Source organism: Lepus europaeus, chromosome 2 (genome assembly GCF_033115175.1).
Source record: "Lepus europaeus isolate LE1 chromosome 2, mLepTim1.pri, whole genome shotgun sequence".
Taxonomy (NCBI): domain Eukaryota; kingdom Metazoa; phylum Chordata; class Mammalia; order Lagomorpha; family Leporidae; genus Lepus; species Lepus europaeus.
Window position 1 is genome coordinate 118,709,061 of NC_084828.1, and position 72,089 is coordinate 118,781,149.

Here is a 72,089-nt window from a genome sequence, read left to right on the forward strand (position 1 = left end):
AGATAGGGATGGCTCCAACAGGATTGCCGGTGGCATTATAGCAGAAACTTTGAATTTGGGGTGACAGTGGATGTGTCAAGTGTCAGTTTACTATAAGGTTTTAGAGCTCAAAGGAGAAATGTTAGCTAAAGATTTAAAATCAGAAATTATTGACACATACATAACTTGAAACCCTAGTAAAGAGCAAAATAATAAGGGTTGGAAAAGTGGAAAATGATAAAAAAAGAAAGGTAAGTAAAATAAAGACAAATGCAAAATAATGGAGTTTAGTTGTAAATAGAGGAATAGAGTGTCTTTAGTAGGAAAAGGGTTAGATTTTGAAGGGAGAAAGTGACATGGATATACACTCTGGGAAAATTCCAGGGGGATGGGAGGAAAATTATTGTGGACAAGGACTGCAATTTGTATATTTTATATCTCTTATTACAAACAAAAACTGAATCATCCACAAAGCTCAATAAAGAAAGAAAACATAGCATTAAAGAAAGGACTAAAAAAGGTCTAATTTGACAGGGGATTTTTTTTTAAGATTTATTTACTTACTTGAAAGAGTTACACAGAGAGAGAAGGAGAGACAGAGAGAGAGGTCTTCCATCCACTGGTTCATTCCTCAATTGGCTGCAACTGCCAGAGCTGTGCTGATTTGAAGACAGGAGCCAGGAGCCAGGAGCTCCTTCCAGTTCTCCCACATGGGTTCAGGGGCCCAAGGTCTTGGGCCATCTTCCACTGCTTTCCCAGGCCCTAGCAGAGAGCTGGATAGGAAGTGGAGCAGCCGGGACCGAAATCAGTGCCCATATGGGATGCCGGCACTGCAGGCACAATGCTATGGCACAGTGCCGGCCCCAACAGGGGATTCTTAAATGTAGGGTAGAAGAGACAATGATTCATTTAAGATGTATGCTTTTATCTCTATTTTAATAAAGGACTCTTGGGGAGTGATACAAGTAACCTGAAGTGGGACAGCACTCTTTTCATCATTCATTAAGACATCTGTATGATGTTAGGGCATAAATCAGAGGGAAAGGTCAGTTTCAAAGAAAGTATTATTAATTTTATTTTATAGCATATTAATAGAATGAATACATGATATTCCTCAGATATAAAACTCAATACATCTGCACAGCTCATTTAATTTCTTAACTACGTGTTAACCATAAAAATATCAATAAATAAAAATATTTAAATAAAACTAAACTATCACTTCCATTCAGTTGAATTTTTTTAAAATTTTAATATTCCAGCCAGGCCCAAAGTCAGTGGGGAGCAGGGGTTTTTTTCCCTCTGCTTGAATCTCTGGATCACGTGCATATACAAGGGCCACTGCCTGAGTGTCGCCCTCTCCCTGCCACTGCCACCAGTCCTGCTGAGAAGATGGAGTCTTTCAGCCAGTTACTGTGCACTCACACAAGGGCTTTTGCAGCTGCTGTCCAAGCCCCAAACAGAGCTTGCTCTGTCTTATCTTGCTCCAGGTGCTGTTGTGGGGAGGATGGGGTGAGAGAAATGTGCCTCTTTTACTTCCACTGGGTCCGTGGGTACCTTCTACCCACGAGGGCTCCAGGCCAGACTCTTGCCATGCTCTCCCTCCAGCTGTATCACCACAGGCTGCTGCAGTTTGCTCTCACCTCCCTCTCCAGCTCGCAACTGCTGGAGTCACGGGTTGCATCCATGTTTGTGCTGCGAGTCTGCACCTTTCACACGGGTCTATGGCATTCCTTTTCCATAGAATTGCCACTGAGGTTTTCTGTTTAATTCTCCCCTGAGAGTGCACTTCCTACATTTTCTTTCTTTCTTTCTTGCTTTCTTGCTTTCTTGCTTTCGCTTTCTTTCTTTCGCTTTCTTTCTTTCACTTTCTTTCTTTCTCTTTCTTTCTTTCACTTCCTTCCTTCCTTCCTTCCTCCCTCTCTCCCTCTTTCTTTCTTTCTTTCTTTCTTTCTTTCTTTCTTTCTTTCTTTCTTTCTTTCTTTCTTTCTTTCTTTCTTTCTTTCTTTCTTTCTTTCTTTCTTTCTTTCTTTCTTTCTTTCTTTCTTTCTTTCTTTTCCCTGCCTAGCACAGTACATTATTCCCTATTCCACCATCTTGGAATCCACTAGATCTCAGGACACAGATATCCTAACTAGCATCTTCTTCAGTAGGCTATATACCACCCACACCTGGTTTGCATATTTGTTGTTTTTGTTGATTCCAGTATCAGAATAAAATTTTAAAGAGAAAAATAGATGATATATGCAGCATGTGTGAACTTAAAGTTTTCCTTTATAGCAAATGTCAGAAAATGTTGCATAATAGAGTTTGCCTGGTGTGTGTTCTTAGTTCCTGGAAGTGAGTGTCTACAAGTTTGGAGCTGGATAACACTTTGGCATAACAGTTAAGATGTCACTTGCAATATCCACAACTTGTATTTGAATGCCTGTGGCCAAGTTCCAGTTCTGTTCCTCATTTCTACTAATGTTCATTTTGGAAGCCAGCAGGTGATGGCACAAGTACTTGGGTCCCTGCTACCCACACGTGAGACTGAGTTTCATCTCCAGGTTTTGGCTTAGCCAAGCCCCAGCTGTTGTGGGCATCTGAGGAGTTAACCAGAAATGGAAGGTCTCTAACCATCCATCTCCATCTCCATCTCCATCTCCATCTCCATCTCCATCTCCATCTCCATCTCCATCTCCATCTCCATCTCCCTCTTTTTGCTTTTCAATAAAATAACTTAAAAATAGAAATTTGAAATTTACATTGAAGCTTCACATTTGGGATTCTCTGAAACTTCATATGTGTCTCTTCATTTGGTTAGTCCTAATCTGTATCTTTCATAATGAAACTGTAATTGTAAGTAGAGTACTTTCCCAAATTCTGTGAATCATTCTAGTGAATTATCAAATTTAAGGATGTGCAAATTTAGGAATTTCTGAATTCATGGCGAGTTGTCAGAATGTAGGTGGTCTAGGCACCCCTGGAGCTCTTACTGGTGTTTGACCAGTAGGCTCTTGGGGAGGACTAGTACCTCTGCCAATGAAGCTGCATCAGCTGTCGTCAGCTAGTTCTAGGACTATATTTCAGGGTGGTCAGTCAATCAAGAAAAATAAAAGATTAGGAGCTCAATGGTTAATTCTCATCCATGAAGATTCTAATTAAGTTTTTAAAAAGCACCTGCCAATAACAAAGGAGAATATTGAAGTGGAGGATTTCCTCCATTACCATGTGCCACCTCAGGTTCTGCTACTCATGTTGCCTTATTATTTTGTCTTCCCCTATTTCCCTTATGAAAGTGGAATAAACAACTCAAACAATCTGAAGATAGTAATTTGTGGTAACATATGATGATCACTGTGGTTGGGAACGCCAACCATTTATAATAATAAAATTCTCAGCCTGACCTAAGCCACAGAAAATAAAGAGCACCTTTTTTTAAACTAATAATTCTTGATCTTTCCATTATTGTATTGAAGAAGAGCAATGTCCTATTTGCTTAGATTACCCTCTCTAAAGCCCTCATGAATTTTGTTTAATTTACTGAGTAAATTCAGTCTCCATGATGAAGTTAACTGAAACAAAATTTTGAATAATTAACAAATGTCAGCACTTCCATATCTGATTTAGTTCATTGTCCACGAGCATGATTTACATTATCTAAAATTGGGTAATCAATACAATCTTCAAAATCCTCACTGACAATTCATTAAAAGAATGCATGCTTTTCTCCATTGATTAATAATAATCTGAATGCATAATAAGCTAATAATCTAAACTATAATTTCATTCAGATTTCTTTACAAGTAAACATCATAAATAATGTTTCACTTAATATAATTTACCAGTGATGACAGAGTTACAACACACAAATTGCTTTTAGTCGTTTTTCTTAATATAATTCTTATTATTATTTTCTCCTTGCAATAAAGCTTTACTTCATAAGCTAAATTGTTTCTTACTATATATGTGCATATGTGTGTATTATACCTTCTTAAGCCACATACATTCCACATTGTCTGATTTTGTTGGGAAGAGGAGTGCAAACAAGTCAGCTATGTTTTCTTTCATATTTAATACCAGGAATCTTCCACACTGAATACCATGTCCCTGTACCAAGACTAAAAATTAATAATAAAATTGCTCTCTTTTTAATTCCCCTAAAGCCTGGATTTTGGAGTACAATTAATCAGTAATTCTGGATAACAGCACTGTCACCTAGGGAGAATCTCTGATGACTAATTTATGCCTTATTGACATTCCCTAGTCTTTCCTGTTTCTCTGGGAAATGGCCCTTAAAGGATAGTTCATGCCTTCTAAAAATGACTCTCAAACCAAGGAAAACTTTCAGACAATACATTCATCAACACATTACTCTGACTCATTGTTCCGATGTACAAACTTCTTTCTTTTCTTTTCATCTCAATGACAGACAGCTATGTATTTGTCTTGAAATTAAATAGATATGTAGTATTCTGGGATAAGCGGGGATGTGTATACAAAGGTGACATGTATGATATGTGTGAGATTGTGGGGACAGGGACAGGTGTATATCACAGACAAATTGGCACTTTTGGAGAATATGAAGGCAAGAAATTTCTTTCTTTCTTTGCTAAATGTTTTATTTGTTTATTTGAAGGGCAGAATTGACAGAGAGGGAGAGACAAAGAGAGAGAGATCTTCCAGATCTTCCAATTGCTGGTTCACTTCTTAGGTGGCCACAAAAGTCAGATCTGGGCCACACTGAAGTCAAGAACCAGCAATGCCTCCTGGCCTCTAACACTGGTGGCAGGGGACCAAGTACTTAGGCCATCTCCCACTGACTTCCCTGATGCATTAATTAGCAGCAGCTGAAGAAGAGCAGCAAAGTTACAAATCTTCACTCTGACAATGCAGGCTCTGTGATGGAAAGAAATTTTAAAAAATTATCAATTACTACAAAGACATGAGGGCGGACACCAAGTCCAAATATCAGCATATTTTTCTCTAAGTCTCAGTTAAAAATCACAACAACCAAGAGTAATGAATAGGCACATAGATTTAAGATATTGAAACAATACTTGCTATTTTGTGTGATGAAAATATTGTCAAACAATTGTCATAAAATAACTCACAATACCACCAATTTGGGTTGAGATTTCTACATGATTTTGACATTGAAGAGTGAACAAAGTGTTGGAAATTTTATAGGAAAGTGAAATGTCATGTTCATTTCACTACATTTGTTCACAGTGGTAGCAGTAAAATTTTTACCTTTACTACTATATAGTCCATGGCATACTTATAATATGAAAGCCTGTAATATTCAGAAACTTCAGCAATTTGTAATACATTCTGGCTTAGGAAAATATTAAGACTATAAACTACCACCTTAAAGCACGATCACTCAGGAGGGGAAATGCTGCTTTTTCTTGTCCCTGTAAGGCATACTGTAATAAATTGTCAGCACAAAGTAATGTGGAAGTCCCAAGGCCAATGTCACTTCCAATACCACTTGAAATTCGGGGTCTCAGGATCACCTTCAAGTGTAAGAATTTGCTAGAAAGACTCATTGAAATCCTTGAAAGCTGTATTCTCATGGCTAGGGTTTATTACACTGAAAAGATGCAGGTTAAAATCAACAAAGAGAAGAGAAGATTGAACAGAGTGCAGAAAAGTTCAACATTCAGAGTTCCCCATTGTCTTTGTCAAGTGGAGTTATGAACAGCACCACTTTCTTCTGTTGTAGGCAGGCATGCAGGTTCCAATTGATTAGATTTGTGATCTGGAAGGCCACACCTTCACCATGCCCCTGTGTGATCTCATTTCCCTACCTGGCCACAGCTGTGCACCCACTCCCCTTTGGAAGTGGATTAAAAGCCTAGGACATGGTGTGCCAACCCATTTTCCTTTCTTTGGCTTTTTGCCAGTGTGGGGCTTGCTGTGGCCCTGCACCTCCAGGGTGCATGGATTTTGGGACACCCACCCGATGCTTCCTGGCCTAGATGCTCCTCCACATGGCTAGCTCCTGGTACTCCGTATGAATCCAGATTTACCTCTTTCCTTTTAGATAGGGCCCTCACTCTCCTACACATCTTTCTCACTGAATAAAAGCTTAAACCATATCATCCTGCCTCATTCATTTATGTCAGTATTCGGAATTCTTCTCTGAATATTAGGCAAGAACCCACACAGGCTTATTAATATTGGGAAATTATTAATAAGCATATGGTGATATCATATGGCACCCCAAGTTCTGATATCACTTCCAGCAATAATGTATGACAATAAATGGAGAATAGTGTCAACCAGGAAGGCTCACCCTAGCTTTGAGTCCAGACTTACTGTGTTCCAGTACATAGACATGGTTAACTCCCCATTTGCCTGACCTTTAGTCTCTAGTCAATCTGACATGTTGTAGCTCAAAGCCCCCACCACAAATTACATAATCAGACTCTCTAGCATGGCCCAAAGACCCCAGGTCAACGAAGACATTCTTATCTGGTAGGGCATTCTAAGGACTTGCCTATCACCCTTCATGAGTTGATGGAAAAAACAGACCTTTCTATGGGTAATGTTCCTTCTTTCCATTAAAGTTGTAGGGGGGATTTAAATTTTTGTTTACATACTTTTTAAAAAGCATCCATTAATTATACCTTCCTATACAAATGAAGAAAGAATTTATCAAGATAAGATATCATGCATGTGTCTATCTTATTGTTCATATATTCTAAATTAGTGTTGGCAACATCAATTAAGTTTTGTTATGTTTTAAAATGGATATTACATTTTAGGAACATTAAATAGCATATCTATCTGCTATGGAGACATTAAAACAAATGAATAAGTAGAAGTTGTGATTTCATATATTCGATGACTTTTAAAATTTTATGTATTTAACTTTTAATTGACATGTAGATTATACATATTTATGGGATACAGCAGGACATTTCAGCACTTATATCCAAAGTGCAAGGATCAGATCAGGGTAATTGGTGCACCTATCCCTTCAGACATGTATCACTTTATTTTAGGAATATTAAAAACTCCCCCTTGGGGCTGGCACTGTGGAGTAATGGGCTAAGCCTCTCCCTGAGGCATAAGCATCCCATAGGGGCACCGGATAGTGTCCTGGCTGCTCCTTTTCCGATCTAGCTCTCTGCTATTGCCTGGGAAAGCAGTGGAAGAGGGCCTAAGTGCTTGGGACCCTGCACCCCTGTGGGAGATCCGGAGGCGGCTCCTTGCTCCTGGCTTCAGATTGGCTCAGCTCCAGCCATTGTGGCCATTTGGAGAGTGAACCAGCGGATGGAAGGCCTTTCTCTCTGACTCTACTTCTCTCTGTCTATAACACTATCTCTCAAATAAATAAATATTTTTTTAAAAAAGAAAATTTCATCTACTAGCTATTTTAAAATATTCAATAATTGTTGACAGCTATGGTTATCTCATTGTGTTATAGAACATTAAAAATATAATATTTTACCAAAAAAGAGAGGTTATAGAGAATATATACCATTAATTCATTTAAGCAACATAAATGAATCTTTACAGAGTGTGCATGAAGAGGAAAATATATCACATGACCCCATATTTCCAGAATGATATTAGATTTTAAAATGACATATTGTTGCTCACATACACAAATTTAACATTTCAAGACACATTAATTTACTTTTCAAGTATTTTCTTTCTAGAAAAGAATGTTACATATGAATTCCTAACACAGCTCATCTAACACTATAGAAACTGACCCCAAAGAATGATTGCTTATCTATGCTAATAGATAATTCATTGATGTAACTAATTCAGAATGATAGATAATTCATTGATGTAACTAATTCAAAAGAGCAACAGAAATGAAGGACTGGAGACCTTATGCACCAACTCCTCTAGCAGATAACCCAGAGAAGAGGTATCATTATCATAGCAACACTGTGTTCTTCATACATATTTTATGAACTAACTTTTTCACATACTTTAGAGGTTAGCAGTGCATTACATTTTTGTCTGCTGCTTGATTTAACAGAATGAAATGCCCTAAAGGCATTTATTAAAACCAGAGGAGGAAAAAAAATGCGATTACTGTTTAACCTCTCCCTGTAACTTATAAAGGCTTTCATAAAACAAGTATCAGAGTGCACTCCAATCACAAAGTGAAATATGAGCTATTCTGTCACTTAACATTCAGTGCATTTAGCATTTAACATTAACATTAAATAGGTCTGTGTCAGCTTACACCATGACCTCTGTGCCCCACCTGGCCAATTTCAGAGTCCAAATGCTTTAATATTTTATAATTACCAAGATTACCAAAATATAAAGGTTTATCTTTTAGCAAATACTACTGAGTTGTGTTTACTTCTTTTATTGTTTAAGTAATTTTCTTTAGCACCAGCTTTACGTGATGTGAAATGTTACCCTTCTGAATAGCTCCAAAACAATTTATATTGATGATACAATTTTGAGTTTTTTGTCCACCATAGTAAAGAACACCAATCTGAAAAGATTTCTTAGTGTCGCAGAGGGGAAAAGGCAAGGTCAAGATTTGTTGACAGTTTGAAGTTTGGTCTAAGTTGAACCTTTCAGTGTGTGTGCATTGATTAGGTTCATGTAAGGATGATAATATCACGGTTTAGAGCTGCAGAAAATAGCAGGATGAGACTATTGAGAATAAGAATTTAGGGAATTTGGGGGCTTAAACTATATGGTGATTCTTATTGAATGATTGATAGGTCTTTCTGGAAGTTTTCATTTGAAAAATTTTCCTAGAATGGTCAGATTATACTGATGAAGGCAAAGAAATAATAAAGCCATGTTAAAGAGAAATTAAGCTGCCATAGAGGGGGTGTTTTTAGTTACCAGTGTCCTACTAACTATTGAGGGACAAAAATAATGCACTATAAAGTCTATATCTTGAAGTAAGTGTCTACAATGACATAATCACATAAAAATTATAGATGGATATAATATCTTAAACATGTACAATATGAAAACCGAGACATATGCAATAGATAAATTAGACAGGGGCTTCTAATATGTACGATAAACAAACATTAGCAAAAACTATCTAGTGAAATTATATCATATAGCAAATGTATTTGTGCATTTAAAAATAGGATCTGACTATATCACTCAGTAGAGTACAATTCATTAGGAATCTATTGGCTGCTTACAATGCTGTTCAAAATGCCCTGCTGTACAGAAGCAGTATAAGAAATAAAAGGACAAGACAGGTAAAATTCACTAACAATGCTTAATAGAGGAAATGAATGTTAAGCAGAGTATTCAAAGTAAGGTGAGGAAGATGATGCCTTTAAAAGCACAGAGTAAATCATTTGCAATATGTGATACAAGTGCTTCTGCTTGTAGGAAAGGGCAGGTTCCAGAGTAGAGGTGAAGAATACATTTTTATGTGGTAGGGAGCAATCAAGAAATTGTTATCTTGATGTTGCACATTTAGGAAATTTAACCTGGCTGATCACATAACAAGTAAGAGCCTTTAGACGCTTAATGATACATGTGGCTGTGATGGAAAGAGACTTCCGCTCTCCCCACCTTTTAAAGAAGATTCCTTCTAAGAACCACCTAGTTCTGTTTCAGTTCAGATGAGGGATGAGAGTATGGAGTTGAGAATTTGGGAAATGTTCAGATTTTAATCGTGTTTACATAAAAAAGGATGAAAATATGCACGAAGGATGCAAGAAAAGATCCTGAAGGCAGGACAGGAAACACTGAGGAAGAGAAGGGAGGAGAAAGGTACCTTAGTCAGATCAGGCTGCTAAAACAAAGGACTGCAGATGAAGTGTCTTAGAAGCAACAGAAATGCACTTTTCACAGTACAGGAGGTTGAAAATCTGAGGTCAGGGTACCAGCATGGTCAGGCTCTTGTGAGGGCTGTCTTCCTTGATACCCTTACATTGTCTTCACATGAAGGCAGCACAAAGAGAAGGAAGCAAGTTTTTTGTGTCTTCTCATTAAGGCACGATCCCTTTCAAGATGGCACCACTCACATGACCTAAGTGAACTTCCAAAGGCCCCACTGCCAAACACTACCACATTAGGAGTTAAGATTTACCATAGGAGCTTTGGAGGCACACTAAAACTGTTCTGTAGCAAAGGGGTAAGGAAAACTGAGAAGACAAATGGAGAAAGGTAGAGACAGACAGAAACAGGGAGGAGCTATCAGAGACAGAAGTAAAAGGCTAAAATTTCACATGAGATGTAGAAGAGCCACTGTTATGACAAGTGTGACTTGGAGATAGATGCCTAGTAAAGATTTCATGTGGTTTTGCTGTATGATGTATAGTGGGTTTCATCCCCCAATTCTAACAATTCACACAATGGATGCACCAGAATGCTAAGATAGGACTTAAAGAACGAGCGATTTTCATGCAAACAAATGGCCAAGCAAAATCAGTCAACTATTAGGGAACTGTTAAAGGAATTAGATCATCGCTAAAACTGAACATAACACTCTAAGACTTAGGCAAAGAAGATACTCTGAAAAACTTTACTAAATGATAAAAATGGGAGGGGAGGAGAATAGAACTAATCAATTCTACGTATATTGAATGCCAAATACTGCAGCTTTTTTTTCTTCCATTTTACTGTTGTCATGGCACTGTGAAGTGAGTATCAATACTCCCATGTTACAAAATGGGAAACTGGACTCCTTAGTCCCTCAACTTAGCTGCTAGGTATATAACTCCCACTTCCCTAAAGTTCATTAACTTCTCATAGAAACTAAGCCTTGTAACAGGACACAGACAGGAAGATGACAGTCACTCTTCATTTGAGTCTTTAATTCACTAAAGAAGAATTTTTCAACTGTCTAAGTATATCTGTCTTACCTTCAGGCAACTTCTCTGACTAAAAGCCAGGAGCAGCTGATAACAAGGAGGTAATCAACTGATATCAGAAAATAAGCTTGAGTTTGGAGGGGGAAGTCATTTCCAGTTTCTGTCTCTGAGCTGTTTCCCTGCAGCCTTCTCCCCCACCTAAGCCTCTAGGAAGCTGTTATCCTCTGATTGGCAGACTAACAGCAGCATAATGTTCATGCAGAGCATTGATAATATTTTGAAATGAAAAAGAAAAGCTCCAGGAAAAAGTAAAGGTAGAAGTCATACTGAACCAAGTTAGAAGAAAGATTGTGCTGACATGGGATTCTGGAAAATATAAAATCCCACTAGCGACTACAAATCAAAGGGTATTAGGATATGGTAGAGGGGGTCACTCAATTTCCATAATGTAATGCAGCCATGGATAAAATTCACAGAATTACATACATTAGTAGCACTTATAAATATACTCATCATGAGAAAAAAGTAAAGGTCACACCCTATTAGGTGTAGCCATAACCCAATTTATCATATCTGTAAAAAAAAAAAAACACGCAGGTAAATATACAAATTAAGGCATGGCATTTTCTTTTTACTTGAATTACCACTAACTTTTTAAAAGTCACCTGTATAGTATTGATTCCTGGTGTCTTCTAGGCCTTGAGATAGGAACAGCTGCATGAATTTAAGGAATTAATGGGAGAAAAGGCATCAAGGTTGAAGCACAAAAAGTAAAAATAAAATGACATTATTATTTAGGATATGATAGGGATCATATTATGCAGGGTCTTGTGGGCCATTGTAAGGACTAGGGACTTTATTGTAAGAGCAACAGAACGACATTGCAGAGTTTTAATAGAAAGAGTAACTACATTAGTTTTGTATTTTGAAAGATCATTCGGGCTGCTGTATGAATAATGAATTGGACAAAGGTGAAAGAATGGTCTTATGGGAGGCATTCAGGGGACAATTTCAGAGTGTCACAGAAAGGTGACATTCTCTTGGACTACAGGTGTGCCAGAGGAGGAGGAGAGAAAACAGAACTGAAAAAATTTAATGAGAAATTATAATTCACTAGATTTGATGCTTTTCTAGATGTGTGGAGCCAGAGAAGTGCTAAGAATGGATTTTAGGCTTTTGGCATCAATATTGGACTGCTTATTAATAATTTTCAATATTAATAAGCTTGTGGGCTCTTGTCACTTATTCAGGGACTAATTCTGAATACTGGCTAAAATAGAACAGACAACGTAGTAATCTTTTAAGGATTTTATTCAGTTAGAGAAATGTGTGGGAGAGTGAAAGCATTTTTTAGGGAGAAAGAGAAGTCTAGAAGCTAAGATGGGTTCATATCAAGCAGAGAGCAGGCCAGGAATGAGCCACGAGGAGCAAGTATATGGTTATAGCAGCCACAAGCAGCCTAATGTGGCAACAAATTGAAGGCAGAGAGTGAATTTGGGACGCTCCTTGCCTTTTATATGCTTTCCAAAGGGGAGTGGTTACATAGTCTGATGGGCAGGTGGGCATTCAGGTGTAATCAGGTAGGGGTGGGAGATCACACTGTGGGCATGGTTGAGCTCGTGGTCTCCAGCTCACAAATCTAATAGGTTTTATTCTACCTACCTGTCTACATAAGCATGAGCCATTGGATGAATGGTCCTACAATACATTGAATAAGAACATACTGAGAGAAAGTCATTCATTCAGTTTTGCCAGTGTTGATTCTGAACTCCTGAAAGTCATCCAAGGACAGCTATAATATAAGGGGATTAACAAGATCTGATATTCAGAGGGGAGTGGAAGCTAGACACAGGAAGTTGGACACCAAGATCCTATAAACTGAACTTATGTAAATAGATGAGACAACCCAGGGAGACAACATAGAAGGAAAAGAGGGCTATCAATAAGCCTGGGGAAACCCAACACTTATATCTCGGATAAAGCAAATTTCAACCAGCATGATTATAAAGAGCATCCAGAGATGTAACAGGTAAACAGGAATCACAGAAACTATATATATATTTTTTATACATGCCTGGTATTTCTTGTATTCTCCATGTGTTCTTTACATCAGCTAAATAAGATTAAATGGAAACTTGGGTGAATGAAGGTTGATGAAAATATTCACCTGGGAGATAAATCAAGCTCCAGGATATTCTTACAAAATACATTCACCATTAAGGCAATCCACTTTGCCATAAGCTTCCTCAAAGCCTATGTAAGAATATAACCCAGGAAAGTGTGACTGACAGACCCTGTCAATCAATATTATTATGGCAGAAATATAGAATCAGTTCCTTATTACTAAACACATGAATGTCATTAGATAAAACAACATGATGTAGACTTCATATTTCAAATATAGTAAAAGATAGCATTTCTTGAAAAATGGTTTTATATTTTCCCTTTTACTATCTGAGTTATTAAAGCTACAAATACTTTGTATTTAAGGAAAATTAAAATTACAGTACTTAAGTATATAATTATTTTTTCACTGGTGATATTAGTAATCTTCAATAATAATTTTCATCTTGGTTTGAGGATGAGCATAGTTAAATATATGAAAACATGAAAATGGATGGAAAACAGCAAAAGACTTTAAACCTAGGCACTGCAGAATCTAATATAGTAATATGCTGTCTTTATGTAATTAGAGGACAAAAATTTTTGCTTGAGCATTTAGGACTAGACAGCAGGTAATAATGAATCTTTATTTTAGCTTTTTATCTGCAAATTAGAAGTAATACCACCTATAAGATTGGGCTAGGAAGGTAATAAATAAATGATATTGTTCAAATTGCATAGTTATTTCCAGGGTTGGAGAAAGCACTCAATAAATATTCATACTTTCAAAAGTCAAATTCAAATTAAAAATAGAAACAGGGTTACATTGGAAAATAGAAGAGTGTGTGATCTTTTAAAATTCAATCAGGGTTTGGGCCAGTGTTGTGGGCTATAGAGTAGAGCCTCTGCCTGTGAAGCCAGCATTCTATATGGCTGCATGTACAATTCCTGGTTGTTCAACTTCCAATCCCTTTCCCTGTTAATGGCCTGGGATAGCAGTAGAGGATGGCCCAAGTAGTTGGGCTCCAGCTTGCATGCAGGATACCCAGAAGAAGCTCTTGGCTCTTGACTTCAGCGCTGCTCAACCCAGGCTGTTGTGGCCATTTGGGGAGGGAACCAGAGGTTGGAAGACCTTTCTCTCTCTGTCTCTTCTTCTCTCTCTCTCTCTAACTCCGACTTTCAAATAAATACATAAATATTAAGAATCCAATCAGATTTTACTGGAGATCTTTAAGGAGCCAATGGAATATGGTGAGTACAAGCCATAACACTGGCATCAGATTGCCAGGGTTCAATTTCCAGCACTGCCATGAGAGTTTTGCAGGCATGGAAAGCCAAGACATCGTGGCAAAAAAAAAAAAAAAAAAAAAAAGACCTAAATGAAAGATCTCTGTGAGTGAGATCCCAGTGGAAGAATGGGTTATCAACGAAAGAGGTCTCTTTCTCTGAAGGGAGGAGTGAACTTCCACTTTGACTATGGCCTTCTCTAAATAAGATCAGAGTTGGCGAACTCAAAAGGCTTTCATAGCCTTGGCAGCTCATGACAAGAGCCTCGGCTGATTACTGATGTCATAAATAAGAGTGTCAATTGCTAAATTAACAACGGGAGTCACTGTGCACCTACTCCCCATATAGGATCTCTGTCCTTAATGTATTGTACTATGTGAATTAATGGTAAATCTACTACCCCAACAGTACTCTATACTTTGTGTTTCTGTGTTGGTGCAGTCTGTTGAAATTTTTACTTAGTATATACAAGGTTGATCTTCTGTATATAAAGGTAATTGAAAATGAATCTTGATGAAGAATGGGATGGGAGAGGTAGTGGGAGATGGGATGGTTGTGGGTGGGAGGGAGGTTATGGGGGGAAAAGCCGCTATAATCCAAAAGTTGTATTAAATTAAAGTTGAAAAAAATTTTAAAAATCAAGTGACTGTTGTCATTTTGCAGCATATAACCCCTGAGAGGCTTGTACAAGCCAATGAAGATGCATGTGTCAATACATAGTAATACAGGATGCCCTACGAATTCTGCAGGGACTTGGAATCAGAGTTAAACTTAATTAAGAAAAATAATCCTTAAAGGGCCTTTATAATATCTGGATTTGGGGGTCAAATGCAAAGAACAAAAGTTGTGTTATGGATATGTAGTATGCTGTTGCATTGATCTAGTTGGGGTTGCTCTGACCTCATTCTAAACTAATTGGATGTTGACTGCTTTACAATTCTTTCAGAAGCTACACTTAATATCATATTGAGTTTGATGAAAATGGTGCAATGTCACATACTTCCTGATTAAGAATTTCTTTTCTTTTTACCTAATTAAATCATACAAAGTAAGATTAATAATTAGTTATGTGTTAGGAATTGAATTTGGTATTACAGTTGCTTTACTGAGGACTGAGGATGTAGAAAACCATCAGAATGAGCTTTAGGAAATATAGACATTTAGAACAACATAAACAGATAAATATATAGGTAATGTATCTGCAGTGTTTATCTTTAGGGAAGTAGGTATTCATGATGCATGATTAGGAATATCTGGTCCCTATGTCAGGTTGTGCCCTATAGTAGGTAGAGATGAATCTACATGACCGGCATAGATGAAAGCACCAGTTATTGACAGTATACAAATCACTGCCATTGTAATATGCTCTGCATGCCCATCAGCTTTTAATTAACTTTGCTTCCAAGGAAGATTGGTTTCTAGATAGTAAATATGCCATGTCACAAATACTGTTATATTTCTGATAAGAAATTAATAAAATGACAAATTGTGTGTTCATAAGAAAATAGAAAAAAGTGGAAATATATGTAAAGCCTTAAATCACAAAAGTGGAAAAAAAGATCACCTTCTCTAAAAAATGGCCATTGTGTGAATTTTAACATTTTCCCCTCATATTCAAATTCTTAGTTGTAATAATTGGTTCATTTGGCAGTAGAAATGCAGTATTTCTAAGTTAAGAATAATACTACAGAAGCACATGAAAGAAACCTAGCTGAAATTTCTGATAGAAATTATTTACTGAGTGAAATCTGCAATTCTGCAACAGAAGTTAAACCTCCACTTACATGAACTTTCCTTGACAGTGTTAAAATATGCTCAAGCGGATGGGATATCTAGCCAAGATAGAGAGTTTTAAGTCACTGCCATGATACATGTTAAAATAGTGTGACTCATGAAAATGCAAAATAAAAGTAGAAGTTACAAAAGACTTTTCCAACTTCCATTATCTGGAATATTTTAAGGCTGAACACACTTAGCAAATTTACATAGGACAATTATGTTTCTAACATACCTATTAATCATTAATGATGCTTCAAAGTTAAAAGTGGACCACTAAATCCAGACACTTATTTTAAAAAACATGCATAGTTAATAGTTTGAAGTGAAATGAGTGATGCACAACAGTTAAAAGACTTTATGTTTAGGCAATTCATTCTCCAGAGTTTGTTCACATAGCTATCATAAAGTAATTGCAATAGTTACTACACTAAACACAGATCTCATTCACAGTCTCCAAAATATTGTTCTGCTGCATTCCATCATCCTACTGTTACAGCAATGCTAATATCTCATTCTAAATCTTGTTGAAGTTCAGTTAGATAATCCAAATCACATTTGACAGGTTAGCACAGTACATTCTGGAAATCTTCAAATTGTTATCATCATTAAGATCATTTACTCTATTTGCACACATTATATTCACATAATTCCATTTTAAGAAGAACATTTAAAAATCATTTTCCATTAATCTCTCAACTTGTCCCATCTTTTCACATATTTTTGCCCTGCTTGGAATCAAGAATTGTGTGATCAGCTACAAAATCCTACATAAAATAATCTTTTTTTTTTGTCATTTGAAGCGTTTAAAAAAAGCAAAATCTAGCAGCTTGTCTCCGGCCAAGGAAAAAAATAGAAAATGTTTTTGCTCCTTCTTCTCAAACTATTATCTCTTTGCATTATATTACTTACATCACAATTATATTACATTATAATTGATATTTAACTCTCAGATTAATATGTAAATTTTCTGATGTGCCCCAAATTCCAGATTCCAATGACAATCTATGGTTGAAGAAGTTTTTACAGAATAAGACTTTCAATACATTTGCACCTTATTTTTGTCCTTTGTATTAATACAGTTAGTTTTATTGTAAGAGTAAAGTGTTGGGACTAGCATCATGGCATAGCAGGTTAAGGGGCTGCCTGCAACACCAGCATCCCACATTGGAATGCAAGTTCCAGTCTTGTCTGCTCTGCTTCTGATCCAGCTCCCTACTAATGCACCTGGGCAGATATCAGAGAATGGTCCAAGTACTTTGAGACCCAGATGGTGTTCTAGGCTCCAGGCTTTAGCCTGGCCCAGCCCTGGCTGTTGTGGGCATTTAGGGAGTGAAACAATGAATAAAGATTCATTCTCTTGGCTGGTGCCCTGGCTTAACAGGCTAATCCTCTGCCTTGCGGCGCTGGCACACCGGGTTCTAGTCCCGGTTGGGGCGCCGGATTCTATCCCGGTTGCCCCTCTTCCAGGCCAGCTCTCTGCTATGGCCCAGGAAGGCAGTGGAGGATGGCCCAAGCCCTTGGGCCCAGCACCCGAATGGGAGACCAGGAGAAGCACCTGGCTCCTGGCTTCAGATTAGCGAGATGCGCCGGCTGCAGCGGCCATTGGAGGGTGAACCAATGGAAGGAAGACCTTTCTCTCTGTCTCTCTCTCTCTCTCACTATCCACTCTGCCTGTCAAAAAAAAAAAAATTCTCTCTCTCTCTCTCTCTCTCTCTCTCTCTCCCTCCTCTCCAATTCACCCCTCCCATTTCCCCACTTTCTCTTCCTCCTTCTCTGAGACTCTACCTTCCAAATAAATAAAAATAAATCTTTTAAAAAATGTAAAGTGTTTTGCTTTGGTTTCTGGGTCAAGAAGGTGTATTTTGAAGACTTTCTCTTCTTGTATAAACTTAGGAACAATGAATAATTTTTAAAGTCTTTAAATATTTTCAAATATTTAACTGTGCTTGGAAAGAAAGGAAATCTTTTAGATTAATAGCAATATTTTTCCTTTAAATGAGAGGGAACAGGTATACATTTGGCACATCAGTTAAGTTGCCACTTGGGATGCCCCCATCCCTCATCAATGCTCCTTTTCCAGTTCCTGCAACTCTGCTAATCCTGCTTCCTGCTGATCACTATGAGATGCAGCTGATGATGACTCAAGAGCTTGGGTCCCTGTGAGTCATATGGGAGATCAGCTTGTTGAAGACATCTAGGGAATAAACCAGTGGATGAAAAATTTCTCTCTCTCTCTCTCCCTCTCTGCATTTCAAATAAAATGAAAACAAATTTTAAAAAATTTAAAATAAGTAGCCGGCGCCGTGGCTCAACAGGCTAATCCTCCGCCTTGCGGCGCCGGCACACCGGGTTCTAGTCCCGGTCGGGGCACCGATCCTGTCCCGGTTGCCCCTCTTCCAGGCCAGCTCTCTGCTGTGGCTAGGGAGTGCAGTGGAGGATGGCCCAAGTCCTTGGGTCCTGCACCCCATGGGAGACCAGGAGAAGCACCTGGCTCCTGCCATCGGAACAGCGCGGTGCGCCGGCCGCAGCGCGCTACCGCGGCGGCCATTGGAGGGTGAACCAACGGCAAAAGGAAGACCTTTCTCTCTGTCTCTCTCTCTCACTGTCCACTCTGCCTGTCAAAAAAAAAAAATAAATAAATAAATAAAAATAAAAAAAAATAAAAATTTAAAATAAGTAAATAAAAAGATCGGGAGGGAGGGAGGATAAGAGAAGGTAGAAGGGAAGGGTAAAAAAGGGTAAATGAAGAGAATGAGAAATTGAGACAGGAAAAGAGAGAGAAGAAAGAAGACCCTAAGACAGCCTCAGACAGAAATTGTACCAGTCCAAGGCACTCAAAGGAGAATTTTTTTGAAAGCTAAGCTCATAAAATATCATATTTATGAACAACACATACACTATGAAAGTAGCTACTCAAAATATGCAAAAAATAGTTTTCCATAAAAAATAAAAGAAATTTGAAAATATCTTCAAAAATCCTCATAAATAATGACACAAACAGTATCTGCAAACTAAAATAGGAAGTTGCAAGATATTAACAGATAATTATTAAACTAATTAAAGCCAAATGTTTCTAAAAGCCTAATTAGAGGCTATAGAAAGAAAATAAGTTTATTGACATTTTAAAAAGAAACAATAGATAAGCTAAATAGTAAAATTGACAAAAGCAGAGTGACCTAATTAACAGGAAGAAAAAAAAGCAATTAAATCTCAGATAGGCTAGAATATAAAGATAAAGTTAAAAAAATGAAGAAATAGGGTCCCACATTGTGGGATAGTGGGTAAAGCTGTAGCCTGTGACACCGGCATCCCACATGGTTGCTGATTTGAGTCCTGGCTGCTCCATTTAAGATCTAGCTCCATGCTAATTGCCTGGGAAAAACAGCAGATTATTGCCCAAGTGTTTGGGCCCCTTCCACTCACATGGGAAACCTGGAAGAAGCTCCTGGCTCCTGGTTTCAGCCTGTCCACCCTGATCATTGTGGCTATCTGGGGAGTGAACCATGGATGGAAGATCTCTGCCTGTCTATCTTGCGCTTTGTCTATGTAACTCAGGCTTTCAAATACAGAACTTAAAAGAAAAAATGAAGAAACATAGAATAGATTAAAATTCTATACTCAGCCAAAATATCATCAAAGAATCAAAAATATCTTCTCCAAATATGAAATCTGAAAAGGTTACTATCCTAGATGCATTTTGGAAGAGCTACTGAGTAACATGCACATACAAAGAAAACAGAAACCCAGAAAGAAGTTGAGAAGCAAGAATCAAGAAGTATATGTTGGAATTCTGTCTAACTCTTAAATACTTCATTAATGTAAATGTTTTTAAAGTCAGTGGTAGGTAATAAAAGTAGGTGATCTAAGTATGTTTCCATTGGTTGATGGACTTCTACCTTGTAATTTCAACTTCTAGCATGAATTTGTCCAGTAGTAGATATAGTAGGTATGAGACCAATGTTCCTTGAAGGGAGTTCCCATTGTATAATTGAATCCAAATGATAATCTATGAAAGCCTGTCTCTGTTTTGGGGCCCTTTGCAGACATATTATACTAACCCTTTCTCTCAGTACAGCATGCAAAATGCTAGCTGATAAAACGAATGCTCTGAGAGGCAAGAAGCTAGATACATCTATGTCTGTGGGGTGGAAATGTATATGCTGTTTTCCCATCAAACACGTGGTGTGCAGTAAGTTGTGCTGTGCCAAGTGGCAACACCTTAGAGATGCAGAACACTGCTAGTTGGGGTGGGCATTTGACTCAATAGTTAAGATGTCATCTGGGACTCCCACATTCCATATGAGAGTGCCAGGGTTTGAGTTCCACCTCCTCTTTAATTCCAGTATCTTGCTAAACAAGGCAGTTTATGATGACTCAAGCAGTTGGGTCTCTGCCACCCACATGGGAGACCAGGATGGAATTCCATGTTCCTGGCTTTGGCCTAGTCCAGTCCCAGCTGTCACACGCAGTAGGGGAATGAATTGGAAGATGGAATATCTGTGTCTCTCTTTGTTTCTCTCTGTTTCTCTGCCTTTCAAATAAATAACAACAACAATGACAAAACCCCTACTCAGGTAAATGAGGAGTATCAGAAATTATAACTTAAATATTTAGATATGTGCATAATATTGAAGGTGAACATGACTTTGATAGTATACACCTAGTGGTCAGAACATTATGGTTGTAGTTGTCTTTTGTTATCTGCTCTTAATCTATTAATATTTATTTATTTCACTTTTCATAATTGATTAGGACATCTCAGTAAACAATTTTGAAAGCAACAAGCTAAAAGAAAAGTGCATATGTGGGGCATGAGCGCGGCCAGACCAGGCCAGGCCCGGCCCGGGGGCTCCGCATGCGCAGCTGCTCCAGGGTGCCCCCGCCCGAGCTGCGCGGAACAAAGCCGCGTGGAGCCAAGTAAGATGGCGCCCAGAGGAAGTAAGATGGGCGAAATCCAAAGTTGTTTACCACTAAAGCTAATTGGCTGCGCAACATCCGGGGAGGTAACAAAACTAGTAACAAGTGTATAGACATAGGGCTAGTCCTATAGAAATCCCCCCGTAAGGTGACTGTGTAAAGTGATTGGCTGGTCCTTAGCCCTGCCCCAATGACTCTGCAGTTTTGTGCTATAAAAGGTTCTGTTTCTCAGGAAGTAAATGAGTCCTTGCTAGACTTGGCTCCCCGCTGCGTCTGATTGTCTCCGGGACCGGACCAGGAGGCTGGGGAACGGGCGAGCGGCGCACTTACCTTTCCTCGGACCCAGTCCATCCTTGTACGGGTGGACTAAGACCCAACATCTGGCGCCCAACGTGCGGCATGAACAGTTACTTTTCGGCCGAGGCTAAGCGGTCTCTCAGGGTAAGTGAAAACCTTAGTATGGTTTATGCAGTTTCGTCCCAAAAGGACCTGGCCTTAAAGGCCTTACGCTATATGTTAAAAAGTGTCTGGGTAGCTGTCATAACCTTGGCCCTTTGGATTCAGACGGCCAATCTCTTTTCTTGGAACACTTGGTCATGGGTGGAAAAACTCACCCTTAAGAGGGAGAGACACTTTGATACTGCCCTTAAAGCATCCTTCCACCCAGATGCTATAACCCTAGCTTCGGAGGGCGAGAGGGAGAAAGAGGAAGTGCAGGACTTGGGAGAGCCTAAAGCCTCAGAGGAAGATGGCGGGGAGAGAAAATGGGCTAAGTTTGATCAAGAATGCAGAGAGCCTGTGGAGGCACGAACTGTTGAGGTAAAAACAAAAGTAAAAATCGTCCCGCCTAGCCCATCCACCCTAGAAGGGCCGGGACCACCCCCATACCTCCCCGGGGCAGAGGCAGCCTCCCCCTATGTAGAGCCAGGGAGGGAGCTTTGTGATCTGGGCACTTATGATTGCCCAGGAGGGGAGAGGAGAAATGAGGCGACCTTTGCGGAAGCTTATCAGGTGGACATAAAGCAGCATAGGGAATTGAACTCTGGGCCAGGGAACCTGCTGCCTCAGGCCTACCCTGTTAATTTAGCTCCAGGCGGCAACAGAGCTCTGGAGTGGTATCTCTGGGAAGCAAAGGACTTAAAGGAGCTTCGAAAGGCAGCGGTGGAAGACGGGCCAAATTCCCCCTGGGCCCAAACATTGCTACAAGATATAGCTTATCACCCATGTGTCCCCGAGGAGTGGTTGGACGTGGCCAAGGCAGTCCTCCCAAGTTTCCAGTTCATAAAGTGGTGCGCCTTCTTTAAGGAGGATTGCCGGGTGAGAGCCGAAGCTAACCGAGCAGCCCAGCCAGCTATCCCTATTACATATGCTATGCTGGCTGGGACGGGGGAAGAGTTCTCTACGGGGATCCAGCAAGCTGTGCTACCTGCTCCGTACCGTGAACAAGTGAGGCAGGCAGGACTTAATGCCTGGTACAAGCTGGATGAGGGGCCCACTGAATCTCCCATCGCAGGGGTGCGACAAAAGCCAGGAGAGTCATTGCCAAATTTTGTAGTTAGGGTCGAACACAGTCTCCGTTGTAAGTTGCTGGCTGGGGACCTTCGGGATCAGTTTGTTAAAATGCTTGTTTGGGAAAAAATGAATGCTAATCATCAAGAGGCCTGCACTGGCCTGAGGGAGGCTCATAAATCCCCAGAGGCAGTTAAAACTAAGGTGGGACTTTCAGGTGTGGCGGCAACCCCTAAAAGCCCAACATTGCCTCAACGCACTGCGCCTCCAATTCCGCCCATGTGGCCACCCCTTTATGGTTATTCACCTCCCTTGAATCGCCTGCCGCCATCTTGTAAACAGCCTGCCTACCAACCCCACAGCCAGTCCTGCTAGGCCCCAGCGTGCGCGGTCTTCCCTGTAAATGGGGGACCATGGCTTTTCTCTGCACTCTCTTTCAGTCAGTGTAGCCTGTTGCACCCGTTCAGGCCACAGCTAGATACTCTAGGGAGACTAGTCCTTGGGCTGCTTTTTTCCTCTCCATTTACAATTCAATGCTGTCCTCACTAGGAGGGGGAAGAAAAAATGCCTTTGGCTACCACTGGCCTTACCTAAAAGAACAAAAAAACCTTCATCCATTAACCCTTTCCAACCTAATGAGTCTTTATTTGCAGTTAATAAAACTTTTTCTCCAGCACTATGGAAGTCTCTCATTCCCTGCCGCTTTGTTTCAGATGTGTTTCCCTGTCCTAAGCAATGGGCTCCTATGCTGATGACCAGCTCTTTTCTGTGCTGCTGTAGTTAACTTATCTGAGAGTTTGCACGTGTCTTGAAGGTTTTGTGTTTTATTGGATTTGTCTGTCTTTAATGTTTGAGTGATTACCTAACTCTGATCAGATCTACCCCACAGCTTTGATTAAAATACTCAGGTTATACGTGCTAGTTTTTGGCTGAGTGGTTTGACTCTCTAACAATTTAAATTCTCAAATGGAGTCTAACAACTTTGGGACTTCCAGTAGGATCCCTGGAACTCTCAAAGGATGGGGCTCTAAATTTGTTAAAGTAACAACTGTTTGAGTCAATTCAAATTACGCAAAGTATATTAAAATGTTGTAAATGGTGTCAGACCTATGCTGTATTCATGTTTTTGCTTTCCAGCTAGAGTGGTCTTATAAAAATAAGAGTAAATTTGTGTGTATAACATTGGTTCAGAGAATTAAGTTAATGCCAAAGCCCTTTGGTTTGCTTGGTAGCTCACTTGCTCGGTTTTACATGTCTTTGATATGCTTTAAACTTGTTTCTCTTAACGATGAAGATCTTTTCAAAGTTGTAAACATGTACTAGTGTCCATGTTTGCTGTCCAGGAGGAGTTAATGGTGTGGTATTCATTAATAACTCAGTGTCTTATGTATTGTGTACTTTTCACATCTTAAATTCAATAAGAGAAACTTTTTGAGTTTGTTAGCATGTATTGTCATAGATTGTCCATACATGACAATTCAAGACTATGTAAAAGTAACTACAGGTATAAAGTTTCAGAAGGTGTGAGCAAGTCATGAAAGGTTTTAAAAGGTTTACAACTTTAAAATTGTTTACAGAGTTTTCTTTAAGTTATGTGCTAATGCCAAAATTACATTGACCTAAAGTTGAAGTAAAAAATGTGCACTAATGTTAGTAAATATCTGAAAATGGTCTGAGTCGTAAATCTTGGAATCTGTTTTTGCAAAAACTGTAACGTCTATTTTAACAGTGTCTGCTTAATGGGTTACTCTGCCATTTCTAAAGTTAGGTCCTTTTTAGCTCTGTTAAATAGTTCTGAGTTATGTGCGGATTTTGTATACTAACTCTTATGTTCAAGGTGTTTATTTCTGGTTTATTCAATAACAAAAAACATAAAATTCATGTTCTGTCAAGGTAATATATTGTGTACTCTACTGTCTCTGTTAAGTTCAAATTGATGAAAAGCATTGCTAAATACCTTTATGATTAGATCTGCTCTAAAAGTGTTAAGATCATCCTGTCTAATGAAGGGTTATCATTTCAAAATGTTAAAAAATTCTATTCTAACCAGATACTCTAAGTTCTCTTGGCACCTTTAACAAACTTTCTAAAAATCAAAGTTCTAAATTCTCTGAACTTTTGGTATCTTCAAAAGGGCCCCTGGAGATATCAAAAGATATATCTCTCATCTTACAGAGATAATAACCAATTGGAATGTTTAAAAGTGCTGCCAAGATGTAAAATGATTCAACACTCTACTAAAATTCCTCACAACCCACAGGAACAGGCTATGGTGGAAAAAAAAACCATCAATGCCTCAAAAACAAACAAACAAACAAAAAAAAAAACAAAAAGGGGGAGTGGCTACCCCCCATCTACAGTTACATAAGGCCTTGTTTACCATCAATATTTTAAATTTTTCGAAAGGGTCAAGGGAGTCAAGGTTCCAAAAACATTGGGGACATTTAAGCCCTAAACCACAGATGCTCGTTAGATGGAGAGACCCTCTCACTCGACTCTGGAGAGGGCCTGACCCGCTGATTCAGTTGGGAAGAGGATTTGGCTGTGTGTTCCCCATAGGGGAGTTGACTCCAATTTGAATACCGGCCAGAAATATCAGGCCTATGCCCGATGCAAGTAACAACCCACCCAGGGAGCAGTTTGCCCCTGAGGGAGATCCCCTTGTCTTTCCTCTTCCAGAAATGGATGGAGATCCAGAGGCAGGTGATGATGCACTGTGATCCTGACAAGAAGTGCCCAGCCCAGTGACGGGGGATTCGATGACCCAAACGAGATCATCAAAACACTTCAGGAGGACCTGAAAAAGACGAAGAGAACTCCAAAAAAGCCTCTTTTGGACGAGCCTTAATGGACTCTTTCCCTACCTCTTCTCTCTTCTTGGACTGCTTCTTGCCCTGCTTTTAATCCTTGCTATTGGCCCATGCATAACGAATAGGCTTATACAGTTTATACAACAGCGCATAGAGGGTAAGACAGGTTGAGGTTCATTAGCAGAGGCTGCTAGCCACAGAGGGCTACGATCCCCTGAACTGGGGAAGCACCCCCGGTGCTCTCCACATTGCCAATGACGGGTAAGATTCCGGATGGACCGGAACAACCTAAGACAGGCGGTGGAGAAAGCTCACCACGCCCCCATAATTACAAGTCACGCGACACCCCAAGACGGGTAAAGCACCCAGCGTCCTGCACCAACCTAAGACAGGGCTCATGGCCAAGCTGCCTGGGTTACCAATGACGGGTAAGGGCAAGGACGGCTGGGGGCAACCTAAGACAGGGACCGCGTGCTAAAACAAAAAGGGGGAATCTGTGGGGCATGAGCGCGGCCAGACCAGGCCAGGCCCGGCCCGGGGGCTCCGCATGCGCAGCTGCTCCAGGGTGCCCCCGCCCGAGCTGCGCGGAACAAAGCCGCGTGGAGCCAAGTAAGATGGCGCCCAGAGGAAGTAAGATGGGCGAAATCCAAAGTTGTTTACCACTAAAGCTAATTGGCTGCGCAACATCCGGGGAGGTAACAAAACTAGTAACAAGTGTATAGACATAGGGCTAGTCCTATAGAAATCCCCCCGTAAGGTGACTGTGTAAAGTGATTGGCTGGTCCTTAGCCCTGCCCCAATGACTCTGCAGTTTTGTGCTATAAAAGGTTCTGTTTCTCAGGAAGTAAATGAGTCCTTGCTAGACTTGGCTCCCCGCTGCGTCTGATTGTCTCCGGGACCGGACCAGGAGGCTGGGGAACGGGCGAGCGGCGCACTTACCTTTCCTCGGACCCAGTCCATCCTTGTACGGGTGGACTAAGACCCAACATGCATATTTACTGAAAACTTCTCCTTTTTAAGAAAGTTGATAATAAATGTATAGTATTTCCAAATTGCCTACATTTACCATGCCCCAAGAGAGTCACAGAGATACCACCAGCTATGCCGAAGTCAGATGACAAAATCTGGTGAAGAAATATCAGTATGTATCTTCAGGGCAACTGCTACTTTAAAAAGAATGTCTCCCAGAGCAGTAATTTAACATTTGGAGTTTCAGAGGGCACATTTAAAAGATACTCTAACATTTGACCTTTCAGTTAGATCCAAATAATCTTCATTGAAATTTATCTTACTTGTTTTTATTTGCAAGTTTTCGTATTTAATGCATTAACAATAAATATATTGGCTTTATTATCAGAAAATGAAAAATCTGTATAAGTTGCATCAGATATCAAAGTTTAAATTAGATAATGTTTAAAACTACGTGATAATGAATGTAAATATCAAAAGTTATGGTTTACAATCAAAGAAACACTTAAGAGAATGTATAACTGAAGTGAACATGTGAGGAAAACAAGAGTTCAAAAGCTTAAAATATTTAGTCAAATAAAATAAAAGAAGAAACAATAAAGTTGAGAAAATAAATAAAGAACACAGACTAATGAAATTGATAAGTGACAAAAGAAAAATGAGAAGGCACACATAAGCAGCATGTACAATCAAGTGTTTGTATGGATGTTTTAAGATATTAAATTTGAAATTTGAGAAAAGGAGATACTTTTCTAGAAAGTATGACTTACCCAAATTGACTTGAGCAATAAAAAAAGACTTCAATAAACTTTCAACTATTATAAAGAAATGGTGGAAGTTTAACAAAGTGGTTAAAAAGCTGGTTGGGACACCCACAACCCGTATCTGAAGTGCCTGGTTCTAGCACCTGCTGTGCTCCCAAGTCTTTCTAACTGCTGATGCATACCATACTTTGGGAAGGCAACAGGAGATGGCTCAAGTGCTGGGTTCCTACCACCTCTGGGAAACACCAGATGGAGTTCCCAACCCCAGCCATTTTGGAAATTGAGGAAAGAATCAGTGGATGAGAGTTCTCTTTGTCTATCATTTTCTTTGTCTTTGTGCTTTCAAATAAATAAAATCAATTAAGGAATTTTTTTTGAAAATGAAGTTGCCATTAAAATTCTGCATGTACATAACTATACACGCATAATCCAGCAGACCCAGATGATTTTATAGGAAAGTAATGAAAAATATTCAAGGAATTCAAACTAGTATCTTTGGCAATCTGTTTCAGAGAACAGAAAAATTAATCAATTAAATGAATTTGGTGAGGCTAATACAACCATGGTACAAAAACAGATGATGATGGTTTCAAAAGAAAAAGCATATGGAAACTATTTATAAGCATAGATCCAAACCAGCAATACATACACAAAAAATCAATAACAAATAGTTGAAGTTAAAAAAAAAAACAACATATGGATAATGGAATGTATTTAAAATCTTTAACGCTTGAAACAGTAATGCATATCATTTACAGACATGTTCATGGAGTAGAAATGGGTGTGTCTGCATGGAAATGATAAAAGACAATTTCAGGAAAGTGAGTTATCACTGGAGTGAAAGAGAGGCATTGGAAATGAAAGGATTAGAATTCTGCTTTCTCAGCTGCGCCACGGCTCAATAGGCTAATCCTCCACCTGTGGCACCGGCACACCGGGTTCTAGTCCCAGTCAGGGTGCCGGATTCTGTCCCAGTCGCTCCTCTTCCTGTCCAGCTCTCTGCTGTGGCCTGGGAGTGCAGTGGAGGATGGCCCAAGTGCTTGGGCCCTGCACCCGCATGGGAGACCAGGAGGAAGCACCTGGCTCCTGGCTTCGGATCAGCGCAGTGCGCTGGCCGCAGCGGCCATTGGAGGGTGAACCAACGGAAGGAAGACCTTTCTCTCTGTGTCTCTCTCTCACTGTCCACTCTGCCTGTCAAAAAAAAAAAAAAAAAAAAAAAAAGAATTCTGCTTTCTCACTATCTAACTTTTTCTTAAAGAGGAGAATTTGAAGCCAATGTGGTAAATAGTAACAGCTTTTTAAAGTTTGACAGCATACTCATGAGAGTATGTTATTTTCTCTGCTTTTCTAGTTGCTTTAAACAATGAATAATTACAAATGTATGTTTATTTTTTAAAAAATATAATAAAACTATTGAAACAGTTTAGCTTCATTACTATAGACTCCCCAGATACTTTGGTCTAACATTTCCCCAACTCTCCAATCTCTTGCCCTGCATATTTATTTTGTTGCCTGTACCTTTGAAGCCAAACACCTGTTTTCTGCACAGCGCCTCAACCTCTCCCTCCAATGTATTTTAGTATCCCAGAGTCCGTAGTATGACTTCCCTAACAAACATCTAGGTTGCTTGATGGCATGATTAAGCTAGTAACTTTACACTGTGGGTTAGAATAGATATCCTGGATTCCTAAATAGTCCTTTCAGCTCTTTCAAATATTCCACCATCACCACTACCATCTCTACCCCAGCTACCATCACATTACCTAATCTCTTTTCATTAACCTGGTTCCTTGAAATTCTGAGTTAATCTGGGGATTGGCAAGAGAGTGAACTGGCATTTGGTAGCAATGCTCTATGTGTCATAAATTCCTGCCTCTTCCACTCTCAGTCACTTCCCACCCAACTGTTCACGTCTCATCTTTCAAATAGTGCATTGACACTCAGTGTTATCTGACCATCAGCATTGTCTTTGCTGTATTGTGTTGCTATTACTTTAGAGGATTTCGAGGGAGAGGAGACAACTGTGTGTTTTCATGATTTCAACCAATGGTCTACTATTTTTCATGAAATTATATGTATGTTTCATTTTTAATATAAAATATTTTCATATGTACTATTAAAAGTATGTTAATGTTCTGAAATAAACCTAATAATGGGATTTTATGGCTTCAATAATGTTTGATGGCCTTGACTAAGGCTTTCAACCAAACAATGCTTTGAAGTCATGTGTCTTTTCTTCTTTAAACAGATTTATTAAAAAAACAGAGTTAAGGGGCCAGAGCTGTGGCACAGCAGGTAAAGCCACTGCCTGCAGTGCCAGCATCCCATATGGGTGCCAATTCAAGTCCTGGCTGTTTTACTTCTGATCCAGCTCTCTTGAATGGTCTGGAAAAGTGGAAGATGGCCCAAGTCCTTGGGACCCTATACCCACATGGGAGCCCTGGAAGATGCTCCTGGCTCCTGGCTTCAGATTGGCACAGCTCTGGCCATTGCAGCCCATTGAGGAGTGAACCAGCAGATGGAACCTCTCTCTCTCTCTCTCTCTTTCTCTCTCTCTCTCTGTCTACCTCTTCTTTTCTCTCTGTGTAACTCTGACTTTCAGATAAATAAATAAATCTTTTTTAAAAAAATACAAAATTATGCAAGAGAAGGAAAGGCTGAAAGAGATTCACTCTCCCAACTGGTCGCAACACCTGGGGCTGGGCCAGGCCGAATTTAGGAGCCAGGACCTTCGTTTATCTCTCCCACATGGGTGCAGGGGCCCAGGAACTTGAGCCATCTTCTGCTGCTTTCTCAGAATCATTAGCAGGGAGACATATTGGAAGTGGAGCAACCTCAAACTGGTGCCCATAAGGGTGACAGTGTTGCCAGCTGCTGCTTAACATGCTGTGCCACAACAACGGCCTCAAGGTCAGGTATCTTAACCTGTTTTAAAATAAGGTAGTGGGGTCAGCTCTGTGGTTTAGCAGTAAAGCCACTGCCTGCAGTGCCAGCATCCAATATGGATGCTGGTTTGAGTCCCAGCTGCTCCTCTTCCAATCCAGCTCTCTGCTATGGCCTGGAAAAGCAGTAGAAGATGGCCCAAGTCCTTGGGCCCCTGCAGGTGCATGGGAGACCTGGAAGAAGCTCCTGGCTCCTGGCTTCAGAGGTGCTGTTGCAGCCATCTTGGAAGTGAACCAGCAGATAAAAGACCTCTCTCTCTCTCTCTCTCTCTCTCTCTCTCTCTCTCTCTTTCTCTCTCTCTGCCTCTCTGTAACTCTGACTTTCAAATAAATAAATAAATCTTAAAAAATAAGGTAGTAAGTCACTCTAGTAGATAGACACTTTTTTTATACAAGAAATTTTTTTCTTTCTTAACCCATTTCCTTTCATTGCATTTTTGGATTTTCTTTCATACACTAAATTGAGCATTTTACTGGGGGTTATCCAAGTGTGCTAGATAGGAGTTTCAAATTTTTGGCCTGTAGGCCTAACTGGTATTTTGTTTGACTCATGCATTTACAATAGTACAGACCATGCATTTAGATAAGGTGGGTCCTGGCCTATTCACAGTCTGTCCCACACTCCTGATGGCCTCAATCTCCAACTTGATTTATATTTGTGTCACTTTCCTGGATCTCATAGGTAATATGGGTTTGCAACCTCTCAGCAAACTGAAGCCAGGGATCTCCAAATGAACCTAGCCCTCAGTGATGATTAGAATGGTTACTGGGCATCTCCATCACAGAGAAATCTGAAATGATATTTTACTTTTGAATCCAACAAAATATAAAAGAAAACTGTGGGTTTGGTGAAGTCACAGCACAGCTTCTTTTCATGAGTACTGTGGGGATTTTCAGAGGAACAAAGATTCCCTTTGTTCTTAATCCAGATTAGTTGATGATTCAGCTTCAAATATTTAGATATAAAGAAAATGTTCTAGCTTTCTAGGGGAAAATTTCAGTTAAAAATTGATGCTTTCACCTTGAAAAGTTTGCCATCTCAGTGTGCAGCATCTGGGGTGCCAGAGAAGTCTGGCTACCTGAGCAAAGCTCAGTGAACTCCCCTTCTCAAGTTTTATGAGCTCTTAATGGCTTGAATCACTTGTAGGTGTTTTTAATACCTGCTGTCAGATTGCAAATGCTTCTCGCTTGGCAACTGGATAAGGACAATAAACTTGTCAAGCAGGCAACTAACTATTCAATCTATTATTAAAAACATAAAATCCAAAGAAATGGGAAAGCTGTTTAGGTCTATAGCTTCTTCTCACTAATACTTCTAAGTCATAATATCTTTCAAAAGTACTTCCTGAACTTTATTCTCTTATTAAGGGAATTACCCGAGAATAAATTGTGCGGTAATAAATTGGTGTTCTTTCTAAACAAAAAAAGAAACAATAAATATGGAAAGATGTTTATATAATATGTTTTAAGTAACTGTTAGTATTCACAAACACTGAGAATAAACAATTTACAATAAGCAATGGGCTAACCCTTTGCACACACACACAAACAACAAAGATAAATTTGAGTTTTTTCCTTCAGGAGAGAATAAGCTCATTGAATACACCATTCTCATTCCCAGACTCAGGTTTTATTTTATTGATACTGAAATAAGCTGTCAATTCTTCTTTTCCATACTAAACAGTCTGTTTTTAAAAATAACATATCTACTGCATTACAAAAGGGTATCTATCTTGATAATGTAGGAGTAATTAAAAAGATCTCTCCCTTATTATTCAGTCATAGAGCTCAGATTTTTGAAAGACATTAACTCAATAGAGCTAGGCACTCTATGAATATCAAATAAGACTTAGGGCTCCAAAATAACTAATAAGAAAACTAGTAATCTCTTGTTTTTGGAAGAGCTTTGACCCAATAAATTTCTATCGAAATCACTCCTATTGTAATGGACTATTTCAATATGAACAAATAGCTTATTCATTTCTACCAAAAATCCATCAATTATCAGTTATCAGTTAGTTATAACAGATTGCTGAGGAATCAGTATTCAATATGCAAAAACATGCAATCATTTAATTTTTTCTAATATCTGCTCTTGGATTTACAAATTGGTAGCTTATAGATCTAAGCAGCATTGTCTTTGGTATATGATGTTTATAATAAAATTGAATTTGAATTTAGGTGAGATGCACAATATCTTACTTTCTGAGGGTGCCTATACATCTTGTGGTAGGCAGAAGAAGGTCCCAAGCTTCTTACCTACTAGGACACACTCTTGTGTAAAATCTTCCTCTTGAGTGTGCTCTGAAGACCACAGGGCTTCAGAAAGTTTATTTGAGTGCAAAATATTTTGAAATCCATGCATAGTTTAATATAATATGCATTTTATGTGAATTTTTTGAAGACTCCTCATGTGCATTAATTCCAAAATGTTTTGCACCAAAATAAACTTGCCTCTAATTCCATTCTTCATGAACTTTTTGTATTAGCCCAGTAGGATAGATGTCATTCCCATACTAGGTTCAACAGATTTTAAAGATGGGAGAAGTTTGCTGATACAATCACTGTTCATGGTTGACTTTGAGTTGTTCTAAAGGACTTACATCTCCGATGGGTTTCACCTAATCAGTGATGGAGGTAGGTGTGTGTGTATTCTTTCAAAGAGAGTTTTTGCCTTTCCTTGAATCAGCAGCAGAGATGCCTTCTGATTGACCTTGAGGAAGCAAATATCTTCTGTAGGAGATGAGGGCCTGAATCCTACAAATGTAAGAAACTGAATTCTCTCAGCAACCTGACTGAGCTTAGAATAGGGCTCTGAGCTCCAGGCGACAATGCAGTCTGATGGCACATTGACTACAGCCTTCTGAGATCCTGTGCAGAGGACCCCTAAGTTATTGCCAGACTTCTAGATCTGGCAATAAGAGTGCATTCATTTTCTCTTTTTGAGTTACAAGTCAGCACATATCCAGCAGCTAAAAGTGACATTTGTTTATGATCTCACAGTCTTCAGAAGCCATAGAAGAGAAACTACTTTGATTCATACCTATCTCCCTTTCTTTTTAAATCCTAGAGGGATTCTAACACGTTCTTATGTGTTTCAGTAAGCCTTGTGCAGTTTATATATTTAACTTCATATGCATTTAAAGATCCTTTCTCTTACCCAGTACTAGTTATAGCTGTGGCCTAGTTGTCTTGCTATGATGTGGTGGAGTTTGGCCTTTCTCTCTTATTTTAGGGTCTAAGCTCCTGGGTTAGGAGTTGTAAATGGGAGCAAGGACCTCAATACATTATTACACGTTTGTAAGTGGCATGAAGTATGATCTGTTTGCTCTGGTTTATTCCATGTGAGTAAATGGCCTGCATATCTTTTTCAGGACAATGTTCAGCTTCACTTTGTCATTCCACAGGCTCCCCTGCCCTACCCCTACTGCTGAAGACTCCTCAGAGGAGTAGCTGGTTCCCCATTGTTCTCTCACCAGGGGACTATTCCACACACACAGCACCATCTCCAGATTGAGACCACCCCTTGTCACTTGGCTTGTCTCAGAAGTCCAAGAGCCACTCCCTCCCTCCTCCTCTGACTCCCTCACTCCTTCACACAAGAGTCTTGAATACTTGGGAGTTCTCTTCTGTGGCTTCCGAGGACTGTAGAGAACCAGAAAGGATAGGGTTGTCCCTAATTCTGCAATATTATACTAAAGTGCCTTAGATTTTTCTGCCTTCTAAAATACAAGTGTATTCAAAGGAACTAGTCTGCATACTCACTAATGCTTCCAATATCAGGGAATCACAATCAGCATATCTCAAAAATCCAGGGCGCAGTATCGGGATTTTCTGAGGATCTTTTATCTCAATGTTCATTTATCTGGATAATGAGAAGAATTTCCTTTCTTGTAAGCCTATACTTACCAATCCTTATTAGTATCTTGCATCTCCCCATCCATCCTGTCATTGCACCTCAGTTGCCTTCAGAGAACAAACAACCTCGCACATTGACTACTCCTCCCCTTGAGGCTGCTTCATTTTGCTCTACTACTCCTCATATTCTTCTTGTATAGACTAAGGAAGATGTGCTCACTTCTTGAACTTTAGTAATAATCTCATAAAACAGCTTATTGCAGGGTTTTTTTAAACAATAAAACCAACTATTTGAGGAGAGGAAATGGTAAATAAAGCTTTAAAGGCCATCAGTGTTCATACTCAATCTTTTCCTCCTCTGCCCAATCAAAATTTGCTTATTCACTATTGACAGACAGTCAAAAAATTTACATCAGTTCCCTTACACCAACTTCATGAGAAACACAGAGAAATGAAGGAAGCCAGGCTGTAAGTTTGATACTCCACCACAGTGCATTCTCAGTCAACAAGGGCATCAGCTGGACAAAAATACATTCACAGAAACCAAAGCTCACTTCAAAGAATGGGATTCACCATCTTAATGACCTTGCGCTCAGCCTACCTTATGTGTGTGATCACTCCTAGAGCAGTCTAAGTATGGTGCTGAGAGCAGTTCCCCTGTCAGAAAGGAAACAAGCTGCACACCTGCAAAGCTGCACATCCACTAAGGAAAGCACACATTTTCAGTGTCAAGTATTTGTTACACTAGTAAATTTGATTTTTAGAGCAGTTTCAGGTTCATAATAAAATTGACTAGAAGATACAGATGTTTCCCCTATGTTCCTTGTTCCAACACATGCACAGTCTCCCCACAATCAATATTTGATACCAGAGTGGCACATTTGCAGCATGTGATGAACCTATATGAGAATAATATCAACTGAGGTCCACAGTTTACAGAGGGGTTCATTCTTTGTGTTATATATTCTAGGATTTTACAGTCACATGTGTCTACCATTTTCATATAGCACAAAATTATCTCACTCCACTAAAAATCTCTCTGTTCTGCCTATTCATCTCCCCTTCCCTTTTTTTTTTAAAAGAAAAAAAAATATTTTGTTTTTGAAAGACAGAGTTAGAGAGAGAGAGAGGAGATGTCTTCCATCCACTGGTTCACTCTCTAAATGACTGCAATGGCCAGAGCTGAGCTGATCTGAAGTCAGGAGTCAGGAGCTTCTTCCAGGTCTCTCACGTGGATGCAGGGGCCCAAGCACTTGGGCCATCTTCCACTACTTTCCCAGGCCATAGCAGAGAGTGGATCAGAAATGAAACAGTCGGGACAGCACTGGCCCCCCTTCCCTTCTAACTCCTGGCAATCTCTCATCTTTTTAGTGCCTCTGTAGTCTTGACTTTTCCAAAATATCATATAGGTAGACTCATATAGGTTGTAGCCTTTTTAGATAGACTTCTTTTACTAAGAAAAATGCATTTAATGTCCCTCCATGTCTTTTCATGGCTCTATTCCACATTTCCTTTTAGTGCTGAATAATAGTCCCTTGTCTGGATGTACCACATTTATTTATCCATTCACCTATTACAAGACATCTTAGTTAAAGTGTGTTTTATGTGCCAGGATGTGATCTATCTTGGTGAATGTTCCATGCAAGCCTAAGAAGAATGTTTTATCTTCTGTTTTTGGGTGAAGTAATCTACAGATGTCATTTATATTCACTTGACTGATGGTGCTGTTGAGTTCAACTAGGTCCTTGTATTTTCTGTCTTGTGTATCTGTCCATTTCTGACAGAAGGATATTAAAATTTCCAAGTATAATACTGGATTCATCTATTTTTCCTTGCAGTCCTATTAGTTTTGTCTCAAATATTTGGCTACTCATACACATTAATGATTGTTATGTTTTCTTGGAATATTTACCCCTTTATTTTTAGGTAATGTCCCCTATTATCCTTGATAATTTCCTTTGCTCCATTGTTTTCTCTGTCAGGAATTAATAAAATTGCTTCAGATTTCTTTCATTAATGATATCACGATATCTTGTCAGCTCAGGCAAAACATACCAAAGTCTGGGTGACTTACAGCAACAGAAATTCACTTCTCTCAATTTATAGGCTGAGATCAGGGTGCCAGTATAGCCAGGTTCTTAAAAAGACTCTCCTCTGGACTGCATACTGCTGTCTTCTTGTTGAGTCCTTACATGGTATAAAAAGGACTAGAAAGCTCTCTGGGATCTCTTAAAATCTCATTCATGAGGATTCTCCCCTCATGACTAAATGATCTCCAAAAGGCTCCATTTCCCAAAATCATCACTTTGAATATTAAGTATGTTAATATACAAAATTTGGAGAGCATAAAAACTTGTTGCATAAAACTATATATCTGACACCCAAAATTCCTGTGCCTTATACATGAAAAACACATTGATTAAATCTCAACAAACTGAAAATTCTTAACTCTTTCTAGCACTAACTCTGAAGTCTCAGTCCAAAGCCTCATCTAAATATCTTCTAAATCAGAGATGAATGTGACTCAAGGTAAAATTTAGATTGAAGGAAAATGTATCTCCCAGTATAAAACCTATAAAGCTAGACAACTTGGGTGCTTTAAAATTGCAGTGTTGGGGTAGGCATAGAATATATATTCCAAAAAGTAGTAGAAAAGAAGAAAGGGGATATGGGTACCAAAAAAGCTTAAAACCAAGCAAGGCAATGAGTACTTGAGGATTAAAAATATCCTCCTTGGTTTCATTATTTGCTCTCTAGGCCTCCTAGAACAGAGGTCCTGCCTTCCAGATTTACTGGGGTGGAAGTCTCAATTTCTGGGATCTTTTGGGTAGAAACATCACCCTCATGACTCAGCATAACACTGCCCACATTGTGGTTCTCTGCAGAAGAATTGTTCTTGCTGTAATTCTTGGTTAAAGCAAAGTTTGGGCTACCTTGGCTGTGTCCATGCACTTGCCTCCATGGTTCAACCGGGCATGATTCTACCCTGCAAAACTGAGGTGGGTACAATGAAAGCCTATGTGCTCTGGATTTATGATAGATGTGGTAGAATTTATGATATTTAGATTAGCTTTGGGGTCCTGCTTTTCTCATCTTGAAACATATGTTCACAAATAACTAATTCTATGGTTCACACCTATAGACTCTAAGAACTCTAATGATCTTGCCTCATTTTTTCCTGATTTTTAGGTTTTCTTTGGTATATATATATATACATATATATATATATATGTATATATATACACAGACACACACATATTCCTGTCTTCTTCTGAAATGGTTGCTTTTTCATTTTTTCATAATACACATTTTACAGGAACTTTTTGAAGACCACCGTCTACCTATGGATGCTAAAAATTTTCAAGTGATGACTAGATAAAGAAAATGTGGTATACAAACACCATGGAATACTACTCTTATGTGAAACCATTATGCTTAGTGAAATAAGTCAGTCCCAAAAAGACAAATACCATGTTTTCCCTGATTTGTGGTAACTAATATACAGAGTACAAAAAATGTAATGTACATGAGTGAAATAACATTTTGATATTTGATTATTTACAGCTCTTGTCTATATTCTTGAGGAACAGCAGGTTTTCTACTTACTACTTGTTGAATTTTTTATGTAGTGGACGGTGGTTAAGCTTGTGATTATAAAATAAACTAAAAGTGTGTCATCGTAAAATTTAACAGAAAATATAAGAGAGGAATGAGGAGGGAGACTATGAGCATGAGCAAGAGGGAGGGTAGGATGGGAAATATTTTTATGCTCTTAAATCTGTATATATGAAATTTCTTCACCTTATATAGATAAAATTTTTCTCAAAAATTTCTGCATCCAAAATAGGCATCTTTTAATCTCATTTCCACAACTTTTCAATAACTCTATAGATCTACCCTTTGCTTTTGCTTCATAAAAGATTTATTTTATTTATTTGAAAGGGAGAGAGAGAGAGAGAGAGAGAGAGAGAGAGAGAGAGATCTTCCACCTGCTGGTTCACTCCCCAAATGTCCACAACTGCTAGGGCTGGGGGAGACCAAAGTCAAGGAACCATGAGGTTCTTCTGGGTCTCCCACATGGGTGCAGGGGCCCAAGCACTTGGACAATTTTCTACTGCTTTCCCAGGTGCATTAGCAGGGAGATGGATAGGAAGAAGAGCAGTCAGTACTCAAACCAGCACCCATATGGGATGTCAGTGTCTCAGGTGGCACCTTTACCTACCATGCCACAAGGCTACCCCTCATTGCTTTCTCTAAATCTATGCATTTGTTTCCTGCCATCTTCAATGCCAAATTTGACTCTGATTAATATGACTTTGAAACTCTTCATTGTAGTATCCACTATTGTTATTTAGAGGTACATTACCAGTTGTATCCTTTGACTTCTTTTTGTCTCTGCTATCTTTTCATACCAATATATTCAGTTACTACTTTTATCTCTTCAGAATGCAAAACCATTGCTATTAAAAATTCAGTTTTCCACAATGCCTAATCTGCACCATGTCTGATAAACAGCATCCTCCTTAAAACCAGATCAACTTATCTTGTGTCCACAATATCCCTAGTGTCTTAAGCTTTCATGTTATTGGGGACAAATGGTCTGAGTTTTTTCTCCGATGCAGGAACCAATTCAAGCACGGTATGCAGATAGATTAGCAGAGGAAAAAGACACATTAGAAAAGCAGAAGCACAACTCAAGAGGGACAGCAGGCATAGTCCACGGTGAGTTGCAGCCAATGAGATTCAGGATTATTCCTTCATATTATCTGGAGGCATAGTAGGTGGTGCTTTGAGAGTTTTCCAGGAAAGGGTAAAGATTTCCAGTAATTTGGTGAGTACCCATTTTCTGTCTTTTTTTAAAGGAATTCTCAAAATTGTCATGGCATCAGGTCTGTGATAGGAGTACAAGTGCTGATCATGGCAATTTTATTATAATGATATTATAATCAGATATAGGTCATCCAGGGTCACAGTCAGTAGCCATGTTGAGTGTTCTGAGCCTGCACCCATTCCGGACAGTGTTTGCTACAATAACTGGCTATGGGAGGAATATTACTCAGTCCTGCTGAGGAATGCTCTGATTCTTTCTTGGATCCCTGACTGTCTCCTTACTTATAATGGCACAACTGAAGTGTAAAGTCATACTTCTCCAAATGTCTCTTATATACTCCAAAATCACCTAATCTTTCATAATGCCTCACTTCACTTGTAAAGCTAATAAAAAATATGGTCCATTAATCAAGGCCTATGTCAAGTCTTTCCCCATATTCCCAATCAGATTTTCTCTCTCCTCCTCCAGTACCTACATCATCTATGTGAGGAGTGGCACTTGCTGGGACCACAGTAGGGTCAAGTGTGTCTTTTCATTTCCCAGATTTAATGGAAGCTTCTCAATGCACCAATGTACATTGGTCATGTGTTCTTTCATGAACTATATGATGTACTTTTTGGCATAAAACAGGCACAGAATGAGTCTATGCTCAAAGGAAAATTACATAGAAACACATTTTAAAAACACTTTAATCCAATATCTTTTAATTCTGAGATTTAATAATCTAAATACGAAGTTGAATAAATACATATACACATAACTTTAAGAAAAATGAAAAAGTAACACTCTTTAAAATGGGTATCAATGAAACCATCTGATAAAATTAAACAGCTCCAGAACAAGAAACAGTATATAATTACATTTTAAAAAAATCTGAATTATCCTCAAATTATTTGTTGCCATTACTAAAACTATTTTGGTTAATCTATTGTCCCACAGAAAAAATAATCACTTTTTAAACAAATTTATCAAAACTAGAGTTGATAGTATAAATATCTGTGAATCACACTTTTAATGTCATGTTAATGAAACTTTTCTGACTATAAAAGTATTCCTGATAATTTTAATAAAACTAAAATACTCTTAAAAGACTGATATATTTTAGAGCATTAGTTATAGAAGATTCTGAACACAACACATGAAAAGGCTAAGTTCAAATAATTCTGGAAACCAATCTTGAGCCATTTTTGAAGGCAAATAATCCAATCATCCATTTAAAAATCAAAGTAAAATTTATCAGATCATTCTCTACCTCTTTTCTTATTTTTCTAAAAAATGAATTTATTTGAAAGGCAGAGAGACACAAAGATAGATCGATTATAGTTTAATCAATTGATAGATATTATACAGATTGATGCCACAGCTTGCCTATGCTGTCAACCACTCCCCAATTACCTGCAATGGCCAGGGCTAGGCCAGGGCTGAAGCCAGGGGACAGGAATTCAATCTGGGTTTCCAGGTGGGTGGTAGGAACCCAGTCACTTGATACATCACCACTGCCTTAAAGGGTTCACGTTAGCAGTAAACTGGAATCAAGAGCCAGAACGGGGAATCAAATGTAGGCATCCTGATGTGGAATATGGAGTGCTTAAATGGTGTCTTAATCACTAGGATTAACACCTACCCACTCCCTCCATATCTTTTTAAGTGTATTTGACTCAGACATTTTCCTGGTTATTTTCTATAGTGAATTTTATCCTACTATAATTAAGACTTGCCTTTCAGCTGTCTCCAAAATAAGGTACAAGTGCTGCCATGAGGAAGGACCATTTCAAAGGGATAATTAAGGAAACTTTCTGATTCTGCTTGTTAGGATAGCAGTCTCCAAAGGTGACTGCTTTAAACACGCACCCAATGTGTAAATTCAGCACAGCAAGTTGAAAAATTAGCAATGAGAGTGAGCATTTACCATGGTAAAGCTGTGTGCATGCTGTGGGAGGGTAATGTGTTGATATGCTTATTTGTAGCAATGGAGAACTATAATTGTACAAAAAATTGGACAGAATAAATGAATGGATTTTAATTTTATGCAAGGGGAAATCCTCTAAGGTTGTGAATTTCTGCAACACTTTACTAATTCCACATTTCAAATTCACATATGACATACAGAGCCAGATAAAACCTGGAAAGATTTATGCACATATTTGAGGTCTATCAGTTTATTTTCATGAACCAAAAAATGTCAAAGAAATAGCCAGTAGAATTGTTGTTATCTAAGGAATAAGCCCAAAGAAGGGGCATATTTTACCATTGTGGAAATACCTTAATCTTTAGAAATGTGGAGTCAGGTTTTATTTATATAAGATCAAAATTTCTGATCTAACCTTGGTTTTCTATCTCTAGCTCAGACTTTTACAAAGTGATTCACAAAATTAGACCATATTTGTAGCAGTGATAATAATTTTTTATAAGCACTTTCTCCTCAAAGCTTTTAAATCTTGACAGTTCAATATATAAAACTGCATTCGGGAGTCACTACCACAGCAAAACAAAGACAAATAACACAAGGTCTGACAATTTCTAAAGACAATGGGCTCCAAGATAAACTTTTACCTGTGCTATCCCTTTGCTGTCCCTGATTTGCCTATGTGGCTTTACACTCAGAAATAAAAAAAATATTTCCTTCCATTGTCAGCCATTGGTATTTTCACAATGTTTCAGCCATACTCATTTTACCCTAAACGTTTACTGCAACCTTTATATAAATTCAGTCTGGAACTGAGCCCTTGTACTGTGCTCTGGATACAGATGCTGGATTCCATTAGGTTCTAGCCTCCAGTTAAGAGACACCTGCCCAGTTTCTTCCTCTGTGCCCTGCGGCAAACGTGTCCTTTTCTCCCACATCCCCACTTCAGTGATTGGCTTTCTGCTCCGGAAGCAAACAGACGCAGTTTGGGGGTTCTATACCAACTCCTCCAGTTTTGTGGGTTGTTCCATGTCAAAAAAACATTTTAAAAAGCTATTTGGGACATCCAATTCTACTGTACAACTTTAAATATGCTCCAGACGTAAGCTCTTAACGCAGTGTTTCCCCTGCTTGGAGCAGTCTTCCCTGAGATACCCGAAAGCACCCAGACTTCTCCATAGTCGCTGGACACAGAAGGAGCCTTCTCAAACAGACTATCTACTTTTAAGAGAGCAGCACCACAGCTGTGACTGCCCCTAGTTTCCCCCTTATTATTTCTCCAAAACTCACTGTGCTCTCAGACTGCCTTTATTAATTATTTACATGCTAGTTACTGTCTGGGAAACCCATCCATCCCACCTCTTCCATTAGATAGTAAGTGCTTACAAATGGATTTTTGTTTGGTTTCACTTGTTTATTATTAAACTAGTGCTTATCATTAGTAGAATAAATAATAGAGAATAAAGAACCTGTCAGAATTATGTCTGTTTCTAGCAAGGAGTTTCGAAATTCCTGAGTATTTGGAGCATCTTTATTTTGCCAAGGATGTGATTCATTGTGGGCCCTTTGACAGCTTCAGGGATGGGAGTGTTTCGTCAGAAAGATCTGACATAAGATTAGAAAGTAGGGACACTGAGGCTTCAGCCTCAGAGGAGGAGAGGGTGGCTACAGACTGAATTCCTCAGGAAGTTGGTGACTTAGTGATTGAATCATGCCTGCATAATGAGTCTCCAGGAAACACTGTGGAACACAGCATGTTCCAGAAAGGTAAAGCACAATGACTCCGCGGAGAGTGGGCCTGCAGGCTCAGTACTTGAGACCCTCCCATACCTCACTGTGTGTGCATCCCATCAAGACCAAGCACCTTGGGAACTAGACCTGGAGTGGAGTCTACACCAACCCTGGGCTGTTAGCATCAGAGGCACATGGAATTGCAGCTCCCCAGTATGGACTAAAGCAGAATACTGGGGTTTACAAAATTAATTGTTTTTTTTTAAGTGTGTACATCTTACTTGTTTGCTATCTACCTCCAAGGCTCAGACTCAATCAAATTGGAAACCATCACAATTGAGGTATGAGTTTTTAAACTAACACTTCAGTAAAAGGACAAATATGGGTCCAAAGCATGCATTTTTTTTCTGCATTGCTGAAAATTTTGCCCTTATTTACTTTGTAGCCAGTGACCTATGTGTGTTTGTTTCTCTGAGTAGTTATAAGTAAAGATGTAGTGATAGATAAATAGAATCAAGATGTCAGAAACTAACAGTTTGGAATGCATTGTTTAAGGTTAATCAATTTGTCATTAACAGTGGATTAAATATATTGTTACTACATCAATACACAATGGAACACTCATTAATTTTATGCATCCCATTAGTAACATATCCAAATAGCTTCTAGGTTAGCAAAGACAAATTAATTAAACCAAATACTAGGCAGACATTAGATTAGCAGGTGATTCTGATTACACTGGGCTTCATAAACTGTGATAAGGATCCACAACAGAACTGGCCAATTATTTTAAAAGAAATTCAAATTCAAAAATCAATAAATGGCTTTTTTTTTCACAAGGGAAATATCTAATAGCAGCAATCAGTGACAAGGGCAATTTCTAACCTAATACACTTATCTAAAATGATTTCAATTTTTATCTCGGAGCATACTTTAGTGTTTCTGTTCCAACTTACTATCTTGAAATGTTTTCATTAGATACAGGCTTTCAGAAATGAAAGTCACCATAGAAATTATTTTGAGAGTATCTGCTGGAGACACCTTGTGAAGTTACATTTGAATTCAGGTTTAAGCATGTAACAGAGGTGATTGTTATATTATACCAGTCTTTTTGCTTAATGAAAGCACTGTGAATAAATATGGGTGTTACATTTCAATTGTGAGTACTCTAAGAATTTGTGATATTTTAGAAGTGGGAAGCAGATTTTACACTTATACCATCATAATATAAAATAGGTATGTTAGCAAATCAATAGTGCCAAAGAGGAAAATGTTTCTATGGTAGAATGAAGGGCAGTTGCTGTTTCAATCACCACTTTAGCAGCTTGGTTTCTTTCAAGGAACTGTTAATTACAAATAATTGTTATCTGTGGGGAAAAAAACCCCACATTTTTAAAGATATATAGCCCATCTCTCCATTCCTGAATTCAGTCAGAAATGTCTCTGTGCCCTTAATTATATTTTTAAAATATTCTATAAAGTTGACTGGTTAACCTCTTAAATAGTACAAATTAAGAAAGTTCTTCAATATGTGAAAAGAAGATGCCACTAACTCAAAATTTCACCTTGATTACAATTCTTTGGGTGGAAAATTTAATTCTAAATTTGAAGGAACTTTTAAAAAACAAATCCAGAATCAAGCTCATACTAAAGAATTCCAACATACACACACACACACACACACATATATATATATATTATTTATTTATTTATTTTGGCAGGCAGAGTTAGACAGTGAGAGAGAGACAGAGAGAAAGGTCTTCCTTCCATTGGTTCACCCCTGAGATGGCCGCTACGGCCAGTGCCAATCCAAAGCCAGGAGCCAGGTGCTTCCTCCTGGTCTCCCATGTGGGTACAGGGCCCAAGCACCTGGGCCATCCTCCATTGCCTTCCTGGGCCACAGCAGAGAGCTGGACTGAAAGAGGAGCAACTGGGATAGAATCCAGCACCCCAACCAGGACTGGAACCCGGGGTACTGGCGCCACAGGTGAAGGATTAGCCAAGTGAGCCCCAACATATATATTTAAAATTCCACATCTTTGTACTTTTACAGTAAAAATGAGTTCTGAAAGTGGATGTGTGAATTTAAAAAACCAAATAACTATAAATACCAAAGATACATGATAGTGATACCTAACAGCCAGGACCCAGTGTAGCCCAGCAAAGTGAGAGCAAGAGGGTTTATTAAAGAAAGAATCAAAGAGCAGATTACTGTATAGACAGAGGAGCCCCATGTGTCGCTTCAATTCCTCCTTTATGAGATTTGGCAAATGTGTGTTAATATCTGGGTGGTATAATAATCTTATTTCTGCAAAAGGTGTGTCAACTTCCAGGAATTAGGGATTTGCCTTGTGGAGAGTCAGGTACTTGGAAGACGGGGAAAAGTGCCTACCTAATGGTGGTATGAACTCCCCAGCTCCACCTAGAAAGGCAAATTACATCACAGGGAAAACCTGCTGGACCTCAGGGAAACAAGTTCCCCTAAGAAGACACTGACACTGCAGATACACCCCTTGGATTGTGGTCTATAGCTGCAGTCAGCCTGTGGGCTTTCCTGACAGCTTTTGCTGCTTCCTTGCCGTGTGCTCAATAAATCTAAACTCCTGTAACTGCTCTGTGAATTCTGCCATCACCCATAGTGATGCTAGCTTCAAGAGGTGACACATCTCTTTCCTTTCACTGTGCAATCACATTTGCAAGTTGTTGTGGAAATTTTAAACTGTCATGGCATCAAGGGAATGATTCATACTATTCTAGTCTATTACAATGAGGGTATAATGAAGGTCCTGTTTTCCTGGAGCTTAGATTAGGTGCCATCTTGCATCCTATTGATTTGAACCATTTCCTTTGCCTTTATCTGATTTTTTTGTCCCACTTCCTGATGAGTGGAGCTGAGGCTTGACACATACTATAGCAACAGCTCCTAGAGAAGCTGGAGCTAATGATAGTTTATCAACTTTAACACAAATAACACTTCAGTTATGATAACTGGTGGGCAGAGAGGGAAGTCCTGAGCATTACAGAATGCCTAAGAACACCCTTGTCCTCTACAAATAGTATGTCTGTTGCAGTCTCCTACCACCATTGCAGTCGTGACAATGAAAAGTGCCTGCAGATATTGACAGATGTCCCCTGGGGTGGAGATGAAGTCACCTCCCAGTGGAGAATCACTGGATAGTGTGTTGAAAATACAGATCACAAGGCCTCACCTCCAGAAATTCTGACTCAGCAAATCTGAAGTGATCTCTGCTTTGTAAAGACCACTCTGAATGTTTTGTAAGTAGATAAATCCCTAGACTTCATTTTAAGATCAACTAAACATCTGTTTATTCACTAGCAACATAGATAGTGAGGGAGAGAGATTTGCAGAAGTCCAGCTACTCATGCAGGTGTTTGACCTTGACAGCCTTATTGACTGCCCAAAGCTGAGGGCGTCTAGAGGAAAGCCACCCTCTGAGCATTACATTGGATAAAGTGTTTTCATGTGTTCTCTAGGTAATCCTTGGAGGGAGATAAAAAAAAAAAAAAGATATTTTACAAATAGGACTCCACCTTATCTACCTCATTAAAATTTATATTTCTAGTTGCTGTGATCATGAATAACAACACAACAAAAGCTAATCAACCAATGGATAAAGCCACTACCTGCAGTACCTACATCCTTTATGGGTGTTGAGTCACAGCTGCTCCTCTTCCAATCCAGCTCTCTGGTATGTCCTGGAAAAGCAGTAGAAGATGGCCCAAGTCTTTGGGACTCTGTACCCACGTGGGAGATCTGGAAGTAGCTCCTGGCTCCTGGTTTTGGAAGGGAAAAGGGCGCAGTACTGGCTTTTGTAGCCAACTGCGGAGTGAACCAGTGGATGGAAGACCTCCTCTCTAAGCCTCTGCTTCTGTGTAACTCTGCCCTTCAGATAAACAAAAAAAATAAATATAAATCTTTTTTAAAAAGCTAATCAACTCTTTAAAAAGTAGAAGATCATTACAAGAAGTAGATTGGGGGTTGTCCTACTCAAAATCGTACATCTACTATCAGTCAGGATTCAAAGCTTAGAACTTTCCACATCTAAGTCATATTTTCTATCATCTACATACCCCTCTTCTTCAGCAGGTATAACTAAATCAATAAGGTCAGTTCACTATGACAACTGAATATGAATATAAAGTTTTTTAAAACAAAATTTGAATATTTCCTATCAAATAATTTAATACAGTATTAATTTCAGTTAATGCACCCCCTTCTCCGCAGGGTAAACTATATTTTTTTGCTGCTGTTGTTTCTCAGCAGTCACATTATTCCTTATCTAGTTTATGGCCAAATAAATTCTCTTTTTCCATGGTCTACTGTCAAACCTATCCTGCACTGTGCAACTGACTTTTATGAACTAAATACAAGACTGTACAGTTATTTGTGTCAAATTTATCTTCTTGGTCAACCCCAAATATCTATTCTATATATAACCCAAATAACCAAATTGTTGACAAGGTTAGATGTAAATTTCTGCACAAGTTTGATATAACCTCTATCGTTCCTTTTCATCTCTTTCTCAATTACTGTTAAGAGTTATTTATACTTCTGAGATCCTCTGAGCAAGATGGAATCATAAGGACATGTCAGGTAAATGGAGGAACATCATAAATAACTGAATAGATCAGCTTGGAGTATATTGGCTTTCAACAGCCAAATAAATAATGACTGAGGATGTGATATTCAAGTACCTCACTACCAGCTTCCAATCTCTTTCCAGATGTACCTCACACTGATCATTACCCTCTACTCTGTACATCCCACAGAATTCTTTCCACTGATTTAATTTAAGGATGTTCCTACCTCAAGTATTATATTGATTCCTTTAAACCATCTACTTATGTCCTGCCTAATCCAACAAATGGTTGTCTGGCAAGAGTCTCATAATCTTTCAATGTCCAAATCAACCATCTTCCACATAAACCTACTATCATTATCTTCTTTGTTGCTCATCCTATTTGGGAAAAAAAAATCTCTCCTTCTATTGAATTCTGATAAGTATAGATGAATAGATCACTCTTAAAGTACCCAACATTTGCAATGATTTCTTATGAGTATGTCACAACCACCCAATATCTAGAACAATATTTCTCACTTGGGAATTTTTAAAAATTTAAATAATAAATTAAAATTATACCTCAAACCTAAAGCTCATATTTCAAAACTAGAAAGAGTGACATCTGTTAGAATAAGCTAAAGAATAAACTTGGTAAAAATAAGGGTGAGTGAAGAAAGAAACTGTTCTTTTGCATAAACAATACTGCATCGATAAGAAAAACATAAAAATGCATCTTCTCATTCAAGGTTTTAAAAATGAGATCAGGGATGGCACTGTGGCATAACAGGTAAAGCCATCGGCTGCAGTGCTGGCATCCCATATGGGCGCTGGTTCAAGTCCCTGCTGCTCCACTTCTGATCCAGCTCTCTGCTATGGCCTGGGAAAGCAGTGGAAGATGTCCCTAGTCCTTAGGCTCTTGTACTCCCATGGGAAACTGGGAAAAAGCTCCTGAAGCTCCTGGCTCCTGGCTTTGGATTGGCACAGCCCTGGCTGTTGCGGCCATTTGGGGAGTGAACCAATGGATGAAAGACCCCTCCCCCCCCCCGCTTCTCCTGCTTTCTGTAACTCTTTCAAATAAATAAATAAAAATATATTAAAAAGAGAAATTAATGAGTCTAGAGAATTCTGTAACCATTTTTGCCTCAATAGGATGTACATTTCTGCTTTCTGCGAATATGAATTACAATATAACAAGATTTAATCGACCCTTCCATCTGCTGGGTATCACTAAAGGACACAGAATTTTCAGAAAGAGCGCTTCAGAAGTGATGCAACACCTGAAGAGGTTACAGGTAAAAATGTAGGTTTGGGCTGAAACAGCAAATTGTTCAACCAGTTCACATCTTTTTTCATGTCAAAATCATTTGACCTGGAAGAAGCCTAGTGAGCCCTAACTCTATCTACAGTGAGATAAACCATTTAAAGGAAGGGACATTTGATACTCTAAAGGTCTCCAATTAAAAAACAAAAATCCATAAGTTGAATGAAAGATAAAAGGAAGTCCCGAAATTAAGCTACAAATTAATTGCTCTTTTTTTTTATTAAACTTTTATTTAATGAATATAAATTTCCAAGGTACAGCTTATGGGTTACAATGGCTTCCCCCCTCCCATAACTTCCCTCCCGCCCGCAACCCTCCCCTTTCCCGCTCCCTTTCCCCTTCCATTCATGTAAAGATTCATTTTCAATTCTCTTTGTATACAGAAGATCAGTTTAGTATATATTAGGTAAAGATTTCAACATTTTGCCCATATAGCAACATAAATTGAAAAAAACTACCATTGGATTACTAATTATAGCATTAAATAGCAATGTACAGCACATTAAAGACAGAGAACCTACATAATTTTTTTTTCAAATTAATTAATTTTCTATGCCATTTCCATTTTAACACCAGGTTGTTTTTTTTTTTTCATTTCCAATTCTCTTTATATACAGAAGATCACTTCAATATATAATTAGTAAAGACCTCATCAGTTTGTGCCCACACAGAAACACAAAGTGTAAAAATACTGTTTCAGTACTAGTTATAGCATCACTTCGCTTTAGACGACACATTAGGGACAGATCCCACATGGGGTGTAAGTACACAGTGACTCCTGTTGCTAATTGCTCTTTTATAATGATTGCTAAAATACACAATTTAAGTTGGGGGCAACTTCTAGTGAAAAAACCTAGATTTTTTTTTCTAGAGTCAATGTGTTATATTTATTTGAATTCATCAAGTTTACCAATAAAATAGAAGTAGAGGAATACATTTTAACAAATATCATTAATAGAGAAATACCTATGTAAAAATTGCTAATGTAACCCAAATAAATATTATTGATATTTTAAGCAATATTTAAATTGAAAGAGTCCTGTTAGAATTAGTATCTTTAGAAAGTTTCCACACATATTGCAATAGAATATTTTTATTGTATCAAAATCAATTAACATGAATACAAGTATAGGTTACAAAATTGGTATTAAATATAAATATGTTCTTACCAACTTGGTTCGTTATTGTGTTTTTCAGTGCATACATACATAACTCATAGGTGCACATAAATGTAGTTTACATTATATGTGTGTGAAATATACAACCAGACACATACACACACCACACACACTGACGAATTTGAGTGTGATACAATAGAGATAACATATGTGTCTAGAAATTTCTTTTTAAATGCACCATCTCTGACTAACTCATTGAACACTGTGTGGCTATTCCACCTCATTAGAATTCAGTTTTAGAAGATGGAAACAGAGAATGGCTGGACTACATGAACTTTGGACTACGAGTCTTCCAGTATTAATAAACAATGTCTAAGCGATCCTGTGTGATGAAGGTATATAAATATGAGATAACCTACACCATAGCCACAAGGGTTTTAGATATATTCTTCTTGGTATTAATCTTGGAGTAAAATAAGAAAAAAATAATGGACAAATAATGAGACAAAATAAGGCCTTCTCTCCCCCTACTCCTATCCCCACCAGTTGCCCCTCTTCACTATATTCATTCTATTTCTCAGTCCCAAAAAGTACAGAAAAATCAATTATCTATTCATTCATTCAACACGTTTGACATTTCTAAATAGATTTCATATATACACACACACATACATATTTTGAGCATATTATTTTTGATTATTCATTGTGTCAGACACTGTATCTAGGTAGTGGAGACACAATGATAAACACCACAGGCAAAGCATCATAAATATCATAGATCTTATAACAAATGAGGGGAACAGACACTAAACACAAGGAATGATGGATATGCAATATGGTAAGAGCTGTGGAGATGGATTAGACAGAAACCAGGGTGAAAAAAGCTTATTCGGAGACTTGAGACTTGGAACTAAAAACTGAGGTTAGGCCATGAAACCATTATGGAAATAGTTGGGTATGGATATGCCCAGCAGAGGGTTCAACAAGCACAGTGGTACTGGGAGGAAAGAGGAGAAAGGAGATACCAAGCAAGCTCATGGTATCAAATCGACCCTTTAGCCTCCTGCTTTTTCAGGAAAGATATCACTCATGATAGCTCTTTGATTCCAAGCCCCTGCAACCAGAACATATGCCAGTGTTTCTGCTTGTCAGATCCCTCCAAAGTAATCTATAGATCTTCCATCAAAATCCCTACTGGAGGAGACATATTTGAATCATTTGTCTTGCCCCTTACTGGCCAGTAATAAAGGCCTTTTCCTCTCAGAAAATTACCATCACATATTGTGGTAGAGAGCAACGAGCAGTGAATTTATCTTGTTCTGTATCAGTGCTGGATTAGAACTTCTGTAAAGAACCGCATAAAGACATTCCTTAGATAGTATCAGAAAAAATAGTCCAGGTTTCAGAATAATCCTTGATTCCTATCTCATTCCCACTATATGCTGCCAGTTGCTCATCAAATTCTATTAAATCAAATCATGGTCGCTAACATGTATTGTTTCAAAGATACTAGTTAGTCTTCTAAGAGTATTATATTTATTAACTCATTTAGTGCTTTCAGCCTCCTTACTATACCTATAAAATACTCTTATTATTGCAATGTTATATTTGACTCTATGAGGAAAACACTCGAATTGAGCAACTTCCAATGAAAAGTGGTTGTAAAGGGGAAAAGCCAAGATTCTGGGCAATATGTGACTAAGCCCTTCTTTATTGCATTTCATTGTCCCCTAAAATCTGTCAATTCTTGTTATTGCAGCCTGAAATCAGATACTCATTGCAGGAGAAGCCAAAGACTCAAAGAATGAGTATTTGAAGAAAAGTATGGGAAAATCTGATTTAGGATGCTAAAAAACAGGGAGATGGCAGGCTGATACCTCAATTATTTAGCCTCTCCACAAAAGGGAAGGGGGTCAAGGCTTATATAGGGAACACAATTTAGCTATAGGACCACAATTATATAGGAAAAAAGATCTCTCATCTTGTTCCCAGGTGTTCAGATTCTTTGCAACCATTAGGTAAGTGTCCAGTCCTCAAACAAAATCACCAAAGAGTAGGTAGACTCACAGGTCAGACCAAGGTCACACAAGTCATAAACCTCAAAATGCACATGATTAGACTTTGTTAAACTTTCTTTCTTACTATCCACACTTCCTTGGTTGTACTTAATTCAAATGCTCATATTTTCTTTTGAAAGTTATTATTTATTCATTATTTTTCTTTGAAAGATAGAAAAAAAAAAGAGAGAGAACGCCCATCCACTGGTTTAATCCCCAGATGCCTGCGACAGCCAGGGATGGGCTAGGCTGAAGCCAGGAGTTAGGAACTCAATCTGTGTCTCCCCTGTGGATGACAGGTACCCAAGTACTTAGCCAGCATCTTTAGTCTCCCAGGAAGCAGAGGAGCTGTAACTTGAACCATCACTCTCATAAGGGACATGGGTAAACCAAGTGGTGACTTAATTACTGTCAAATGCCCACCCTAAAGTCATTTCAAAATATTTCATTTCAATTAAAAAATATCTATTTATAAAGCATACACACAGACACACACACACACACACACACTCACATCAGGGAGGAGGAAAGAGAAAGTTTTCCCTTCCACTAGTCTACTCACCAGTTGCCTACAATTGCCAAGTCTGGGCTAGGTTGAAGCTGACAGGTGGGCACTCAATCCAGGTCTCTTATGTGCATGACAGTGACAGGATTACTTGAGACACTTGCTGCCTTTCCAAGTTGTGTACTAGCAGGAAGCTGGAATCAGCAGCAGAGCATAACCTGAATCAAATGCATTAACTCAGAAATGGGATGGCAGTGTCCCAAGCAGCATAACTGTGGGGCCAAATGTCTGTACCTCATCTTTTCTTCACTGAACTCATACACAGGAACTCAAATTATTGTTCCTGACTCCACCATCTTCCCATTCCAGAACAAAACTTTTCTTTGTACCAATGCCAAGGTTATCTTTCTAAAGCCCCACTATCAGCTAGTGTGACCACTTATTACATGTGGCTATTAAATACTAGTCTGAATTGAGATGCACTATAAGTATAAAATATATCCACCATATTTCAAATACTTAATATGGGGAAAATGTAAAATGTCTCATTAATAATTTTCATATTGCTTATACTTTAAACTGAAAATATTTTGGATATATTTAGCTAAACAAAATAGGTTGTTAAAAAGGATCTCAATAGTGTGATTGGGTAAGAGGGAAGAGAAAGAAAGAAAATGAGGATTCTAAAAGTTCTTGGAAAATATATTTTGCAAAAACATACATGGATTGCAAAATTTTTACACCAATAAACATAAATTTTAGTTCCATTTTCACATGAGCTCTTTGAACTACCTTCATTTACCCTGATGAGCAGCAAAATATTGAAATAAGGTTAACATACATAGGAATTCTTTGTATCCTAGGGATAATAAAAGCCAAGAAAGAGCACGCAAAGTGAATCCACAGATAATGAACAGCTTTGTTATATTTTAGTTGTTTAATGCAGATTTCATATTGAGCAAAGTGAAGTCAAAAATACAATTAACTTTAGCTTATATTTAATCTGATTTACATGTAATTAAAACCATCTTGGATTCTTAAAATGAACCAAGAATGCACCAGTGGGCAGGGTTATTTTTTTGATGCAATAGAATTTTCTTCACATTTAACTGTCTTATCATAATCACAAATAAGTGTCAGTTTTACACACATATTCAATGACTCCATCAATTTTCTCAGGGGCTTCTTATAATATTTTCAAAGTCAAGTTATTGTCTTTTAACATTAAAATAATTATATGGGGCAGGTGTTTTGGTGCAGCTGGTTAGCTCACAAGTTGAGAAGTCTGCATCCCTTTATCAAAGTGCCAAGTTCAAGTCCTGGCTACTCTGCTTTCAATGCAGCCTCCTGCTAATGTACCTGAGAGGCAGCAAATGAACCCAAGTACTCTGTGTATATTTCTTTCTCTCTGTCACTCTGCTTTTCAAATAAATAAATAAATCACTTTTTTGGGATTTAAAAGTAAGATTTATTAGAGTCAAAGACCTCCAGCCAGAGTGGTATGGAGGGGGCTCCAAGAAAGGCAAAACCCAAAGTGGCTGGTGGTAGTGGGGTTTTTAAGCACAATTTTGGAGGAAAAAAAAAAAAAAAACAACTTGACAATCAGATTGACATTCAGTTACAAAATGGGGACAAAACTCATCAAAAGACCTGATTTGCAATCTTTTATCCTGTCTGCTAGCTCACTATAAAACAAAAAGAGCCATCACAAGGGTGGAAACCTAATTCGTTTTACAGTAAACTGGGAGCTGAGAAGGAATTGCCACTCCTTTGCTGTTCTCATGATAAGATGGGAAGCTTTCAAGAAGTGGGCAGGAAGGCACTTCTGACCTTGCTAAAGATCTTGCACCCTCAGTTTCCACTAGAACCACCCTAACTGCCTCTTAACCAATCTGACTCCTTACATTCCCTCCCCTCCAGAAGAATGGACCCTAACTTCTGTAAGGAGAACTGGGTGATGACCACTCCGGCTCTTTCATGCTGAAAAGAGGCATCTTTGGGAATGGCAGTCAAGTTAGGGTTCAAGCAGGAGGTGGCTTCTCAGTACGAGGTGGCTTCTTAAGGGGGACAAAGTGCCAGCTTGCAGAAATGGCTTCCAACCGAGGTTTCATGTGCATGGCCATCTACAATTCCACCATCTCAAGTCTGGAGAAAATGAGTCTAACAAGCAGATTAAACTCACAGGGTCTAAAACAAAGGACAGTTACTGTTAGAGGACCTAAGAAAGGTGTTGTCTAAACCACAAGCAAGTTTTCCCATTGAGAAGCAAATAGAAACTGACAGAGCCTGATAACAATCAGGTGGGTGTTAAGGCCTGGCCTGCTATGAGACTCAGATTTATCTATCTCTTCACATGGAGTCAAAAAGAGAAATCATTAGGGAGATGTGAACCTCCTTAGGTAAGTCACCCTGTTGACTACATTTACCTAGCTAGCCTGGGAGGAGAGTTGGCATGAATAGAATTAAAGAAAAACTATTAAAAAGGATATGCTGCAGTTTTTAAACAAATTTTTAAGACTCTTTCAAATTGTTTACTAGCATATATGCATTGCAAAAACCTCACTGCTTTAACAGAGGATCATATTCATAAATAAATCTTTTAAAAAAGAAATTAATGATATTATTCTTATCCTTGTCTATTTTTATCTCTTTTACTTCTCTCTAGCTTAACTTCCAAATCCTTATCAATGGCTTTTTAAAAAAAGATTTAATTTTCAGCTACTTGCAAGACAGAGCAACACAAAGAGAAAGGGACAGACAGATATCTCTTGCATCTATTAGTTAATTCCTCAAATGATGGCAATATAAAGGGCTGGGTAAGGCCAAAGCCAGGAGCAAGGATATCCATCTAAATCTTCCACATGGGTGGCAGAAACCCAAGTATTTGAGCCATCATCCACTGTCTCTCAGGATGCATTACCAGGAATCTGGATTGAAATGACTTTGCTTGATTATTTGTATTTTTTTATGAAACATCTTTATTTTCATTTCAGTAATTTGCTCATTCTACTTTTGTGTGTGTTATCCTGAAATTTTTATAAAATTACAAATTTCTTTTATAGATATTCGCTTTACATTTGTTTATTGTACTAAGTTGTAATGAGGGATTGATCCTCAAAGATGTTAGAATTACAGGTTAGAGATGCTAATGTTGAGAATCAAAATTAATTCAAGTGAGAACTAATTTTTACAAGTCATTTGTTCATTGCTAAATAATGCCTGGTTACAATAAATATTATTTTTCAATAAAATGTATTTTGAGGAATTCATAAAACAAATATATGGTGAAAGAGGCCCTTTACTTACTAGAAGGGAAACATTTAAATTATAGTCAAATAGTAACATTTTACAGGATAGTAGAAAAACTCAAGGTACAGGATACACAGTATATCTGACGAGATTCTTCATTTAGCAATTAGGAAAATAATCTCACGAGTTCCGATATTGCAGATTAGGGAATGACATATTGTGCTAGGCTAGGGATAAATAGTAAACAAACACACAAACAAAGGGTAGGAAGTGCACTCTCAGGTGAGAATTAGAGAGAACACCACACTGCAAATACTACAAAAAGAAGAGTAATGCTGTAGACCTGTGTGGAAAGTGCAGATGGGCATTACAAACATGGACACAGCACAGGACTGCAGAAGCCCAGAGCTGGAGCAGGCTGCAGCTTGAAGACAGAGTTGAGACCAGACTGAAGCAGCCTGTGGTGACACAGCCAGAGGAAGAGCATTGCACGAGTCCTAGCAGCTAGAATTTACTAGTGGCTACCTGAGGACTCAGTGAAAGGGACATGATTGTCTCATCCCAACCTCCCGTCATGGCACCCACTACCCAGCTGAGAAAGGCCAGATACCACTTTGTGTTTGGGTGGCCGCTGTGGAAACCTTTGTGAGTGTGCACAGGAATTGGCTGAGATGCCATCTTCTCAGCAGCACTAGTGGCAGTGGCACAGAGAAGGCAGCACTTGGCCAATGGCTTTTGTCTATGAGATTGATCCACATATTCTAGTGGAGGGATACTTCCAAAGCCCCCACTTTGAGCCTGGCTGGGAGGATTAACAAGTGGCTGGGCTGTTAGACAAAGAGGCACTCCAGCTTCCAAATACATCACAGGTTCTGGAGTTCATGCCACCTCGCTAGAGCTGGCTCAGGATCATCTGCCTCTCTGTAGACTGGACAGGCTGGCAGGGCAGAGTGCAACCTCTGCACCTGTGTGTGCTGAGACTGTTGGGATTCAGTGGCTAAATGAGAGGGTGCAAAGTGTAGCTGTGTCTCTGGGCATTCACTGGGAGCACATGTAAGGAGCTCCTTGGTTGCCTGGGGAAGAGTCATTTTGTGCTCAGAATGAGGACTGCACAGATTACATGTGCAGTCCATACAGTGGCATAGATGAGTGTTGAACACACTGGGAGTTAACACCTGAGCATTGCTGAGCTTGGAGGAGAGGTGATCACACCAACAGAGGTGACCATTCCCCTCATTCTGTTAACAAGATCTGCCATGTGCAATTTGGGTGTTACCCTGGATACTGACCCAGAGTTTCATGGCCACACCCACCACAAACATCTTGGTATTCACTGAAAGTGCAGATCCCACTAAGCCACAAAAGCATAGCTAAAGATAAAAGCCATCAGAGAAAAAAAAAAAAAAAAAAAAAAAAAAAAAAAAAAAAAAAAAACCTCTAGGAATTAATTCCACAAATGCCTAAAAATAAACCCAGAAATTCAAGAAATAAGAATAAGGAAGACTGCATGACCACCTCAAAGGAACACAACAAAATTTGAATTATAAAATGTAAAGATGAAGATATTGATGAAATGCTGGGAAATGGAATTCAAAAGAGTAATCATAAGATTACTCAAAGGCAATCAGAAGCAAATGCATGAGTTAAAGAAAACCATATATGGCATGAATTAATATTTTTGCCATCAAGTTGAGATTTTAGAGAGAAATCAAAATGAAATATTAGAAATGAATAATTCTATAGAACAAATAATAGATGTGGTGGAATGCCTTAACAACAGCTATAGTAAGGCTAAAAAATTAAAACAAGAAGGAATTGGAAAACTTAAAAACAGTGTTGGAGATTTACGGGATACTATGATATGTTCTAACATTTGGGACTTAGGAGTTCCTGAAGAGTGGAAAGACTTATTTACTGAAGTAACTACAGAGAACTTCCCCAATTAGGAGAAAGGAAGGGATGTCCAAGAACAGGAAGCACAAAGAAATACTAACAGACATGACCAGAAAAGATCTATTTCATGAAACATTGTAGTCAAATTATCCACAGTAAAGCATAAAGAAAAGATTGTAAAATGTGCATGAGCAAAATGCCATATTACTTTCAGAGGATCTTTAATTAGACTCACAGCTGACTTTTCATTAGAAATCCTAAAGGAGAGAAAATAATGGCGAGCTATAGTCCAAGTAATAAGAGAAAAAAAACTGTCAGCCCAGAATACTGTAATCTGCAAAGCTCTCATTTATGAAGGAAGTTGAAAGGTGAAATAAAGACTTTCTGTAAGAAACAGGAATTGAAAGAATTTGTTACAAATCATCCAACCTTACAACAATGCTTAAGGATGTGCTACACATAGAAATACAGAAAAATAGCCATCATTATGAAAGAATATGAAGGCAGAAAACCCTCTGTTAAACATTCAAAAAAAGGGGGCCGGCGCTGTGGCTCACTTGGTTAATTCTCCGCCTGCAGCACTGGCATCCCATATGGGTGCTGGGTTCTAGTCCCGGCTGCTCCTCTTCCAGTCTAGCTCTCTGCTGTGACCTGGGAAGGCAGTGGAGGATGGCCCAGGTGCTTGGGCACCTGCACCCACATGGGAGACCAGGAAGAAGCACCTGGCTCCTGGCTTCAGATTGGCACACCACCAGCCATGGCGGCCATTTGGGGAGTGAACTAATGGAAGGAAGACCTTTCTCTCTGTTTCTCTCTCACTGTCTAACTCTACCTTTCAAATAAAAAAAAAGTCCATTAAAAAAACCTACAAAAAAATTCCAAGGAACACATTGTGAATAATTATGGAAAAATGGCAGGATTAAGTCATTACTTAATAGTTACCTTGAATGTAAGTGGCCTCAACTCTCCAGTTAAACGTTACAGTCTGGCCAAATGGATTAAAATACAAGACCCATCTAATTGCTTCTTACAAGAAAACATCTCACCAGGAAAGATACATGCAGACTGAAATTGAAAGGATGGGAAAAAATATTCCATGCTAACAGAAACCAAAAAGAGCTGCTGTCGCTATCCTAATATCAGACAAAATAGATTTTAACATAATATCTGTTAAAAGAGATGAAGATGGAAACTACATAATGATTAAGGGGTCAATTCAACAGAAATTGTATAATAAATGTATACACAATAATATATGTATAATAATAAATGTATACACATCCAATTACAGGGTGCTTGGCTATTTAAAAGAAATGTTAATGGTTCTGAAGGGAGACATGAACTCCAATACATCAGAAACAGGGGATTTCAACACCCCACTTTCATCAAAAGACAGATCAACTAGCTGGAAAATCAACAAACAGCAGAGCTAATCAACACTATGGGCCAAATTGACCTAACTGATAACTACACAACTTTTTACCCCACAGTTACTGAATACACATTCTTCTTATCAGTGCATGGAACTTTCTCTATAATAGACTTCATGTGAGGCCATAAAGCAAGTTTCAGCAAATTCAAAAAAATCAAAATCATACCTTTCATCTTCTCTGACCACAATGGAATGAAGCTGGAAATCAAAAACTCCAGAATTTCTATTACATGCAAACACATGGAGCATGAACAACATGCTCCTAAATGAACAGTGGGTAATAGAAGAAATCAAAAGAGAAATTAAAAAAAAAAAACTTTCTGAAAATGAATGAAAGTGACAATACATCATACCAAAACTTATGTGATATAGAAAAAATAGTGTTTAGAGGTAAGCTTATAGCAATTAGTGCCTACTTCAATAAATTGTAAAAGCACCAAATAAATGGGCTATCAGTGCATCTCAAGGACCTAAGAAAATGACAAACCAAACCTAAAATTAGTAGAAGGAAAGAAATATTTAAAATTAAAGAAGAAATAAAGAAAATTTAAACAAAAGAATATAAAAGATCAGTGAAATGAAGAGCTGGTTTTTGAAAAAAATAAACAAAATTGATACATCATTTAAAAAAAAGGAGAGGACCCAAATCCATAAAATCAGAAATGAAAAGGGAAATATAACAACACATACCACAGAAATGAAAAATATCAAGAATTGCTATAAAGAGCTGTAATGCCAACAAATTTAGGAATCTAGATGAAATGGATAGATTCCAGGACACAAACAATCTACCAAAATTGAGTCATGAAGACACAGAATATATATACACATCAATAACCAAGACAAAATTGATCAGTAATAAAGATCCTCTCAGTGAAGAAAAGCCCAGGACCTGAAGGCTTCACAGCTGAAGTCTGCCAGACATCTAAAGAACTAATTCCAATTCTTATCAAGCTTTGAAAAACATTTGAAATGGACAGAATCCTCCTAAACTCCTTCTATGAAGCCTACATCACTTTAATTGCCAAACCAGTAAAAGATACAGCAGTGAAAGAGAACTATATATAAACCAATATCCTGATGAACATAGATGCAAAAATCCTCAATACAATATTACCTAATCAATTCCGAGAACACTTCAGGAAGATCATTCACTTGGACCAAGTGGGAGTTATCCCTGCTATGTAGGGATGGTTCAACATTTGCAAAGCAATCAATGTGATATATCACATTAACAAAATGAAGAACAAAAGGCATATGATTACCTCAATACATGCAGAGAAAGCATTTGATAAAATACATCTTTTATGATTAAATCCTTAAGCAAATTGGGTATAGAAGGGACATTCCTCAACAGAATCAAGGCAATATATGACAAACCATGGCAACATCCTACTGTATGGGGAAAAGCTGGAAGCATTCTCCCTAAGAAATGGAATCAGACAAGGATGCCCACTCTCATCATTGCTATTTAATATAGTCCTGGAAGTTTTAGCTAGAGCCATTAAGCAAGAAATAGAAACAAAGGAATAAAGGTTAGAAAGGAGGAAATCAAACTATCTCTATTTGCAGATGACATGATTATATATATATATATATATATACACGTATATATATACACACACGTACATACATACACACACACTAAGGCATACTATGCAGCTGTAAACAAAAATGAAGTCCTGTCTTTTGCAACAAAATGGATGCAACTGGAAAACACTATACTTAGTGAAATAAACCAGTCCCCAAAAGACAGATACCATATGTTTTCCCTAATTGGAAGTAACAGAGTATGGAAAATGTAACGTATTGGAGTGAGATGTACATTTTGTGATTTGATGATTGTTTACAGCCCTTATCTCTTCTGTTAAGGAACAGTGTTTTTTTTTTCTTCATTCTATTTGTTGAACTCTTTAACTTAGTGTAGATTTCACTTTATGATTATTAAGTAAACTGAAAGTTGATGTCTGTAAAAATTAAGAGTGGGAATGAGAGAGGGAGGAGGAAGGGTTGGAGTGAGGGCAGGAGGGAGGGTAAGGTGGAAAAGCATCACTATGTTCCTAAATCTATATATATGAAATACAAATGAAACTTGTATGACTTAAATAAAATTAAAAAAAATGACTTCACCTTTAAGGAGAAAATGATCTTTAAATGAAGTCTGTATGAAGAAATACAAATTTCTAAGGAAGAGAGAAGGCCAGAGAGAATGTCTTTCAATGCTACATGAAATGGGGAGTGGCTTTATTGGGAAACAGAGGTAAACAGAATTGTTATCCACATCAACCTAGATTTCTCTAAGAGGTAGACTCAAAGTTATGTCATTGCTCCACAAAATTCACAGAAAATACTCTGAGTTGAAAATGCTATATGTGGCCTGAAGTTTAGAGAACAAAAATCCTGTTTTAGAGTGAATACCCCTCATATATAGGTTGTGTGGGAAGGGCTACCAAGAATATCAAACTTGTTAAGACTGTTCTTTCCTTCTACAAAATCCCCCCCCGCCCTGCCTCTGGTTAAGCAGACTCTCAGCTGAGGAGACAATAACATGGATTAAAAAAAACCCTCATAATTAAAAATCTGTTAAGGTTTTGAGGTTGAAATTTACATTGCCTATTGCCTATGCTTATAATTAGTTATTGATAACTTTAAAAACCATAGAAATTAGGCCAGCCCGTGGCTCAACAGGCTAATCCTCCGCCTTGCAGCGCCGGCACACCGGGTTCTAGTCCCGGTCGGGGCGCCGGATTCTGTCTCGGTTGCCCCTCTTCCAGGCCAGCTCTCTGCTGTGGCCAGAAAGTGCAGTGGAGGATGGCCCAAGCCCTTGGGCCCTGCATCCCATGGGAGACCAGGAGAAGCACCTGGCTCCTGCCATCGGATGAGCGTGGTGCGCCAGCTACAGCACACCAACCGCGGCGGCCATTGGAGGGTGAACCAACGGCAAAAAGGAAGACCTTTCTCTCTGTCTCTCTCTCTCACTGTCCACTCTGCCTGTCAAAAAATTAAAAAAAAAAACATAGAAATTAAATAGTGTTATTCTAGGACATATAGTTCAACTGCATTTATTCATCTGAAAAAAACAAAGTATTTATGAAGTAAATATAAAATATTAGCATTGAAGTATTTGAGAGTGAGTTGTCCCCAAAGATAAATAATATTCACACTTCTATTTTGCCATATCCACCTTCTTGCACCTTGCAAACACAGACTCTTGAGCTTGCAAAACGTCATGGGTAAAATGAGCTGGGCAGTATTGATGGAAAAAGATTCAGTTGTCTCCTTCATACAACTCAGCAGATGTATGAACCAGTTTGAGCAGATTGTCAAGCTAGTAGAGCACACAGCTTGATTGTTGTTCCATTGATTTGGGATTGGTTTCATATTGATTTGGCAGACAAATTCTGTAGCCTGGTCTGCATGGCTCATCGTCCCATATGCTCTATCCTGGCATGTGTACTTACTCAACTGCCCCCCATAGACAGAACTGTCTTTTAATACCTGGTATAAATAATGAGCCTAAGCAAACAGTTCCCTCAAATCAGCCATGCCCTGGACTGTGCCTGGCATTAAGTCATCTACTGCCTAAGAAGTACTCTCCTGAATTTCAATCTCTCAGTTCTCTTTAGGCTCCCTGTATAACATCTTGACAAATTGCCAGACCCCCATTATCATTCCCATGTTTCATATTTTATAAACTATGGTTGATGAACACCTGCATCAGAAACACCTGATTGCAAGGCCTTACCTAGACCACTGAGTCAAAGCTGTGTGGGGTAAGTACAGGGTTAGAGAGGTGCAGTGGGGGAGTTAGTTCTAGGGAGAATGTCAGAGTTTGCATTTTATAAAGTGTCACAAAGATGATTTTTATACTTTCCAGGATTCCCAACTCTACTGGCTTTTCTCCTACTTCAACTGTTCATTGTCTCTGAGTCTTGCTTACTGCTTCTTTTTCATTGATGCACCACTAAATTACTGTAAGTAGCAGAGAGTTCAGTCCTTGAAATTCCTACTCTTTCTATACGTCATTACTCTTCAGTCTCTGGTCACTCCCACACACCAAGCTCTAGCTTGGATATTTCTCTTGCAATTCAACTGCCTATCTGACATCTCCAATGCATGTCTAACAGGCATCCAACATATGACACATGCAAAACGTAGTTTCTGATCTTCCTCTCCAAATATACTCTTCCTTCAATCTTATCCTATCTCCCCAGTGGAAATTCCACCAACCCGGTCACTTAATCCCAAACATGGCACCATCTTTTACTTCTAACTTCCTCCCTCTCCTTTACTCTCCACATCTTTCTCTGCTTTATTTTCTCAATAGTCCTTATCACTGTATAACATGGTTTTTTGCCTGTTCAGTTTTGCAAACTTTGTCATTCACACAACACCACTACAGCAAAGATTATGTTCTCAGTTTTTCACTGTTAATTCCTCAATTCCTAGAATAATGCTTAGCAAATAGTAGGCACTCGTTAAATATTTGTTGAACAAATAAATGGAGCAGTGCATAATATATACCAGGCATTTATAAATATTTGGTGGAGAAAAGGAATGAACTTTTACTTGATCATCTTTTTAAAAAGATAAATTCATTAGCAACCTCCCAGATTCATGAGCAGTAATCAAGAAATTCACGAGCAGTGTTTCCAACCTGAAGTTCTAAGATGGCCTCCAGCTTATCTTGCTTGTTTTCTAAGTCCAAGTTATGCTACAATGTGGAAACCTATGAAAGGTTAAATGTCATTGTCACCTCGGAATCTACCAACTATGCAACAAGAGGACAAACATCATCAGCATCACTTCCATTGTCATTAGTGAATTGTTGATCAGATCAATAGCTAGTTGGAAAATTCTTGCTTTAATCACTTGTGTGTGCCCCAAGGGACATATCTTTTATTCAATCTGAAGAAGTTCTATTTAAATCAGATAATAGGTTCTAAATGGGTAGACCTCAGATTACACATGTATTTTTTGGTCCTCACAGTCTTTAAATTTTTTAAATGCAATGACAATAGTTCAACATTAGGAACTAGTCTGTAAATATTTGAATTTCCAGTTTACTCTGGAAGACTGACAGTTTTGGTGGTGCTGGACTTGCATTTCTGTACAGTAGTGATCAGCAGATCTTTACTGGCTCCTTCCTGATGGGAGATGCTCTCGCCGTTTTGCCACAATTGCTAACCTGCCAGATTCACTAACTCACCTTAACTTCTTGGTCCCTGTGAATATGTGAGTTGGCAACTACGACTTCACAACTGAGATTCTTGCAAAGAGAGCTAGCACTTAGTTCTATGAAACAAAAGAGACATGTAGCTTAAAATACAATGCTATTTCATGAAAATGAAACTAAAACAGATTATTTTGGGGCCTCAATTTTTTTTAAAATAAATGTATAGTTTGTTCATAATTCACATTTTCCATGAACTTTTCAAAGACTCCCTCACATTATCCCTTTGGAGAAAATACATGGGCTAAATTCTCTCCCACATTTGGAACTTACAATTCTGTATACATAACCAAATAGAAATGCTATGGTATGTTTTAATGTTCTCTCATTTACCAATGAGACCAATTCTTCTAAGAGTAAATAATTATAAATATCTCTTCTGGTTTTATCTGAAACAATGATGAGTAAAGATGCAGAAGCAGGGAGTGTATCTCATTACTTTCAAAAAAGTTTGCAGTGAAAAATCCTATTTCTCTTACATTTGGCACACAGCAGGCCTTTGGTGACAGATGGTCATTCCAAGTGCTGTGGCCTGTCTCAGTATATAATGAAAAATATATAAACCTTCTGTTGCACAGCCTAGGTATGAGGATTCAACACCTGTTTCAAATTACTCTGATACCATAAACATTCTTGGAAATTGGAAAACCCTGTGTTTTAAGAAAGTGAAAAATGCCACAGCCAACTATCCTAAATTGAATAGGCTCAGATCCTGTGCACAGTAAAAAAAAAATATATATATATAATATATATATAATATATATATATATATATTCCAGTAGCTAACAGGCACATAGCTAATGATAATAATAACAGTAATAAGTAGGAATACAATTAAAATTTATTGTTACAGGTGTGGGGATTGTGGAACAGTAAGTTAAGCCATCACTTGGGATGGCCACATTCCATATCAGAGTACTTGGTTCAAGTCCTGGCTACTCTATGCTTCTGATTCAACTTCCTGCTAAGGTACTATAGAGGAAGTAGATGGTGGCCCAAGTACCTGAGTTTCTTTCATCAATGTGAGATCCAGATTGAGTTCCTGGTTCCTGGATTCAGCCTTGTACAGCTTGGCCTCTTGGTATTTGGAGAGTGAACTTTCAAGTAGAAAATCATTCTCTATTATTCTGCCTTTCAAATAAATAAATATTTAAAAATCTATTGTTGCAAAAATCCTTATATTCTCAAAAGTATATTTACAAAAATTCTGAGCATTTTATTTTTCCTTTCAAGTTTTCTTCTTAATGTACTACTTCTAGAACATTCCTTGGGGGAAATATTTTAAGGTGGTGATATATCACTATTCTAATTAAACAGAAAGGTTGGTGACATTCTTTAATACTATTCCTTCCTATGTCCATCAAATGATTGAATATCAATATTATAGTCAGGAACTAAACCCCTAACATTCAAGTTGTCTAGAATTTCTACTGTAGAAAGGCATCTGAGTTCTTGTCATTCTACCATGAGCCTATCACAGCACTTTCTTGATTTCTTCAAGGAAGCATCTGCCTACTTGAGGTTCAAATAATGGAGCACTGTAAAATTACTGAAAGACTACACATCATCCAATAATTAACCTGGAAAGATCACTTGCCAATGGCATCATGCCATGACAAACAGATGTTGGTCCTGTTACCTATCTGATAAAGAGGTCAAATGTCCTGGAGCACACAGATTTTTTGCCTTTCACCTTGTAGTATACATTTGTCACTTAATAAGCTTTTCATTTCGCTCTGAGTGAACATCAGAAGTACTATTCAAGTTATTGATTGACTGATTAGATTATTTTGAAGGCAGACTTAGATCTTTAGAGTAATTATGCGATGAGTTTGACTATAAGATTGGAGGGCTGCAAATAGCTTGTCATAATGCATGTCAATTGACATCGTCTTTTGCCTTAGTGGCAGGTAGAATTATATGAACCCTATAATCAAAGACCTACCAGAATACACAAAAATAAATTCAGTCTCAATAAGTGAACATTTGAAATCCACCCCATAAGCAAATGTGCAGGGTTAGACAATCACCTTGGATCAGGCTGGACAGTTCCCAAAGATCCCATATCACTGGGCCAATATTTGAAAGAAGGATGCTTGTTGGACCCAGGACAATTTCAATAAATTAGAACAGCATTTACTAAAATCTTTTGGTTTCAAAGCACTGGGTTTTATTCTTAGTGGACTAAAAACTATAATTTCTTCCTTTGTAGACATTACTTCTCAGCAAATTTGGAGATTCTATTTAGGGCTGAAACTTCTTTAGTTACTTACCTACTAAAATTTGAGCCCAGTCAGTAAATATTTGTTTAAGCCTTAAAAAGATCCCTAGTATTTACTCAATTTTCCTTGAAAATAATTTGTGTTTGGTTTTTGCAAAAATGAAAGAGGTACAAACTTAAATAATTGAAACTTTCTCAACTCCAGTCTCATTCTCTAGCAATAAGCAGTGATCAAAAATTTTGTATATTTCTCTAGACATTTTAATTTCTATTTTATGGATTATACTGTACTCATTGTTCCACACCTTGCTAATTTATTTAACTATGTATTTTGGCCAAAATAATAATGTTTATTATTATGGGACGATGTATCTACTTCATTCTGTTTAACAGACGCATTCCACTTTGCCACTGAATAGGTATACCATTTAAAAAAAATCCTCTTACTAATGTTCATTTTGTTTGTTTCTCATTTTTATCTCTACCACAATGCTGAACTGAACAAGGGAATGACTTTCTAGCAGTTTAACTTAAAAATGGAATAAACTTCTTAAGACATGGAGAGAACTTATCCAAGTTGATAAAAGTGAACAGAGCCCAAGAAGAACTTCTTGTAGGAAGCTCCATTATTGCTTCAATGAGCCTGCAGTTTAGCAAAGAACCAAGACACATAGATATTGTTCCCAAATGTTCATTGATTCCCTGTTTTCATCATAGTCAACTGTATCTATAAGCTAAGGAATCTCACAGCTATTGGAAGGAGGAGTATACATATAGGTCTCAGAAGCTTTTTTGTGTATGTACGTGTTTATCTGTACACCTATTCTATCCACATATATGTATGTATTTACATAGTCATGCATTTCAAAAAGATTGTGAATTATCTTTATTATAATCATATTATGTATTTGTGGTCACCAATCTTCTCCTATGTACTTTTGGTATAGGGAAAAGCTAAAGAAAGACAAAAAGCTAAAGAAAGACGGAATCTTAGCAGATGGTGAAGATCTCAAGACACTATGACAGTGAGAGCATGGGTACACTCAGACTAATTCCAAGGTGAACATTTAAATAAAAATCAGAAAATATCTTTCTTCACTTTCACAATACTCATTTGATTTGCAATTAGTTTTTAATCAAAATTTTCTGAGTTGTCTACAGAAACTTATAAGAAGACAATAGAGGAAACAAACCAGACATTGTGGCATTCCTCTTTAATTCAATGACTTTTCTCTTTTAAAGATTTGTCTATTTTTTTGAAAGGCAGGTTGGCAGAGAGGGAGAGATAGATATCTTCCATCCACCGGCTCATTCCCCAGATGCCTAAAACAGGCAGGCCTGGGCCAGGCCAAGGCCATGAGTCAGCAAAAAACTGGATGAGAAGCAGAGAAGTGGATTAGTCAGTCAGATTGGCACTCTGATGCTGGATGCAGCTGTCTCAAGTGGCAGCTTAACCCACTGGGCTACAATGCCTGTCTCTAAGTGACATTCACCTTGAAAGATTCTTTCTTGTCCTCTCTACACAATCTTCAGATATCATAAAACCCTCAGCTTGAGTGCTGTCCAACACTCCTGTTTTCGATATCAACCTATCAGATGAACTCGGAGAGAAAAGGCACTCAGAGACTTCTCTATCAATGAAAAGATAATAGAACCCCCTCTTTGTCAGAAGCACCTAAGGAATATATTGGTTTTTATGAGCCCCAAATTTGAGCTGCCTGCCAATATATGAATGAATGATTTATAATCCTTTTCCTTGACAAATGCATCTTTTTTTGAGAGAGAGAGAGAGAAAGAGAGACAGAGACAGAGACAGAATGTGGGAGCAAGAGTACATCTGCTGGCTTACTACTCAAATGGCTCTGAAGGAGTGCGGGCTGCAGGAAAATGAAGCCAAAATCTGGGAAACTCAAACCAAGTCTCACATTTGGGCAGCTGAAACTCTGTTACTTGGACCATTACAACACCCTCCCAGGAACTGCATCAGCAGGAAGCTGGGATCAGGCATTGAATCCAGGTACTCCTATTTCTAAATGACATCTTAACTGTTAGACCCAACACCCACACTACTATGTAAAAATGTTTAGGGAAAATCTGTAAATTTGTCTCTGAATAACCAACAGCTTATTTTTTGACAACATTATTTCTGTTTTCTTTTTAATTATCTTTCACACACACACACGCACACACGAATAGAGAGAGAGAGAGAGAAAGAGAGCGAGTTTGAAAGCTCCCATTCACTGGTTCACTTCCAAAGTACTCAAAATGACTCCTTCCTGGGGCCAACCCCAGGAATGAGGAGCTGAATCCAGGATGCTCACACGAGCAGCAAGCACCCAGTCAATTGAGCTATCACCTGCTGTCTCCATTGGTCTGCATTGGCAGGAAGCTGGATTGTAGGGTCAGGTAGGTATCAAACTTAGGCACTCCAACATGTATGAGGACATCTTAGCCAGGGTCTGACCAACAGGCTAAATATCCTCCCCTCTACCACAACCACTTTATTTCTAAACCATACTGCAGTATACTTACATGATAATTTCCTTAGGTAAATATCAGTTTTGATTTATTTTTGGTCATCCCTTCAACATAACATTACTTTTTGTTTGGCTTGTAGTTAATTGTCTTTATTCCCCAAATCTCAAGCCTGACTTCACTGTTATCTTTCATTACAGCTGCTTTGTGTTTATTCATTTATTTTATTTACAGGCAACCTTTCAAAAATGCTTAACATTGATTTTCATTGTTTTGAAAGACAGAGTTAAAGACAGTGAGAGGCAAAGATGGACAGAGAACAATCTTAGATCCATTCTGCTGGTTCACTCCCCAAGCACTTGCAACAACTGGAGAAGAGTCAAAAGCCAGGAACTCAATCAGAGTCTCATTCATGGGTAACAAAGACCCCAAATATAATTGAGCCATCATCTGCTGATTCACAGTATATAGCATTAATAGGAAGCTAGTATCAGGAGCAGAGCTCAGTCAGGCACTCGAATATAGGGTGTGTGTACCCTAGTCAATGTCAGCTGCTGCACCAAATGCACACCCATCTGCTTGTTAATTAAAGGGGATAGACATCATTTGTTTTTCCTGCATTATTATCTACTGCCTACTCTGCATAACTTTTGGATCCTGCCAACTTTGAGGTACATATTAGAATCATCTGCTGAGATTTTTAAAATCCTGATGCTTAGAACATGCCTCAGAACAGCTAAATCGGAGTCCCTACAGGAGGGATCCAGGCATCAATAGTTTCTAAACCTACCCAGATGTTTCCAATGTGTAGTCACATTGGAGAATCAGTGTTTAGAAGTATAATAAAGCAGCCATCTGCTATAAAACTCAAAGGCCTTTTGAGAGGAAGGCTGTAACCACTGGTAATTAGTCCAGACCTTTTATATGGGCAGGTAGAATTTCAATACCATTAGCTTAATGTGTTTGATGTGACAGACCCTGAAGGCATATTGTCTCATAGGATCTTCACTTTGATATTATGACAAAAGAAGAAATAGATATTTGGTCTCTGCCTCTGGTTCCTACACAGAGATCCTAAAACCCTTGTAGTTAGGGGAGCTCAGAAAATCTTTGGTTCTAATATTTGGTCTTTGTCTCTGGTTCTGGACACAGAGCATAAGACCTTTTTAATTTTCTGAATGATAAGAGCATCTGAATGAGAACTCTTAAACCCGTTGAAATTTCCTGGGTGATGGAAGATTATTTGTTCTCATGAGAGATGATCTTGATGCATGGGTTCGAAAGTCTCAGGATGAAGGCCAGGTGCCAAGAGAGTCAACCATGTGACCAGAAGGTGGAATTATCAGTCCCATTCTTAGAGAGAGGAGATGAACTGTAAGTTGTTAATCACTAATGACCAATGACTTAATTAATCATGCTTACATAATGAAGCCCCTATAAAACCTCAAAAGACAGGATTTGGAGAAACTGAATTCTTGATCATGTAGAGGTGACTGGTGGTTATTCTGGAGAGAACATGGAAGCTCTGCCCCTTCCCATATGCTTCCTTTCTTATATGTCTTTTGTATTATTCTTTATAATGAGTAAACATCAGTCAATGGTTTTCCTGAGTTCTTTAAATTGCTCTAGAAAGTTAATTGAGCACAAAGAGGGAGTCATGAGAGCCCCCAGCTTACAGTTAGAAATATAGGCACCAATCTGAAGTTTGCAATCGGCGACTGAAGTAAGGGAAGTCTTATGAAACTGAGCCCTTAACCTGTGAAATCTAACTCTATCTCCAAATAGACATTATATTGATGAGAGGAGGAACCACCCTTCCTACCACACACATCTAGTGTCAGAACTAGCGTGTTAAGGAGAGAATAGGAGTAGGAAAAATTGCTTTTTTAAAAAAAATTCATATCATCCTTGAGGTAGATATTAAATCTCCATTTTATAGATTTAAAAACTGAGGTTCAGATAGCTTGTCCCAAGCTGAGAGATTGAAGATTCGGTCCCAGGACTGTAATGCCTCTTTCAGAGTGTACCATTGCATTCTGCAGCACAGGATATACAACCATCACTGCAAATCCACCTCATTTCAGACCTCCTAGAGGTCCCTGCCATTCGGTTTCATATCTGGCTCCTGAAAATTCCCTTGGAAGTAAAATGAAGAAGTGAAGGAATTCTAAACACACAGAGAAATCTATTTTACTCAGAATAGCCATTCAATCAACCAGGCTCCGTGTCTCTGACATTCTGATAACAGAAAACAATTTTTTCTTTTGCAGGCTCCTTGGCACATCACTATCAGATTTCTCATGACACGTCCACTTGAATTTCAATTTTACCCCAGGACACATGCACCTCAGCACGGTCAGTTCAGCAGCATATCAATGATGGAAAATGTAACAGCCTTTAAAAGAGAGCTGGGCAAAAAGGACTTTTAAATGATTTTCAGAACATTCACGTATCATCTGCTTTCAACAGAATGGTATTTTAGAATCACCCACTCAAGTTGACATCAGTCCTGAATGGTGAGGTCTCACCCTTCTTGCAAAGATGAGTCCCAGTGCCATTAATCTCTTTAACTCAGACTTAGCATCAATGAAACCATTTCTGTTGCTGCCTGGCACGGACAGATGGAAGTGTTTTCTTTGGAAAATGCCAGAAATCATTTTAAAGATTTAAACTCATAGTTCAACATCCCATAAGCTATATACTTTAGCAATATCATCCAAATTTCTCACAGAATTACAAAGACTTAATGTTATTTTTTTCAATATTCAGTAAAGACCAATGAAGTTCTGCCAAAATTCCTTTACCCTTTGATCACCAATACATTGGAGAGAAACCAGTGCACACTTCACAGTTTATTGTAAAGATTAAATGAGGGCTAAGGGAAGATAAAGATGACTCAAAATTTATGTAACATAAAATGAAATTCAGTATTTCCCTTTTATAAAGATGTATTTATTTTATTTGAAATTCAGGGAGAGAGAGAGATCTTCCATTCGCTCATTCACTCCCCAAATGGTTACAATGACCAGGGCTGGGCCAGACTGAAACCAGGAGCCAGGAGCTCCATCTCTTCATCTGGATCTCCACGTGGGTGTAGGGGCCCAAGCACTTGGGCCTCCCTCCTCTGTCCTCCACGGAACTTTAGCAAGCAACAGCCAGCACTCCAATTGGAGTTCATTTGGGAGGCCAGCACTGCAAATGGCAGCTTAAACTGCTGCACCAAAACACTGGCCCCTCAATATTTTATTTGTGCCATTTTCTCTCATTTTTATAATATATTAAGTTTTCTTATTTAAACATCTATTCAGAAAATTTCACTCAGGGAAAAGGTTCAGGTGAAACTTCCTCTCCTTATAAATTGATATTCATATATGCCAAATGATGAAAAGATACAAACCCATTTTATTTATTTACTCCAGTTACCAGGAATCTCAGTATTTTTGTGCTAGATTATTCTTTCTTCAGTTAGCTAGAAGTAATTTTATTTTTCCATTTATTTAAACAAACCTATTGTCTTCTCAAAGTAATATAATACAGCACACTATGAAAGCATAGATTTAATACAATAAAAATAAAATAATCTGTACAAAATAAATAAAACTTATTAGAAAGAAAACATCTCTTGTCTTTGAGTCTCAAGAGAAAGAGAATCATCAAAATATTAATATCAGAAAAGTAGATTGAACCTTGGCCAATCTATACTATAGACAGACAGATTCCTGGTAGATGGGTAGATAGTTATATGATACATAGATAGATGATACATAGATAGAGTTTCTCTTCTTTTTGCTTCCTGTTTTTCTACACACATGGCTTTTGTCTTTCCTTTTAGTCCTTCGGTTGGCTAGGGTAGAGTC